Source organism: Triticum aestivum, chromosome 4B, assembly GCF_018294505.1.
Source record: "Triticum aestivum cultivar Chinese Spring chromosome 4B, IWGSC CS RefSeq v2.1, whole genome shotgun sequence".
NCBI lineage: Eukaryota > Viridiplantae > Streptophyta > Magnoliopsida > Poales > Poaceae > Triticum > Triticum aestivum.
Window position 1 is genome coordinate 167126498 of NC_057804.1, and position 72089 is coordinate 167198586.

General features: G+C 47.0%; 1 protein-coding gene across 2 annotated transcripts; it reads left to right on the top strand.

Annotated features, from left to right (window-relative positions):
• The first annotated feature begins 29726 nt into the window (after window positions 1–29726).
• On the top strand, window positions 29727–35392 carry LOC123091606 (ankyrin-1). Of its 2 annotated transcripts, XM_044513171.1 has the most exons (9): window positions 29727–30009; window positions 30114–30293; window positions 30480–30611; window positions 31122–31261; window positions 32725–32814; window positions 32989–33111; window positions 33254–33322; window positions 33851–34000; window positions 35067–35392. In XM_044513171.1, exons 1-9 carry the CDS (start codon window positions 29859–29861, stop codon window positions 35256–35258), a joined length of 1227 nt encoding a protein of 408 aa, XP_044369106.1. In that variant the 5' UTR covers window positions 29727–29858; the 3' UTR covers window positions 35259–35392. The 2 variants fall into 2 exon arrangements, with proteins under 2 accessions (XP_044369106.1, XP_044369107.1); XM_044513172.1 differs by lacking the exon at window positions 33254–33322 and having other exon boundaries at window positions 35067–35329.
• The last annotated feature ends 36697 nt before the right edge of the window (window positions 35393–72089 follow it).

Below are 72089 nucleotides of genomic sequence, written 5' to 3' on the forward strand. Positions count from 1 at the left end.
CAACTAAGGATTGAACTCAAAGATGAAGGGACTCGATTCGATTTGACGAGAAATGCACCGGATCAAAAGAGCTAAGAACCAACGATCGAAAAACCAACTACGTGATCCTAAAGAAAAATTTGAAGGGTAAGAGGAGTAATTCAAAACACCTACGTCAAGATTGCTTACCAGAGCGACGAAGGGGCTGAGGAGTAAAAAGAATTCCTACTCTCGATATAACTAGACTCTGAAAACAGTTTTCTTCTAGACTCAACAACGGCCAAACTACACGATCAATCAAGGGGGCTCCTAGGGTCGGTCGAGGCTCTGATACCAACTTGTCACACCCAATATGCGACCATATCCAAAAGGAACTCGAAGGTCCCACCAAGGATAGACCCGCATATTGAAACTCTGTTGCAAGGTGGATATCATTACATCAACATTACATAATAGATGGGGATACATACAGGAGGCATACAATGCCACACGAATACAACATCACATTACATAAGAGCATCATCCGACTGCGGATGAAACACAAACAGAAACTCAAACGACATCCACCTTGCTAGCCCAGGCTGTCGACCTGGAACCTATCCCTGATCGAAGAAGCAGAAGAAGAACTCAACGCAAGCAAGCATCGCTCTCGCGTCATGATCATCGCATAACCTGTACCTGCAACTGTTGTTGTAGTAATCTGTGAGCCACGAGGACTCAGCAATCCCATTACCATGGGTATCAAGACTAGCAAAGCTTAAAGGGAAAGGAAGGGGTAAAGTGGTGAGGTTGCAGCAGCGACTAAGCATATATGGTGGCTAACATACGCAAATAAGAGCGAGAAGAGAGCAAGCGGAACGGTCGTCAACTAGTAATGATCAAGAAGTGATCCTGAACTCCTACTTACGTCAAACATAACCCAGAAACCGTGCTCACTTCCCGGACTCCGCAGAGAAGAGACCATCATGGCTACACACGCGGTTGATGCATTTTAATTCAGATCTAGTGTCAAGTTATCTACAACCGGACATTAACAAATTCCCATCTGCCTATAACCGCAGGCACGGCTTTCGAAAGATTATACCCTGCAGGGGTGTCCCAACTTAGCCCATGATAAGCTCTCGCGATCAACGAAGGAATAGACCTTCTCCCAGGAAGACCCGATCAGACTCGGAATCCCGGTTTACAAGACATTTCGACAATGGTAAAACAGGACCAGCAAAGCCGCCCGATGCGCCGACAATCCCGATAGGAGCTGCACATATCTCGTTCTCAGGGCAACACCGGATAAGTCAAGCTACGAGTAAAACCAGCCCTCGAGTTGCCCCGAGGTGGCCCCGCAGGCTGCTTAGTTCGGACCAACACTTAGACAAGCACTGGCCTGGGGTGGGCTAAAATAAAGATGACCCTCGGGTTGGCCGACCCAAGGGAAAGGGGTAGGTGGTGGTGAGGCAAATGGTGAAACCAAGGTTGGGCCTTGCTGGAGGAGTTTTATTCAAAGCAAACTGTCAAGGGGGTCCCATAAATCACCCGACCGCGTAAGGAACGCAAAATCCGGGAACATAACACTGGTATGACGGAAACTAGGGCGGCAAGAGTGGAACAAAACACCAGGCATAAGGCCGAGTCTTCCACCCTTTACCAAGTATATAGATGCATTAATAATGTAAGAGATATTGTGATATCCCAACAAAATCCTGTCCACCATGGAGCAATCTTCAACTTCACCTGCAACTAGCAACGCTATAAGAGGGGCTGAGCAAAGCGGTAACATAGCCAAGCAACGGTTTGCATAGGAAAGGTGTCAAAGGTTAGAGGTTCATGGCAATATGGGATGGCTTGATAAACAGGTGATAGGTAGCGCAGCATAGCGATGGAACGAAACAACTAGCATAGCAATGATAGTAGTGAGATCCAGGGTAGCGGTCATCTTGCCTGAAATCCCGCAAGGAAGAAGAACGAGTCCTTGAAGACGACGAACGGATGAAGCCAATCCAATCGTAGCCGAACGAATCCTCACGATCGCAAGGAAACAGGAACTATCGAAAAGAAGCACACAACGTAGTAAACACACCACACATGAACATGACATGGTGCACAACAAGCATGATGCATGACAAAGCTACATGAAGCTACTCATAGCAAGAGATGATGCAAACAAGAGCAACACATCAAGGCAAGTTTAAATGAGGCCGGGAACAACAGATAACAATTCCGGTAAGTCCTCATATGCAAATTTCGAAATTGGTCCAGATCTGAGTAAACCTTATGTTAAAGTTGTTAAACAGCAAGTTAAGATGAACCAACATGATCTACACGAGATTCTAGTCAAGTTACATATAAAGTTCAATTAGTTCGGAGCTACGGCCTAGAAGATATGAGCAAAACAAGTTAAACATGGCATTGATGCAAAATGCATACAAACATCAAGCAAACACCTCAAAACAAGGATGCAACATGATAATATGAAGCTACATGCAATTCTAAGCAAGTTTCATATAGAGCACACTCAAAACGGGGCAACGGTTCAACACACACACATGGAACAAGTTTAAAGGACAAGCTGTCCAAAACAGCAACTAGGCATATTGCAAGCATCAAAACAACATGCTATAGCACCTCAAGATAATAACAAAAGGCATGGGCATGATGTACAGGTAAAGCATTACAAAACATGAACACTGAGCTATCTCCAGAAATCATTATAACATGCTCAAACACACATGGTAAGATTGCAAGTTATAACAATTTCAGACTTTGCAGAAAATAACATCAGCTTGCAATGTTTAGAGCTATCAAACAGCATGTTACAGGAACTTATCATGGCAAACAAAGGCATGGCATGAACCTACTAAATGCATAGATCAAAAGTCCCTTACTGACCATAAGCCAAAAAGGATCAGAAAATATGATGGCACCCACGTAAACATGGCAAGTTATAATACAGATTCAAACATGGCAGAAACAGAATTATGAAGGCATATAGATAAGCTTGTGCAACTCACTACAGAGCATTACATGGCATGACAAGGAACCCAACAGTAAGAATGCATGTTTGTGAAGCTAATCATGGCAATAGCAAGGTCGTAGGGTGCATGGATCAGTAGCAAAACACATGGAAACAACTGAACTTAATGTTAACACGCTGATAGCAATATTATGAAGCAACTTTAGAGCAAGATATGGACAAGCTACAGCAAGCTATAAATGCAACCAGGGGCATGTATGGATAGAGCATGACATGTATATCAAAACATGTTTATAGAACATCTCCAGATTATGCATAGAATGACTAGTAGCAACATGTTTATATAGCATCGCGAAATAACATATTCAGCCTAGCAAAACAGCAACATCATGTACCCTACTTAACAATCTTGAATCACTCACCACAAGTCATTGCATGACAAGATAAGCATAGCATCATCAAGAAGACATGTTTGTGAAACAAACCAAGTCAAAAACAAGTCCATAGCATGCAAGGATCAACTATAGCAAGCTTGGCCAAATTGAATAACACGTAAACAATCTGCCAGGAAACATTTTGAAGCAAAAGTAGAGCACGAAAATGACATGCTAGACTACTTCATAATTACAAACAAGGGCATGAATGGATAGACAATAACCACATGTTCAAAACACCCTTACTGAAGTGTCTCAAGATATGCATGGATCTCTCTGTAGCATCAAGTTTACATGGCATCAAAATAACAGCAGAACAGGGACTAAAACAACAACATCACGATGCCTAGTTTGCATGCTTGTGCTAGTCACCACAGAGATCAGAAAAATACATGGTAAGCACCTATGTAAAGAAGACATGGCATATATCAAAACACATGAAGACATCAACCTCATAGGATGCAGACATCAATCATGGCAAAAATGACAAAAGAGCTCGTTCTGATAACAGACAGCAGATAACATCATGAAGCACTCTTACAACGATGTTTCAGGCATCTAGATGACCTCAAATAATATGATGCAATGGAATGAAATTATGTACTCTTCGAGATGAACCATTTGACATATTACACGCACGAAACGGAGCTAAGGATGCGGAGATACAGCATGACGAACATAGCATGAAAATGACAAAATCTGGGACTTAGTCAATTCGGGGAAGGGGGAAAAGTCAACCTCGGTGGGGACTTCGCCGGAATCTCGCCGGAGCGGAGGGGGATGGCCGGAGACGGGCGGATCCGGGCGGATCCGGGCCGGATCTCGCTGGATCCGGCCGGATCCCGACGAGGGGAGGCGGAGGAGGCGACGGAGCGGCGCGGCCACCGGGCGGTGCGGCCACCGGCGACGGGCGGCTGGACTCGTGCGGGCGGCGGAGCCTGGGCGGGGCGCTCGGGGTCGATGGGGAGGCGGCGGCCGCGGGGAAGGGCGGCGGAGCCCCACGGCAGGAGGCGCTTCGGCGGCGGCCACTCGGGCCTGAGCGGACCCCTGATGGGCCTGGCGTGCCGCGCAGCGACGGAGGAGAGAGAGTGTCAGGACCCCGACTCAATGCCACATCGATCTAGCATGTAACACCTCATATCACTTTGCGGCCTCACGCACGGTATTCCCACGGGTGTCGCCTTACCTTTGCCCGGGACCGTTTGTGCCTTTTGGCACACGTATATGACAGTGTCGCTAGCATCCATATGATAAGGAGCCCGGGCTGACATGGCTAGTCGTAAACCCAAAGTGGCACAGACTTACAGGGACAGGCATCCATGACCCAGCATCGAACGTGTCGGTCATCAGCGAGTGAATCCAGGCTGTAGCACTGGGCTAGCAGGACTCCGGTGAACCGGGCTGTAGCGGGCTGACAGGACTCCGGTATTCATTGCGTGACATTTCCCCGAAGGGACAGACACAGGAACGAAGAAGGACACATGCCGGCCAGCCTAAGTGTTCCGGAGCAGTAGCAAGCTACCAAGGCTCAATGGAAACACTAGGAGACATTTCCCGGTAAGAGAGGCTACTAAAGATAAACAACTAGATGGTCAGATCCCACACATACCAAGCATTTCAATAACATACACACAATATGCTCGATATGTGCAACTACAACATGGCATCACAACATGACTCTACGACTCAAGTAATTTATTCAATAGGCTCCGAGGAGCGAGATATTACAAACATGGGTCTCACGACCCAACAATCAGAGCATACAAATCAAAGCACAAGCGGAAGCTATCATGTCTGGGTACAGACATCTATAACTGAAAAAGGCTGAGAAGCCTGACTATCTACCAAATCCTGCCGAGGCACAAGACCGTAGCTGAGGTAACAAGCTAAACGTCGAAGTCCACGCGGAACTACTAGCGAGACCGAAGTCTCTCTGCAAAAACATAAAAATAGGCAAACGTGAGTACAAATGTACCCAACAAGACTTACATCAGAACTATCTACATATGCATCATTATCAACAAAGGGGTGGTGGGGTTTAACTGCAGCAAGCCAGCTTTGACTCGGTGGCTATCCTAAACTACCACTGCAAGTAACTCTTTTGAGGTGGCGCACACGAGTCCACATATTCACCAACCAATACACCACTATGGAACCGCTCCCGTCTCCCTACGAGAACGCCATCCATAGCACTCACGCTTATCTTGCGTATTTTAGAGTATCCACTTTCACTTGTCTATGAACTGATATAAGCAACCCAGAAGTCCTTTACCGTGGACACGGCTATTCGAATAGATGATGTTAACCCTGCAGGGGTGTACTTCTTCATACATGTTTCCACCACTTAGCGTCTGCACACGACATGTGCTCGGCAGACTTCAAGCGAAAACCGACGTGGGTGTAGACCACGACCTACCTAAACACTCAAGTCTCTAGTCCAGGTTTATCGCCTATTCGGGTTCCATCCATGAGGAGATCCGGCCGGAGTTTCGCTCACAGCCCCAAACGATGTGAACAGGGTTCCCGAGATACCAAATGGGCATCCGGTACACCGTGCCACGTACCTACCGCATCACAGCCCACCCCTACGGTCAGCGCTGTCCACGGCCTCCAGTAAGCTACAAACACCAGAAACTACTTGCAACTCCTGGACAGAGGACAAGGGTGAATAAGAAGTCGAGCGGGGTCATATTTCAGGGCCCAATGTATGGTAGTAACTGAATCATGGATCACAAACACAGAACTCAGTTCCTGAGGACGGCTGCAATGAGACAACCCACCATGTACTCCTACATGGCCTCTCACTGCTACCTTTACCAAATCGTGTTCACACACTTAGCTCACACACAGTAGAACATGTTCACACACCTCTGATTCATCCCCGATGAATCAGACCTGACTCAACTCTAAGCAGTAGCAGGCATGACAAACAAGCAAGAATGAGTAGGCACAACAGGGCTCAAACAACTCCTACTCATGATAGTGGGTTTCATCTATTTACTGTGGCAATGACAGGTCATGCAGAGGATAAAGGGGTTCAACTACCGCAGCATGTAATAGTTGAATCGGTGTTGTCCTAATGCAGTAAAAGAGAGCAGGAGCGAGAGAGTGGGATTGTATCGGAATGAACAAGGGGGTTTTTGCTTGCCTGGCACTTCTGAAGATAACATTGAGTCTTCATCAGTGTCAACGATCACATCATCGGTATCACGTCTATCGAGAGGGGACAAATACCGGCAACACAGAAGGGAACACAATCAATGCAATGCACAATATGATGCATGATCATGACATGGCAAAATGAATGTGTTTTGGCTAATGCAACTAGCAACAGATTAAATGAAGTTGGTTTGAATACAAGATTCAAATTCAAACTCCATATGTGATTAAATAAATGCCCTTTATATGATTTGTGCTAAACAGCAGCTATAAGTTGTTCTAACATGCATGAAAATGGTACAGATGGATTCCTTGAATTTTTCTGATAATTTTTCATATATAATTTATTTAATTTGGAGTTACGGTTAATTTTCTATGATTTATTAAAGTTTATACAATTTTCTGGAATTTTCTGAAATAAAATAAATCCAGAAAACACTTATTGCGTCAGCCTGATGTCATGATGACGTCAGCAGGTCAACGTGGCACAGTCCGGTCAACCCCTGACCGGTGGGTCCCGAGTGTCAGTGTCTAATTAAACTACCTAGCTTAGTTAAACTAACCTAACCTAATTAGCCGGGCGGGGCCCGCAGGTCAGTGAGAGATAGGGCTGTTAGCAGGGTCATTAGCGACTAAGTAAGTGCGCCACGTCGGCGTCACCGGAGACCAGCCGGTGGCGACCACAGGACACGGCGGGGCACGCCGGACTTGCGCTAGAGGCGTCAGCTTGGCGCGCTGAGGGCACCAGGGGATGGCCCTTGCTCTCGCGCATCCAGAGGACCAAGTGGGAGGTCGTGGGGTCGCCGGAACTCATGCCGGCGACGAGCTTTGGCGGCGATGGTGTTCGGTGGTGCTCGGGCGCGTCGCTACGGTGCATCAGTGAGCAAATGGAGAGGCTGGGCAGCACCTGCTAGTCATGGGGAGCGCTAAGAGCAGCTCAGTGAGGCCAGGGGAGCACGGAGGCTATGCGTGCAGCAGCAATGGCGGATGGTGGCTTCGGTGCTCGTGGGGAACGGTGCTACGGCACGGAGGGGAGCATGCTGAGTTAGGGGAGAGGGTCAGTGACTCACGGCGATGACGAGGGGACGCTCGGCGAGGTCGGGAACGGTCCGGAGCCGGCGAATTTGACGAAGATGGCCGGCGGGTCCGAGGTAGAAGACGACGGCGATGGCGGCGATGCAGGGCTTCCAGAGGGCTGTGGATCGGTGGGGAGGAAGAGGGGGTCGAGGCGGAGCTCCTGGGTGCATCGGCGAGGCTAGGGGTGGCCGGTGGCCATGGGTACGGCGACGATGACGGCGAGCTCCGCTCGGTCGCGGGAGGGGAAACAGAGGAGCGAGGGGGAGGGAGGTCCAGAGAGCGAGGGAGAAGTGAGAGGGGGTCGGGAACGTCTCCGTGGCGTCGCGAGGAAGTCGGGGAGGCTGCCACGGCGAAGCAGGAGGTGGCCGGCGTCGGCGCGCGTGTGTCCAGCACGCAGCTGCTTCGGGGCGAGGGGGAGGAAGATGACTGGCAGCTGGGCTGCACAGTAACGGGCCGCGCAGAAGCTGGGCCGGCTACAGGTAAGTGGCCCAGGTACGGGTCTTTCTCTCTGTTTTATTTAATTCTGTTCTGTTTTTCTTTTATTTAATTCTTTTGCCACTGTTTTGAATTAAAAATAATAATTCAAACAATGCCAAAGCTCCTCTGAGTATTTTATATTGCCAGATGGACTCTTCCAAAAGCTTATAAAATATTTCAGGGGTATTTGAATTTATATTCCAATTATATGAATATAATTCAAATTCAAATAGCTAATGAATTAAATCCAAAGTCCCAAAAATAATTCCTTAAAAATGTTCAATATTTTGGTTGGGACCAGAACCCTTACCAAAAATTATCAAACATTTAAGAAGAGCATTTTGGAACAATGAATGAGATTTTAGGGGTTTTGCCCTTCTTTTATTTAAGTTTTTGAGGCTTCCAAAATTCCCTCAGTTCAAATTTTCAGAATTTAAACATGATGCACACATGAAGCTAGCCTAGAGCACTACCAGCAGCTAGGGATGTGACATAGAGAGGAGACGCTGGGTGATGTGGCGGCGGCTGATTCGTCCGGCGCGGTAGCTGGACGTGTCCGGCGGCGGAGTGGACATGTCCGGCGCGCGGAGGTGGAAGAGGCTAGGGTTAGGGTAGGATTTCGTCCGCGAATTTCGGGGGAGAGGCTAGATTTATAGGTAGAGGGAGCTAGGAGAGTCCAAATGAGGAGCGGTTTTCGACCACGCGATCGTGATCGAACGACTGAGAGCATGGAGGGGAGTTAGATGGGTTTTGGGCCACTTTGGAAGGGGTGTTGGGCTGCAAAGAGAAGGAGGCTTTACGATTACCCGGTTAACCGTTGGAGTATCAAACGACCTCCAAATGACACGAAACTTGACAGGCGGTCTACCGGTGGTATACCAAGGTCGCTTGTCAAGACTCGGTCCATTCCGAGAAAGTTTAACACCCACTCACAACGAGAGACGAAAGGGGAACGCCGGAGGACATAGGAGCGCCGGATTGCAAAACGAACAACGGGGAAAAGGCTCGGATGCATGAGACGAACACGTATGCAAAATGAAATGCACATGATGACATTATAAAATGCAACACGCAAGCAAATGACATGGCAACGACGGTGAATAACTGGCAGACACCTGGCGCATCGAATCCGGGGCGTTACAGACGCCAGTTGGTATAGTTTGTCGGGTGGAGCCTATTCGTACCAGGGAATCTGCTTGCTCATTGTCGGCCCATGGCACGTGAAGGAACTCGCACCCCTCGAAATATCCGTTGAGCTGCTGGACGAGGAAACGATAGCTTGCCATGTTTGCGTCCTTGGCATCCCAGTCGCTGGATGATTGCTGGACTACTAAGTCCGAGTCGCCATAACACAGGATCCGGCGGATGCCGAGTTCCTTGGCTAGCCGGAGCCCGTGTATGAGCGCCTCGTACTCGGCCACATTGTTGGAGGTGGCAAAGTGGATTTGCAATGTGTGTCTGAGTTTGTCGCCCTTGGGAGAGGTGAGGACGATGCCGGCTCCCAAGCCGGTGCGCATCTTGGATCCATCAAAATGCATCCGCCAATGAGTGGAGTCGGGGACCGGTGGCAGGTACTGGGTCTCGGCCCAGTCGACGAGGAAGTCGGCCAATGCTTGGGACTTGATGGCGGTGCAGGGCTGATAGTAGATTGTGTAGGGAGCCAGCGCAATGGCCCATTTCGCCACCCGACCGGATGCGTCCCGGCTGCCTATGATCTTGGCAAGCGGGGCAGTGCATACGACTGTGATGGGATGTTCTTGAAAATAGGGCTTGAGTTTCTTGGAGGCGAAGTACACACCATAGCACATTTTCTGATAGTGCGGGTAGTTCTGTTTTGAGGCGGACAATACTTCGCTCAAATAATATACCGGCCTCTGGACTAGCTGAGCTCGGCCTTCTTTTGGACGCTGGACTACGATGACCGTGCTGACCACCCGGCTGGTGGCGGCGATGTAGAGGAGCATGGGCTCCTTCTCAATTGGGGCCGCCAAGACGGGTGGTGTGGACAACATCTTCTTCATCTCGTGGAAAGCTCGGTCCGCCTGGTCATTCCACTCAAAGTGAGTGGACTTCTTCATGAGTCGGTAGAGGGGGAGAGCCTTCTCTCCGAGCCGGCTCATGAAGCGGTTCAAAGACGCCAGGCATCCGGTGAATTTTTGGACGTCTCGCAGCTTGGTAGGGACCTTCATTCTCTCTATGGCCTTGATCTTCACTGGGTTGCATTCGATGCCGCGTTCGGAGACCAGGAAGCCTAGGAGCTGGCCGGCTGGTACCCCAAACACGCACTTCTCCGGGTTGAGCTTGATCTGAAACCGGCGCAAGTTCTCAAAGGTCTCCTTGAGGTCTTCCAGCAGGGTGCCACGCTTCTCCGTCTTCACCACAACATCGTCTACATAGACGTGGGCATTTCTGCCGAGTTGCTTGAGGAGGCATTTCTGCATGCAACGCTGAAAGGTGGCACCGGCATTTCTCAAGCCAAATGTCATGGTCAGGTAACCGAAAGCTCCGAATGGGGTGATGAAGGCGTTCTTCAAGCGATCAGCCGGGTTCAACTTTATCTGGTGGTAGCCTGAATAAGCATCCAAGAAACTCAACAGCTTGCATCTGGCTGTGGAGTCTATCACTTGGTCAATCCTTGGCAGGGCGAACGGATCTTTAGGGCAGGGTTTGTTGAGGCTGGTGTAGTCAATGCACATGCACCACTGCTTGTTCTTCTTCAACACGAGGACCGGGTTGGCAAGCCATTCTGGAAAGAACACTTCCGTAATGAAGCTGGCTGCCAGAAGTCGGGCTATTTCTTCTCCAACTACTCTTCTCTTCTTTTCCGACAGGCGGCGCAAGGGCTGCCTGACCGGCTTTGCGTCAGATCGGACGTGTAGCTTGTGCTCGGCGAAATCCGTCGGGACACCCGGCATGTCTTTGGGAGACCATGCAAAGACATCCCGATTCTCACGGAGGAAATCGACGAGCTCGCCTTCCTATTTGCTGTCAAGGCCTGCGCCTATGACAGCGTGCCTCTCCGGGTGCTCCAGGTCTAGAGGTATCTTCTTTGTCTCCTTGGCCGGCTGGAAAGAACCTTGAGATTCACATTCTTTGGGGTCAGGAGACAAGGCCGGTTGCTTGCCAGCCAAGGTCACAATTCGATCCAGCATCTTCTTCTCTTCGGCGATCACGAGGGACTCGGCCAGCTGACTGCTGGCTGCTGCACACTCAGAAGACTTCTTATAGTCTCTGGCTATGGTGATAATGCCCTTAGAACTCGGCATCTTCATCTTGAGGTAGGCGTAGTAGGGCACAACCATAAACTTGGCCAACGCTGGTCGGCCAACCAATGCGTGGTACGGGCTCTCCAAATCCACTACCTCGAACCATATTGCCTCTCGGTGGAAATGATCCTTGTCCCCAAAGAGGACATCCATCTTGATCTTGCCGATTTGTGAGCAGGACAGGCCGGGTACGATGCCGTGGAACACAGTCCGGCTTGGCATGAGTTGCTTCGGCTTGATGTTGAGCTTCTCCATTGTATCTTGGTACAGTATGTTGATACTGCTCCCGCCGTCTATCAGCACGCGGGAGAATCGGGCGGCACGCCTCTCCGTCGCCAGGGTGGCATCCAAAACCAGGGCATAGGAGCCAGGAGACGGCATCACCTCTGGATGGTCGTCCCAGCTCCAGCTGATGGGCTTCTCTGACCAGTGCATGAACTCAGGGTTACTGGAGGAGACCGCGTTGACTTCTTGCTGCTGTCGGCGCTGGCTGCGTCGATCTTCTGTCTGGCTGGTGAACACGACGTAGGCGGCTTGCTCGTCGGGGAACTCGTCTTGGACAGCTCCGACTACAGGCCGAGTGGCCGGCTGCTGCGGCGCAGGAGGCGGCTGACCTGGAGGCCGAGGCGGCAACAGCCCCTCGCCCTTGGAGATTCGGGTGTTGTATGGTTGGACGGCTTCGCGCCGCTGTGAAACTTGCAAGGGGCGTCGAGGGTTTGCTCGTAGGAGAAATCTTGCTGCCAAGCCGGCCTGCCGCCCTTTTGCTTCTTAGGAGCCGGCCGTCCCTCAGGCTGCTCTTCTTCGATCGTGGCCACCTGCCGGCTAGTGGAAGGTGGCATAGGGGCCTTGCGCTTGTGGTCGTTTTGATACGGGCGCCGGCTTGATTCTCCAGCCGGCGTCTTGGGAGCCGGCGCCAACACTTTTCCGGAGGCGTCTACCCGGAGCTCAATCTTCATTGAGGAGTCGGTCGTGGCATACTTGTCCGCAATGATCAGTAGCTCATCAAGGGTTGTCGGCTCGTCGCAGAGGAGTCGGTGCTTGAGGAGAGTGCCCTCGCGGCACCCGGCGGTGAAGTACTCAATGGCCTGAACCTCGTGCACCCCTTCGCAGGAGTTGCGGATCTCGGCCCAACGCGTGAGGTAGTCATGGGTTGATTCGCTGGGCCCTTGTACGCACAAGGAGAGCTGTCGGGGCTTGGGAGCCCGCTTGTAGGTGCTGGTGAAGTTGCGTATGAAGGCTTCGGTGAAGTCCAGCCAGCTGTTGATGCTGTAAGGCTTGAGGCTGTTGAGCCAGGTGCGCGTCGTGCCTTGGAGCATCAGGGGGACATATTTCACGGCAACGCGTCGGTTGTCGTTCGCTATGCGAACCGCGGTGGAGTAGTCGATCAACCAGTCTTCCGGCTTCACAGAGCCATTGTACTTGGGCGTGTCTCTTGGGAGCGAGAACCCTCTGGGAAAGGGCTCGTCGCGGATGCGGGGGCCGAAACAAGGTGGGCCGACATCATCTTCTTCTTCCAGGGCCAGGGATCACGCAAGGCGGTCGATCTGATGGCGGGCATCATTCTCGCCGACTCCTTCACGGCGACCAAGTCGGCCGCTGAGAGTCGGATGCTCGACAGGCGGCGGGGTCGGATATCTTTCCCCGCGAGGCGGAGGAGGAGGCAGGTCACCTCGTCGTTCCACACCTCGGGGACGGCCTTCTGCGTCGTGCTTGATGGTGATGCGAGTCCGGCTGCGGCTAGCAGCCAGCTCCTTCTCTTGTCTTGTACGGGCGCCACCCGCAGTCGGCATACGCGACGTCGCGCCGTGCTCTCGACGAGGGGGGCTTTCAGCTCGGACGCTGGCTTCATGCCGCGCTGCGGCCGCGTCGATCAGCTGCTGGATGCGTCTGGTCATGTAGGGGAGCTCGTCAGCCCCCAGTCCGTTTAGCTCGTCAACAATCGACTGGGCGGCGCGTAGATTCTCGAGGGGCATGGCGTAGACTGGGCGGTCCGCTCCCAGCATGTTGGCGATGGCCGCGCCGCGTTTCTTGACAACGCCAACTCGGCTCGGCCCTTCTGGAGGCAGCGTGCCAAAGGCGGCGCGGTCGACTTCGCGCTGGTGGGCTTCCGTGAGGCGTCTCATGGTGGCTATCTTCTGGCCCTCAGCAAGGAGGGCAAGGCGGCATGCCTCCAGTGCCTCAGCGTCAGCGTCCGCCGGGATGGGGGCGGACAGATCGTGCAATGCCGCTTGCAGGGCGTCGCGGGCGTTCTTGTTGGAGGCGACACCGTGGCTGATGACCAGCACTTCGGTGACGGTGCTGCCGCCACTGTCAGCTCGAGGGAGAGGGTCGTCGAAGATGATCACGTCGGAGGGGAAGGCATCGAGCGACATCGTGTCAGAGTCAACAAGTATCGAGTCGGTGGAGCTGACCGACTCCAAGTCCATGGTAGGCTCGTCGGAGACATGGAGTTGGTCGAGGAGGCTCACGAGGCGACTCTCGGGGTAGCCTGTGCCGCGTCGGATGCGGGCTCGTCAGAGATGCGGGTCTCGCCAAGAAGATCGGCGAGGCAGCTCGTTGTGCAGGCGTCGTCGATGCTTTGCAGCGCGTCGGGGCAAGCGCCATCGGGCGTGCCGGGCTGGCTACGCTCGCTGGGGAGGAAGAGGGTTCCCGTCCAGAGCAGGTCTCCGGACGACGGTGCACTTGGCCCCATGGTGGGCACCAAATGTCGGGTGGTAGGTGCGACATATGCCAACGGATGGCTTATCATTGTGGGAGCCAGTAAGACATCACCGGTGCGTGGAAACGGGATAAGGCAAAGACATGCACGCCGGCGGATCTTACCCAGGTTGGGGGCTCTCCGTGGAGATAATACCCCTACTCCTGCTTTGCGGGGTCTCCGCATGATCACTAGATCGATAAGAAGCTACAAGAGGCTCCTTGAGCTGTTCGGTGGGAGGAGGAAGAAGGGCAAGGCTAGCTCTTTTCTCTCCCTATGGTAGTGTCTAAAACTCTCTGAGATCAACCCTTTGCATGGGTGTCCCGGGGGGGTTATATAGACCTATCCCCCGGGGGTACAATGGTAATTCGGCTGGGTATGGGTCCAGGCCGTCAGCGCCTATGACCACCAGCCTCTCCACCGGCTCCTGGGGCCCGCCGACTGGTGGGTCCTGCCGGCTGCCGGCCCATTGGTCGACAGGCCGGCCCCACCGCTTGGGGGGTCTTGTCAGGGGCTGGTTACTGTTGTCTCGCCTCTGATGACGAGGGCTTTGTCAAGGTAAGCATGGCTACAGTGCGGCCGCCTTGCGGGCGCTCACTGTAGCCTTACCTCGTCTTGTCTACTTAATGGTGCGCGCGCCCCGAGGAGGGGAGCAAGCCGGCTACAGGAAGCCGGCCTGGCCTTAGGCCGGCTAGGGGAGGCCAGGCCGCCTTTGGATGTCTCTCTGGCCGAAGGGGCCCACCGCCTTTGGGCCGTACCAGCGGCCCGTCGTGGATGGTGTCATGATTCGCATGGCAACAGTGCCTCGCCGGACAGGAGTTGTCCGCCCTGTAGGGCATACTGTAGCCATGCACATTCCGGGATTCGGGGGTGGCAGGGTCCACTGTAGCCACGCCCCGTCTCGACACCGTTATGGGGGGTTGACCTTAGGGGGCGGCCCATGGCCGCCTGCCATGAGCCGGCTTTCTTGGAGCCGGTCCTTCATGGGTCGGCTTTCTTGGAGTCGGTCCTTCATGTCCCGGCTTTCTTGGAGTTGGTCCTTCATGGGCCGGCTTTCTTGGAGTCGGCCTTGTGTTGGCGTCCTGTAAAGATTGTTTATGGCCGGGCTGCCTTCCACTAGTCGGCCTATGTGATAGCCGGCCGGAAGAAGGTGGCCCCGTGTCTTGGGCGCTTCAAGGCTCGGTCGGCCCATTGTTTTTTCTGAGGGCCAAATGGAGCCGGTTAGGCTACCCGTGGTCATTTACTCCGACAACCAGCGTCACTCCTCTCCCATTCTAATCCAACACCAGCGCTGCTCCTCTCCTCTTCCATTCAAAAACCACCGCCGGCGAGCGAAGGTGCTGTGGAGAAGTAGATCAATGGAGGAGTACAACCGATACATGAGGATCATAGACAGCGACCCTGTGAAGCTAGCTAGGATGTTGGAGATACAGTCTTGGTTTGACAACAAGGACCAACTAGCAGCGACGGCGACATCCATGGACAAATATCTGCAACAGAGTGAAAAGGCGGCGATACTCCCGGAGGGAGTCGCACGGGAGTACATAGAGCTGCTCTTCTAGGCCATGGAGCAAACAGATTCACCAAATCCAATCATGAGGGAGCGGTGGTGGGAGTATCAATCCCAGATGGAGCATCCACCAGAGATTGAAGGATCGAGCATCTACAGGGTGCCGTTTGTGAGGGTTTCGTGCCAGAGCGAGCCGGTGGAGTCTTCATCGATCGAACCCAAGTGCAAGAGGAGAAAAGTAGTTGGCCAGACGACGCTTCCCTGCCATCCTCCCCCTCGCCGTTCACATCGTCGCACGGGGCGCTATCTGCCGCCGAGGAATAGGAGTGGACTGCCCCCAGCCCAATAGTCGGGCAGGTTGTGAATTGTTAGGAGGAGCTTAGGGTTGTCAGTATTTGCAGGTTGTGAATTGTGTTTTGTGTTGTGTATTTTGAGAGTACTTTCAGATATGAATGTCTTTTGAATTTCAGATTTGCAGTATTGAGCATATGAAGTATTTTATGAATTCTAGAGATCTTTTTTGAGCACTTAAAAAAAATGTAGTTTCATAGGAGTATAAAAGTGCAGACAATGTGATTCTCAGAGAAGAAACTGCAAGTTTCAGTTTCAGATAAGAAACTACAAGTTCAGTTTCAGATAAGAAACTGCAACTTTCAAAGGAAGAGCATTTATATTAACACGGCCTTTTCAAACAGGGTTAACATCATGTTGGAAGTTTTATTCATGGTCGAAAATGGAACTACCAGCCAGTTAACATCATGCCGATCAACATTCATACATAGCACATCTTCATATGATGCACAGTCAAAAGATATGCTATTTTTAAAATGCCCACACAATGTCGAGTGTGCGAAACAGAGAGAAAATGAGGGACGAAGTTTTGGCAAGTGTTGGACGTGGTGTGCGTACATGACAATGGGGACCCACATGTTAATAAATGTCGGGTAGTGTCACTTGGCCACTAGGCTAGTTCAGTAGTTTCATTAATAATAAGGCTTTGGGCGGCTGGAGCAAGAAGACCAGAGGTTGAAGAAGCACTACAGCCGGACATCGTACGGTCACTAGAGCTAGAATCGTTCATACTGACTAAGATGACAAAGCCCTCCGTCCCTGTCAACTTAATAGGCCCACAAGTCAGCCTCCCACCAAGGAGGGTACCAGCTGGCGGGGGGAGTATTCATTTTTTGTGCGTAATAAGGAGGCACTTCCTTGCGTGCGAAGATAGCTGGTGGGTCTGACCTGTCAGCGGGGGGCATATTTTTTCGCGAAATACAGAGGCCTTCCGGTGGGTCCCAGATGTCAGGTGGAGGAATCATTATTTTGTGCGTAATAAGGAGGCATTTCCTTGTGTGCGGCCATGGACCCAGCTGTCAGCCTCTCCACGCGCAGTCTACTTCCGATGGTGTCGTTCATTGACCACGTTGACCACGCCGTGCCGAGCGCATCCAAGGTGGTGGACGACGGCGAGGCCCTGGACAGCAACGAGCCAGAGATGGGAAGACGCGGGAGTAGAGTCGCAGATGGAGAGGTGTACGAGGGTTAACTGGTTCTGGTGCGGTGTGGTTCGGCAGTCGGTGGAGAAGAACAGGAGGTGTGGAGGGGGGGAGGGATGGCCTGGTCAACGGTGGAGTAGCGCTTCACGGCGAAGCGTGCTAAGCAGAGCTGCTAGTAGTAGGAGGCGAGAGGTGGTCCCCGCGGCGCCGGAGGAAGAAGATGAGAGATTGAAGATGGATGTCGGTCGTTGGATGTAAATCCAACGGCTAACGATGTCAGAATCATTTGTTGACTAAGTTGGCAACGACTTGCGTTGGTTTCGACCTATTGGCCCACAATTTACAGCCAATTTGATCTTTTTTTTGAATTACAGTCCATTAGCTGGGCTGGGTGAACAAATAATGTAGAGTCCATGCGGCCCATTTATTTTTTTTCCTGAAAAATTACAGGCCATTTGCACTTTCTCGAAATACATGATTTTGCTGGGCTGATTCTAATTATAATGTTGGGTTGAGCCAACAATGTTATCAAAAACTAAACAGGGGCTGAGCATTTTGTTATAAATATATTTAAATAATAAGTGATTTATTATTACATTCGTCCTTAAATCTTACCAAGCTTTTGTACACAATCACTAGGATTTTCATGCCAAAACAATCCAGGATTTTATTGTTAAGAAATTATTTTTATAAGTTAATAAGATGTGGGATATTGTTTTCTTACATATGTAAGTATCTGTTAAATATATGATGACAATATAAATAATATATAATAACATATAAAATAATTTAAATACATATGATATAGTTAGAAGGGAAACATAAGTTGGAGCAGGCGTTCCTATTCTTATATAGAAAAATAGAACAGACCTCTGTGTTTTCTTCAAAAAAATATACATAAATTGGGCTACCGATATTTCAGGAAAAATAAAACCTCGGATGGGTGGTCCATAGGTCGGTCGATACATGACGTCCCTCAAGAAAATACAAACAGGCCTATGGACCTCCCATCCGAGGTTGTGGGCTGTGCATGTTAAAAAAGAAAGCCTAGATGGGGCGGCCCAAAAACCAGCTGATACTTGCTGCCCCAGTGATAATAAATGATCCCTGCCAGTCGTGCCGCATGGAGCATGCGGCCCAAACCAGCACCGGTCGTGCCGCATGCTCCTGCCTCCCGTGGCCGGCTGTGCTGCCGTGGAGGCCTCACCGCTCCCTACTATTCCCACCGCTGGCTAGGCCCTACGATGACGGCAGCCTCACACTGCAGTCGAACCACTGAACCCTCGTACTCCTCCCCGCGCGGGCTTCCACTGTCGCGTCTTTCCTGGCTCCGCGTCGTCCCCTTCCTAGGTCTCGCCGTCATCCATTGCCCCGGTGCTCTCCGCGCGGCGTGGTCAACGTGGTCAAGGAACGACTTCCATCAGAAGAGTACTGTACGTGGAGAGGCTGACAGCTGGGTCCACGGCGGCCGCAGGGAAGTGCCTCCTTATTACGCGCAAAATATTATTCCTCCACCTGACAGCGAGGACCCACAGGACGGGCCGCCGTATTTTGCAAAAAAACGTTTCCCCCTAACTGCTGGGACCCACCAGCTACATCTTCACACGCAAGGACATGCGTCCGGGCAAAAAAATGATTCGGCCCCCTAACTGTTGGGACCCACCAGCTACATCTTCGCACACAAGGAAGTGCGCTGACAGTTGGGACCTACCTGGTCGAAGCATACGTAGCGTTGTCATTCTGGTCGCGAACGTGTATGTACATACTGGTCGATGTAGAGGCGCGCACGTATCATGTACACGTACGTACAACGGCCAGTGTGCAAGAAAGAATATACGGCCACGTACGTACATACGGGCGGGGTCTCGAACGCCTACTCGCTCATACATACGGCCAGGGCTTGTGTACATGGCTGTGTTGGAACAGAGAAACTGCGTCGTCATCCTGTTCATGGGGAGGCAACAGAATGAGTCGTGTTCGTCGGGAGGCAACGGAATGCATCGTGTTCATCGGGAGGCAACGGAACGCGTGGGAGCCAACCGGCTTGGATGGAACAGTCGATGGAAACGAGGCCTGGTGTACCGTATAATGGAGGAAACGGCCTTGTCTTCGACCGGCCATGTTCAAAACGGAATCATGTTCATCGAGAGGGGTCTGTCGTACCGCAAAATAGAGGAAACGGACTGTTGTTGGACCTCCTACGGTTGAAATGGGGTCTTGTTGATCGGGAGGGGTGTGGCGTACCACAAAATGGAGGAAACGGACTTGTGTTGGAGTGCTATGGTCAAAACGGGGGTCCTGTTCATCAGGAGGGGTGTGGCGTACCGCAAAACGGGACTCCACGGGATACTGTTCATCTCCACCATCGACCTCCTCCAGCCTCCACAGGCTACTGTTCATCCACCGTCGACCTCCTCCAGCCTCCACCTGTGACTGTTCATCCACGGGCACCTGTTCATCCAGCCTCCACCACGCGCTACTCCACCGGCTACTGTTCAACCAGCCCTCTCCACGGGATCCTGTTCAACCACCCCTCCCCGGGCTACTGTTCATCCACCCATCCACCATCTACTATTCATCCAGCCCTCCACGGGGTCGTCTTGTTCATCCAGCCCTCCAAGGGTCCTGTCCATCCAGCCCCAACTGGCTCGATCGATCGGGGTCCTGTTCATCCAGAGGCAACACCACGGGGTCATGTTCATCCACCCCCACCGATCACTGTTCATCCACCCCCCAGCAACGCTCACTATTCATCTAGAGGCAGTATCGATCGGCTTTAGTTAGCAGCAGTAGCGAAGGAATCGCTCGATCGGGTTCAGTTAACAGCCATCGATCGATCGCTCGGGTTCAGTAACACGTAGCCTGTAGTGCAATTGCTCGGGTTCAGTTAGAGCCCAATGCCTCGCTCGGGTTTAGTTAGAGCCCAACGCATCGCACAAACGCGCGTACGTGTACGAGAGAAACGCGCATCGCTCGGCCCCGACCACCCACCGTAACCGGGAACACCCCGAAATTTTCCTCGCCCTCGCTTCTACCACGGTTTTTCCGTCATGGACGACCCAAATAATGTCATGCAGCTGCGTTTACGGCCCGCCCAGGATGAAAAACCCATTTTCTATCATGATTTTTTGTCATAGAAGTAGGATCCTACCACATCTATGATGATACTGGATTTTGTCACAATTATCGTCATAGAAGTGTCATAAGTATGACAGAAAAAAATCATTCAGCCCAAAATGTCATGGATATGTCTTTTTTTTGTAGTGGATGCCCCGTCCTTCCGAGCGCTGCCACCCACACCGAGAGAGTGGCCACCTAAGCCGAGAGTGTCGCTGCATCCACATTGAGAATGGTCGCTTCCGCCGAGAGGGCATCTGCAGCAGCCGACAGGGCAGTTGCAGCTGCTGCTGTGATGGCGGCTGCAAATGCCAAGAGCGCTCGAGCTGCCGTCCATGCCACCGATGTCGCCCTGGCCCGGGTCGAGGCCATCCATGCCAAGATATTCCAGGCCAGCTCGGAATCCAGCATGCAACCCATGTTCAAAAAGGCGGCTGTGGACATAGAGCACCTGCTTCCTCATGAGGTCACCGGGCGGGAGCTGGAGATGTAGGAGGCGGCGGAGATCGAGGAGCGCCGGGAGGAGGAGTTACGTGTGGCCCAGGTCGAGGTAGAGAAGAGTCTTTCCGTCGAGAAATTGGCGGTGGAGTACCAATGCAAGCTCTGCTGCAGCCACTACTACGAGTACTACAACCTTGAGGGCGGCGTCGAGGATGAGGACGATGACGCGGTCGACTTCAACAGGGGGGACGCGGAGTCCACCAACAGCGACATGTTGCCAGGACAAGTCATCGACATCTCATCTCACACCGGCGATGCATAGGCCGGTGTGGCGGCGGATTTGTTAAAATTATGCATACTTAGGCTTTGTTTTTAATGCTGGTCTTTTGTTAGAGCAATGTTTAGGTCAATTGGCTCTGCTTAGTTACTAAAATTGCTCGATTCAGTAAGTGTGGTATGCATGATGTACGCTCTTTTGTGTGCCCAAATTAGCAAGCGATGTTAAATTATGCAATGACGTACCCGGGGAAATTTCCACCAAAATTTGAATTATCAAACTCATCCCATGCGCGTAAAGCAGAAGAATCATTTGCGATGCACACTATCGTTCAAAGTGAATGGTGTCCAGCAGCACCGCACGCAAAGTTTCCCCTCCACATTTCAAAAAATTTGGCCTACCGCCGAAATATCTACCCCTTCCCACCCCCCTTTCTCCCCGACCACAAGTCACATTTCCCCTGTTTCCCCCTTCCTTCCTTCCTTCCTGCCTGCCTAAGCTATATCCGCTTCCTTGCTTGCTTCCTCGCTCTCGTTGTCTCTCATCCTACCGCCGGGGTCGCCATGGTCTTCTTCAAAGACCTCTCCAGCAGTTCCTCCTCCAACGACGACTCCTTCACCACCCGTGTATGCCTCTCTTCTCTCTCTCTTGGGCTATGACTTGGAATGAAGGATTTTTACCCGGCGGTCGATTTGAGTCATTTCTTCCTCTTGTAGTTCCCTAGGACCATCAGTTGCAACAAATGGAGCGGGGTGGCTGAAGATCTGTCTGCTCGTTGTCACCATCAATCTCCATGCGTGAAGCTAGTTGCGTTTGAATATGTGGACAGTGGGAGGAAGTTTCTGGCATGTGCAGAGAAGGTTAGACCCTCTTTCATTGTTACAAATCATTTGTTAGATATGATTCAGACAATTTCACGGTGCCAACCCATTCATACCACACCTTCAACCAAACACATCCTAAGACAGTGTCATAGTTTGTACCTAGTATCTAAAAATGTTGCCATCTCATCAGCGGTGCCATTAGAAAATTATTTGGCACCGCTTCAGTAGTTTGTGTAGCCAACTTGTCCACACATCCGAGCAACCAAGCAGTAAAATACTAAATCTTTATGGCATGAAGGAACTGTGCATCGGAGCAACTAGGTGCTCCGGAGTTTGGGTCCCTGATTTTTTTCCGCTGCATCGGCTCACCAGTGCAGGGCACCGGAGCAAGATGTAGCAACCGTTCTCTTTACGGTTTTGGCATACATAGTGCACGGCCTTAGTGCTATTAGTTCTATGTTACTAAATTTGTGCATGTACACACCTGTTAGTATCAATTTGCTGGCATCCAAACACTGTCGCTATGCTGTTGCAGTTATATTTACCCTCCTCTTAAAATGTTCAATTTGTTATTTATAGTACATGAGTAAGAACTTGTAGCATTGTTGTAGTTAATTATAGCTTCTGGTGTTTCAGAATTTGGTTTTTGTCCCAGTAGCAATTAATTCATTTGCACATTGATCTTTTTGAGAAGATATGTCATAATTAACCTGTTTCTTCAGATTTCAAAATAAGTATTGGTGATTTACTATGTTGCTATAAACCCATTTTCCCTACATTTTTTACTGATACAGTTTTAAATATTATAGGATGAACGGAAGTGTTCTTACTTACAGTGGGTTGATCAAGAGTGGCCACAGTCTTTGAAGATGTGCCTAGCAAAGCTCTGGAGCGTGTATCAGGAAGAGAACAGAGGTACGCTTAGAGAAAGTGTTGTCAACGCTGAAGAATATTTGAAGATGCGGGATAAAAAGAGGAAGGTGGAGACTGATCAGCTCAGATTTTTTAAATCAGACTTTGCTAAGATGCTGTTGGCGAAGGAGGAGGCACTTTCCCAGTTGGCCAGTGCAAAAAAGGTTCTTACTGAACTAAAAGCAGAGGTGGATAAGACGAGCCTAGATGATCTCGATTAGGAAAATGAATATATTGTTCTATTATTGTTCTTATGAAGTTGAACTAGCTATATGTTGTACTATGCTGTTTTTAGGCAACTACTATATTGTGATGTTAAAATATATCTATGTGCCTGATTGACAAATAGCGGTTCGATATGAAATGTGAATTTGTGTAATACTAGAACTATTAATTGTAAACTAATAAACCTGCTAAATGGGTCATGAAATTTTGCAAACTATTCTAGAAGTAAAAGTGCTTGTCATGGATAGCCCAATGCCAGACAATTTTCTTCATCAAATCGTGTGTGATGTAGTTGATAAAAGCAAACATTTAACCAAGGCAGAGTGTGTGTGATAGTTACGCCTATCACACACGAGCCTATACATAAACCTGTGTGGGATGTACATACAAAAGGAAACGTTTTCCCTGCATTGACTGTGTGGGATGTACATACGAACGGAAACGTTTTCCCTGGATTGACTATGTGGGATCTACATACAAACGGAAACGTTTTCCCTGGATTGACTGTGTAGGATGTACATAAGAACGGAAACATACTCCCTGGATTGACTGTGTGTGACATACATACGAACGGAAATGTTTTTCTGGGATTCACCATGTGGGATGTACATACGAACGGAAATGATTGGGTTTCGATGCCTTTCCCGATCGCATACGAGCTCATTTTGCCCCAGCCTATGTGCCAGGAGGGCCTATCCCCGACGGTTTCTGGGTCGTGTGGGAAGGACCCCCCCTATCACCCACACTCACTTGGCGCCGATTCCAAATGTCGTCGCGGAAAGGGGTTAAAAACCGTTTGTATAGCACTGACGCGTACCAGTGTTATGTTGTTTCTTCGACTATAGCATGTCTAGTGTAATTTATCTTCCGCTGCATACCATGTAAGTTATTTGCTTGCTTGTCTTCGAAGATGAAAGTGCTAGTTATCGACTAGAGGGGGTGAATAGGCGATTTTTATGAAAGTCTTCAAAACATGAGGTCTTTGAAGACAAACTGTTAAAATGAACCTATATGATATGCAGCGAAAGATGAACTACACTAGACAAGCCATAGTCAAGTAAGCAGTATAGTGAAAGTACGAAGACTAAAAGCAACTAGGTAGTATGGATTAGAATGGAAGACAATATGAAGCCAAACAAGTAATAGTCGTCACATAGTGAAGTCAATCATATCAGGCAAGTAAGCAATGACTTCACGAAGATGAACTGAAATGTAAAGGAGGAAGGGGATAGAACCGGTAGCTTAGTGAAGACAAGGATTTGGTAGACCAGTTCTAGTTGTTGTGACAATTGTATGTCTCGTTAGGGAGGCTGAGATTGAACTCAGAAGACCGTGTCTTCACCTTAATCCCCTTGAGCCAAGGACACCCAGTCCTCGCACAATCACTCTGGTAAGTCTTCAAGGTAGACTTCCAAACCTTCACAGACTCCGTTCACCGGCGATCCACAATGACTCTTGGACGCTCAGAACGCGACGCCTAACCGGCTGGAGGATGCACAATCCTCAATTGTAATAAGTCTTCAGGTCACGCGGACAGAAAGACTTCAGTGATGCCTAACACTCTTTTGGCTCTGGGTGTTTTGAGCTTTGTCCTCGCAAGGATCTCTCTCTGAAAGGCTTCGGAGGTGGGTTGCTCTCAGACGACAAAAGGCGTGCACTAACTCTGAGCAGCCACCAAATTATGGTGTAGGGGGTGGGCTATTAATAGCCAGGAGGCAACCTGACCTGATATGTCCGAAATGACCCTGGGTCACTAAGGAACCGACACGTATTTAACGGTCAGATTTCAAACACACGCGACAGCTTGGCTTGGGCTACAAGCAAAGCTGACTCATCCAACTCTGGATAAGATTTGCTCTCATTGTCTTCACTCGAAGACATAGGATTTTGGTTGAGTATCACTTCAGTCATCTGACTTTGTTCACTTGGACCCCACTTAACAGTATGGTGGTTCCTATGACTCAATAAATAAAAGGAAACTACGAAACAACTATGTCTTCGCACTCCATAGTCTTCAAGTGAATGTCTTCACAGGTCATAATCTTCATCGTGAATGTCTTCATGAACCACCATTGTCTTCAATGTCTTCATACATTTTTAGGGGTCATCTATGGTAGGTAAACTGAATCAATGAGGGGACTACTACCTGTGTTATCCTGCAATTCTCACAAACACGTTAGTCCCTCAACCAAGTTTGTCGTCAATACTCCAAAACCAACTAGGGGTGGCACTAGATGCACTTACAGAAGACATTTCATGTCTTGAAGACTTACATAAAAATTGCCTATTCACCCCCTCTAGTCAATAATTAGCACTTTCAGTATTCGATCCCTCAAGGCCCTGGTTTGTAATATGAAGCTTGTATGACTTTTATTTGTGTTTAGAGTTGTGTTGTGATATCTCCCTATGAGTCCCTGATCTTGATCATACACATTTGTGTGTATGATTAGTGTATGATTGAATCGGGGGTGTCACACATACATAAACTTATTATCATGACAAAGGCTATACCATATCACATGCAATCCTGCAAAACCAAGTTAGATGCCATCTAATCAATTTTAGAAAATTTTAATTATGTGGTTGCTAGGTTTTACGGTCAACACTAGCTACCTACGTACACACACAAAAGTGATAATCCTTGTTGCTAGATTAACTTTTGGGGTGTGTGAGGGAAGAGACTTAGTTAAAAATCTCTAGCCCCACACTAAACTTCGTCAATACGTATGACCCCTAGAAGATCAAAAATCTTCATTGCCCTCTTGTGATCATGACGGTTCACTATTCTTGACTATGATGTAGCCCAAATAACTGTTAGCAAATCATCGACAACCAGAGTCGATCGATTATCAAAATTTTATCAAAAGCTACACCATGACGTCAATGAACTAACATGAAGCAACACTCGTGGGAAGCATATCAAGAACATCAACACTCACATCCACATGTGATCTAGATCCCAACGTGCACCTACTCATAAAACCATTCATGATGCCACTATTCCGAAACATAGTAGAAAACAAAAAAATCAGCCTATGAACACCCAGGAACAATATGAAGGTGCATTAAGGGATTGGGTCATGATTGTTACCAACTCCGAGTATGTAGCGGAAGCAAACGAGTCACTGTAGATTGTACTTGGAGTCCCTCGAACCGTTGATGAATGATCCCACGAGCCGCCCTCGAACGATCGCTCGAACCGAACATCGAAAGCACGACCGTTCTATAGTTTGCAAGCGTACAGTCTTCATGATCCGGCAGCGCTTCACTGTCCAAAAGTAATCTCTGCCTGAGAATTAGAGGAGAATATTAGAGACACTCTGGGCTTCTAATTATGAGGATTAGAGGAAATAGAACTAGCTGTAATGATCTAAATTAGAACTAGTAGTATTGGGTTGAGGAGGCACCTAAAACTTGTATGAAGAAAAGGGCAAATACCTCCACTATATATAGGTTAGAGGGGGAAGGAGGGGTAGCCATCGAGGAGGGAAAGACCCTCCTTGGGGTGTCGGACAAGAGGGGTACTCCTCCCCCACTCAAATTCGGCCTCCCCTATCGAAAGGGGGTGCGTCTCCTCCACTTGGGCCTTTGTGGCCTAAGTTGCCTTCCTCCTCTTGGCCTTTTAAGGCCCGTTGATATTTAATTAATTATAAAAGCCTTCTAACAATTATTAGAGCCTTTTATATATAATTTAAGATCACCAAAAACATTCTCCACTTATATATTGGTTATCGGTAACACCCGGTATTGCTCGATAAACTCCGAAACCCTTCCGGTGACTTTGAAACGCCTCCGGTTCCTCTTGGAACTATTCTAAATATTAACGAAACTATTTCACAAATAAATCCTCGATACTATCATCCTACTAACACTCAGCAAGTCGTGATTACCTTAAACTTGTGACCATGTAGGTTCGGTAAACCATAGACATGAAGGAAACCTCATTCGTTCAATGACCGACAACGAAACCGTGGACGTCCATATCGATCCCTATGATTACACGAATGACATTCGAGTGAACCTTTTGGTTATCATGTGATGTTCCCTTCGCTTCGTGATACTCTACAAAACTCGAGGTGAGATATATCGGTATCCTATTGAGTCATACACATGCTCATTGTATAGGTCTCCTTGTTGCCGTTTTGTTCCCCTTTCTCGTTGTCGCGTTTCGGTATCCCCGTGATGAAGTCACCTGTGTCTGGCCAGACGATGATGGATGTCGTCACACCGAGAGGGCCCTAAGAATATCTCTCCATCGTTGGAGGAGCAAATTCCACTTGAGCTATCGTGTCCCTTGTCAAACTTTCCAATGAACCTGTAAGTTATCGTTATGATCATCAAGTTAGTCATGATTTTTGAGCAACCCTAGAGCTGATTGTACGACAAGAAGTGACAACGATACTCTCATGGTCTAAGGAAGTAAAATCACAAGTTAACACTCCATGTTATAACAATTGACTCATGACGATATTATCTCAAAGTATAACAAACAAGTTTGGATCAATTCAGTATGATCGTTCTTCTAACTCATACTCTTAGTGTTGTTTTGAGACTATCGTTACACTTAACGATATCTCACGATCCGGAAAACATAATCACCAACAACACTTGAGCTATTCTTATAGGCGAGATTAGGAATCTTATTTTACCATTTATCATTCTACACGTACATATGATTTTTCCACTAAATCACATATTCCAGGATCATAGCAGTTATATTATAAAATATAAACTCTAAATTATGAACACGGAAATATAATAATACAATATTATTGCTCCAGGGCATACTTCTAACAGAATTCAAGACAATAACTTTCTTGGACCAATTCTAACTTACTGTGCCACCATAAATCATTTAGTTTGAAATCAAAAAATCACTTTGGAGCATAGATGAAGATTTTATCGATGTACTACTTACAACGAGCTTGTTTGGATACAACTCCTTACAACAATCTTTTCATTTTCTCCGAATGCAAGAAACATGTCGTCAATACTTAACGACATTTTCACTATTGTCCTATGATCAACAATTTGACCATTTCGGTAACTTTACTCACAACTTACTTCGAGTATGATCATATCTAGTTATTTACATGCATATCATGAAACTAAAACAAGTGTGATTGAAATCATGTATTTCACTCGTCAGTATTTCAAGATACCGATTGTTGCTAAGAACTTCTTTCATGTGACTTTGACAAGAAACTCTTCCTGACGTTTTCATACTAAACTGCTTTTAATATTTGTCAATACGTATTTTGGTTAATGCCGATTAGACACTACAATCTCCAAGATTATTATGCCTAATACCAATGATTACGTACTTTACTGAAAACTAGTTTTAATAAAGTCTTAATTTGTGTCAAGAAATTAATATAATTTCTAATTAACAATGTGTCAAGTACATGTAGTGTTTAGAAATAGGGCCATTTGCATTTCTGTCCCTAACTCGAATTATCTACTCATATTTGCCCCTAATTTTGAAGCATGCTTAAATTTGCCCCTCTGCCATCAAGTCACCTTATAGAAATACCATTGTGTGTCGTTACCCTCCAATCAAAGGGCTTTGATTGTCTAATGAACAGTAAATTCAAAAAAAATAGCAAAAAAATAAAAAAAAAACTGAAATTTTGTGAGATACTCGAGTGCGCAAGGTGCGTCCAAATTTTTGTGGTGTTTGGACATTCCACGAGCCCGTGAGAAGGGAAAGAATTTAATCTGTATGCCTGTGAACAGTAAATTCAAAAAAATAGCAAAAAGTTAAAAAGATCTGAATTTTGCGAGATCGAAGACGCTCGGGTGTCCAAGGTGCGTGCAATTTTTTGTTGTGTTTGTACATTGCAGGAGCTCATCGAGAAAAGAAATCAAAATTTGGCTCAAAAAATGCACTATTTTTTTTACTAGAGCTCGCATGTCATTTGATCACAAAAATTTGCACTCACCTTGCACACCCGCGCGTCTTCGATCCTGCAAAATTTCAGATTTTTTGTATTTTTTTGCTATTTTTTTGAATTTACTGTTCACGGGCATACATATTAAATTCTTTCCTTTCTCACGGGCTTGTGGAATGTCCAAACAACACGAAAATTTGCACGCACCTTGCGCACTCGAGTATCTTCGATCCCACAAAATTTCAGATTTTTTTAATTTTTGTTGCTAGTTTTTTTCAAATCTACTGTTCACGGAGTTACTGTTCACCAGATGGTCAAAGTCCTTTGACCGGACTGTAACGGCATGGAAGGGCATTTCTATAAGGTGACTTGATGGCGAGAGGCAAATTTAAGCATGCTTCAAAATTAGGAACAAATATGAGTAGTGGGTTTGAGTTAGGGACACAGATGTAAAAGACCCTTAGAAATATTATTATGCTCCACTTGCTTTCTTGTAAATACAAGTATCTTTGCTTTTCTCGATGAGATTAAATTATTTGACCATTTCATTGGAACAAAGATTTTAACTTTAGTATGCTTGTTTCAGTCTATTATAGGATCTCTTGAAGTTTGCTCACTTACTAGCATCCTATCGATCGACAAAATTACCTTGAACCGTATTTTAGTTCTATTTTATATCATGAGAATCATTTTGACATCCATCTATTGTATGTCATTATTAAAATATTTAGTAATTACTTTCTCCGTTCCCAAATATTTGTCTTTCTAAAGATTTAACAAATGACTACATACAGAACAAATTGAGTAAATCTACACTCTAAAATAAGTTAACATACATCTGTATGTTGTGACCATTTGAAATGCCTAGAAACACAAATATTTGGGAACCGAGGGAGTACTAGTTTAACCTGAACTGATTTTAGGTATTGCGGGGATGAGGCAATCTCATTGTAGTTAACTCCCTTAACCAAAGGAGGTCTCTCTCTCGCACGCGTCGTCCTCCCCGGCCTCCACTGCATTCCCTCCCTTCCCGTCTGCTCCTCCCTCCTCCTCGCCCGACCCCGTCTACAACCCCTGGTTAAAACCCTACGTACTGCCAACCCCGTTGCCATGGCACCGCAGCCGCCTCTCTTCCCTCCCGCTGCCTTCGACCGCGGCGGCGGCGGCCTCCCTTCATGGGACCCTAGCCGCACCTCCAACCCTTCCTTCGACCAGGGCTTCCTGAAGGCGGCCTTCGACGGCGAGCTCCACCTCGTCAAGAGTAAGTACTACCTCCCTCTGTCCGCGTCCGCGATTACTTTCTTCATTTTCCGGTTCCCGTCTGTTTCCGTGCTGATTTTGGCGCCGATTCGTTTTGCATTTCAGAGGCGGCGAGGGTGGTGGGAAGGGGGGCGGAAGGCAGTCGCCTCGCTGAGAAGATGGGCGCGGTCAGGGACGGCTACGGCATGGGCTTGTTGCACACCGCGGCCCTAGGCGGGAGCCTGCCCGTGTGCCGCTACCTGGTCGAGGACATCCGGCTGGATGTCGATGACGTAGGCCCGATGGGTGCGTCGCCTTCCTTCAAGCCCTCTCCTTTCCTTTCCGTAATAAGTACAGGAGCTCTCATTCCCGCACTGAATCATCCCAGCTTTCGTTGATTAGAGAGTGGCTCTCGTTCATTCCATCCAGGCAGTTGTTCGTTTGGATGGGCTGAATTTGTGCTAAGCTTCTCTGCTCTGTTGTCCCTGACAGGCGAAACGCCTTTGACTGTTGCGATTGGCTGTCAGAATGTGGATTTGGTGCGCTACTTTCTTGATCAAGGTGCTGCTACAATGAAGCTCAACGACAGTGGGAGTACTCCCCTCCACCTTGCTGCTGCAGCAGGTAGTATCGATCTCTACGCATAAGTATCTATTGCACACACTCATCATTCATAAATTGTTCTTCATCTCCCTGTGTACTACTGTGTGAGGAGCGAGGACCTATATATCCGTGAGACACGGAGTAAAAATTTCTGACCGAATATTCTTTATAGTGGCAAATATCCGAGGAAAGTGAGTATGGTGCTGGCTGTATGCGAAAGTTCTTCCTTCCCCCCCATAGACATCATATCATGGAGAAAATATAACTAGCAGGCCATCTTTTTTTTTCACGACATTGTTAATTTATTTTAGCCAAGTCCAATTTTTTTGAAATGCCCTTTTGTCCACATCATGCATACTCACTCAATCAATTCACAAGACATATTGACTCTGTATTTCAGTATGTCCTCTAATTTAGACTTGTTTCTTATGAAGTTTCTTAGCACATTGTTAGATAGGATGGCGTGAATACAAGGACTTACAACAAAAATCTACAGTTGACTAAAATATATCCTGTATTATTTTTATCCAGGAAGCTGTGAAATAGTTGAGCTCTTACTCTGCAGTGGAGCTTATGTTGATGCACTACATCTTGGTGGGACGGCACTGCATTCTGCTGCCCGTGATGGGCGGGATGATATTGTGAAAGTTTTGCTAGACCACCATGCAGACGTAAGTGTCACTCCCATCTTTTCTTTTTCTGAACCTTCATGCTATTTGGAATGGTAAGATCGACAATATAGTTTTTTTATATACTTATTTCAGTGTTTCCCTATCCATCAACTTTATCCTATTTGAGTTTTTTTCTCATGTGGCTGGCTTTGTCATGTTGCACTTGTTGTTCTTATTCCTTCTAGCTATAAGCTATAATCAGGTGGAGTCTGGCTCTTCACCTGCTCCAGTTTTCAAACCATATTCTCATTCATATATTTTTCTTGCTAATATGAGTAGCATTGTTGATATTTTTTCAAGCCAATTCATTTTCTCTCATCTACTAATCAACCCTTAGTATCCTTTTGAGCGCCGAGCCACCAATTTTCCCTGCTTCACTGCACACATTCCACCAGTGACCAGGTGGAGTGTAGAAGCCTTTTTTTTAGGTTGGTGGATTCTAGAGACTTGGCTGTACAACATGCTTCTTTTTCCTAGCATGTTCTTTTTTTTCGTCCAAAATTCAAAGAATAAAAATCTTGCATGTATATACGCGTGAATCATGTACCCTCAAGTGCTAGTAATTTTGTTCTTGACTTGTACTACCTCTGTACCGAAATATAAGACGTTTTTGTAGGCTAAACTAGCCTAAAAACGTCTTATATTTTGATACGGAGGGAGTAGTTTGCATGAAAACACAGGAATCAGGAGCTAAAAAGGCATTTTTTAGGTGCTTGTTTTTTTTCCACGCCAATAAAAAAACATAAACTTTTTCATAAAACATGAAATTTGAACATGATAAGGAGCCATCTACATGTGAGAATATTTTGAAGAACGAAAAAAATTATTTGAGAAGGCGGCAAATGCTTCCGAGCACCATACGGCATTATCCATGCATAATCTCAGTTTCTACCATCGTTGCATGATACGTCTGACAACTTGAATTCAGCATGCTTACCAATGATTTAACATGGTATCACTCTAGTGTGTTAATCGGTAAGATCTTGCTTTGCAGTGTTCCTATATTTTTATTAGTGCTTGACGTTCAATGCACAATGACTGTTAAGATCTAGCTTTGCCTCTTGTATGTCCACGGATTTACTGTGCTGGAAACTCAGCCGTGCCCTTCTTTTTTCTACTTCTCTTTTGTATGCATTTTTAGGAATGGTCACAGATGTCCCAGAAGGATCACGGATGATGAGGATTCACCAACTTTCATAGATAATATGAGAAGCTAATTCATTTACTTTTGCAATGTTTGTGTATGCTAATTTTGTTATTTCATCTTTTTGACAAAAGTTTTTACTCACAGTAACATGGTTATATCTGCTATTTATTACTCCCTCCGTCCCAAAATAAGTGTCTTGAGCTTAGTACAAATTTGTGCTAGAGCTAGTACAAAGTTGAGACAGTTATTTTGGGACGGAGGGAGTATATGCTAGTTCTAGTTATACGCAATTTCTAATTTCTTAGTCTCTCAACAGCATAAGATAACTTTGGGTGGTACTGGTTATACAGCTCTTGCTATTGCTAGTGTTGTGCACTCACTGAAATGTGTGAAGCTCCTGCTTGAGGTATGTTACTTCGTACATCAACTTACACATTATGTAATAATGAAAAAAGAGGATGCATTCTCAAAAAAAAGAAGAGGATGTTACTCAACTAATTTTTTTATTTTTCTTCAAATGATTGTGACGCAATTTGTATGTGTGTTGTATGAAGCATATAACCCAGATTTTTATTGTTAGGCTGGTGCTGATGTGGATGGTAATTGTAAAGAGACACCATTAATCATTGCTGCCATTAGTGGCTCAACTGAAATCCTGAAGTGCTTAGTTCTGGCTGGTGCGGATGCTAATGTTCCTGACAGTGTAAGCTGTTGTACCTTGTTGTTACATGCATGCTTTTGTGTCTATACCTAATATAAGATATTCTAGTAAAAGTTCATTTTTAGTTTTCCATTTCAAACTGTTAACTTGAGACAAACATCTGGATGAATTTGCTTATTGGCAGGTCTATTTTGTGTGTATTTTGGGTGTCTCGATTTATCCTAATAGGATTAAAATACATGAAACATCAAAGGTACATTTGAAATTCAGTCCCCTGTTCTATTTTATTATTTGGAGAGGCACGTGATGGTTCTAGGCTATCTACTAGATTGGAAGAACATACCTTAGAGTTTCCACTTCGAACAAAATTTTCTACATGGAACTTGCAAAGAACTTCTTTGGGTTGTTGGGATAAAAATATAACAGTTGTTCTTACCATTTTGGAGGAAAAATGAAGCAGAGGTTGCAAATACCAGGAAGAGTTACTACTTCTCTGTTTCATCCTAGAAGTTGTCAGGGTAGTATTAGATCACATATGTTAACAATATAGTTCTTGAGTTGTGGTTGCTGTCCTATCACATGTTTATGTGCTCATTGCTACAATATAAGATACGCTACATGGCTTTTGTAGCACTTAATGTTATGCCGATCTCTAGAATTTATTTTATTTTATAACATGTGTATGTGCCTGATGGTTGCTCATATATCTTGCATACTGCAAGTTTGTCGTTTTCCATTGCCAAATACTGAGTGAAGTTAATCCTGCTTGTTATCATGGCAGTTAGGACGAGCTCCTATTGAAATTGCTGCCCGCTCTGGTAGGCGTGAAGATGTTGAGATTCTATTTCCGGTCACTTCTCGTATTCCAAATGTATGTGACTGGAGTGTAGATGGGATCATTAGGCATGTAAAATCAGTGCGTCCAGCGAAGGTATAATTTGAGTGCCATTATTATATTAATTTAAATGGTTTGTGTGCAACTGTGTATGTTGGCTGTTAGCTTTCAGACAGAGACCTTCCCAGTTTGGGATTTCTGAAATTCATTGCTGTTACTTCAGAAATGAGCTTGAAATTCATTGCCCACTCTTTCTCTGTGAATATTTGAAAATTTAGCTACAATTGGTGGCTAAGAATTGTATTGACCATGCATGTTAAGTGTGCGCCAGTCTTATTGCATGCTTTTCTTAACTATGACCTATGAGCCGGTGAAATGAAAATATTGTGTTGCACACTAATCATTTGGGAGCAATACAGTTTTGTTGAAAGCAGTTTAAATATTTACCTTGATCGGTTCTGTTAAGCTTGTAAACCGTATAGTCTTTCTGACATGACTTTGACGGCACATTGCATGTTAGGTTTGTAATATGCAACGTGCATAGTGATTTACTGGTATCCCTGTGGTTTATGTGTTTGACCTCTTCTGAATCTTGTAAGGACTAACCTAGCCAGGGTTAACACCCCGTGTTGATTTTAAATCAGTTTGGACAGAGATGAGCATTTAACAACTAAGGTAAAATAATGTCTAATAAATTGGCGAAGAAGAAATACTAGTTTTAAGTGATGAAATTATGATCTGTGGGGATTCTGCAGAGGTAGCCTATTCCAACTTGCTTGTGACTGAAGGCTTTGTTGTCCTTGGGGATGTAGAGGATGTAAGATTGGGTCATAAGCAATGCAGATAAGAGAACATTTGAAATGTGTGAATTTGAGATAAGTCAGACTAACTTCTATCAGTAATTTGGGTTGGATCACAGTAGAATCATGTAGAAGTTGAAACAAATCAAACAATTCTTCCAACTGGGGATACTAAGCTTTATTATTATTTTTATGGATAAACCGCGTGACAGGAGGTTTAATATTCATGACCACTTTATACATGGTAGATATTGAGATGAGATATTGCATTGATTCAGGGAGAAAGTAGTTATAACATGAGGGAAGGGACTAGGTGTGGTAATGAATCTTTTTATATCATTTGGTTGCTCTCAATGTTTCAGAAAGCCATGCTTACTAGTGCAAAATCTAAAGCGCATGAGGCGTTCAAGAACGGGAACTATTATCTTGCAGCAAGAATATACAAAGAGGTATATTATTACGAATTTGCTAATTCTCAGTTGCCTGAAATTTTCGTAAATCTGAGCCACCTAAAATTGCTCCTTGGTTGGCCTGAACTGCACCTTTTATACTAGTTCTTGCATGTTTTACGGCATAGTGCAAATTTTGTACAAAGTGTGCAACCTCTGCAAACTAAATTTTCTGGTTTAGTTTTTATCCTGTATATATAATATTCTACTTGTTTTTCTCTATCAGAGTAAAACTTCTCCAGAAATTCTATATATTGTAAATATATTTTTTGTTTTAGTAATTGTTTATTTTTATCTTTTATAAAATATTGATTTTGTTTTTTCTATTCTAGTATTATGGGCTAATACACAAAAGTTGACGTTTTGAAAAATTTCGTTCATCTGATGGATATACAGCCCCATATTATTAATCTTGTTGTATAAGTTTATGGACTTGTTGACTGTTCAAAAAAGTTCAAGATCCTACAAGGCATTTTAGCCTTATTTGTTTGTTTCTTCTTGGAATGGCATGTTGGTATGGGGATTATGCTTTCTGCACATTTGCGGATATGCTAATGTTGCGAAGTTGATAGAGATTGCAGATATGCTAATGTCTCTGACCCGTTCCTATTAGAGCATCTACAGCCAGATTTGGCAAATCCAGCTCCCTGTATGCCCGGGCTCCCTATATGCCCCCGGGCGCATCTGTAGACGGCGCCGAGAGGCCCCTCATTTGGCCTGCCGGACAGCCAGACTCCTCGTATGTGAATCCTTAAATCCATGCAATGCATGCACGTCGATCATAGAGCACAAATTCATCACAATTCAACAATTTACCAAATGCGACAAAGCAAAATAAATCATAGTTCGACAGTTCGGACATGCCAAAGTGTAATTGAAGTCCGAGCGTGAGAGATCGCTCGCTGGCCGGATCACTCGCCGGACAAGCTGGCCGGATCACTCGCCGGACACCATCCATGCTCCTGCTCTGCGGCCAACCTTGCCTCCTCCTTGGCTGCCAACCTTGCTTCCTGCTCCGCAGTCATCCTTGCTTCGTAGTCCCTACGTTTGTTGATCTCCTTCATTCCCACAAGTCACTTCTTTGCATGCTCATCCAAGGTACTTTCGTCCGTCAACATTATCTTGGCATCCTCAGCGTCTCGAGCAAGTTGCAACCTCTTATTCTCAAGCTCAATTTCTCCAAATGTCTGGGCCTTCTCCATCTCCCATTTGATCGCCGCTTCGCTCTTCTCCAACTCGATCTCGACCCTTAATTTGTAGCTTCTTGAACGCCCTCTCCTGGTCCCAATCCATCCTCTCTTTTTGTGCATCCAACATGAGCTTGTACCTCTCCTCTTTCTTGTTCTCCTTTAAGGAAAAATGTCTGTCCAATTGAAGGACATTTTTGTAGCCGCAGCATCACAAGAGGCCCTCGCCTTCTCCTACTTGTTTCCCATCACTTGCCGGTTATCCTTTGGCATGGTGGCTCTTCCATTCTCCCCTACAATTTCTTCCTCTTCGTCGTCTAACCCAGTTGATTGGTCGGAGCTTGAGCCATCATTCTTCCTTTTGCCGGCCTTGAGATCGGCCACAAATTGTGTCCACTTTGGTTTGCATTCAATAGCACTCAACAATGGCTAAAACCGAATATCTTCTTCTTCTGTCTCTTGATACATAGTGGCCGCCATCATAATCTAGCAAACAATGCATGTATAATGATGAGAATGCAACAAAAAATACAAGCAATTCAAATTATGACAAAATGAAGTGATTATGCTTACGTGAGTGGACATACCCATCCCACTTTGAGGGCGGCCAAGCACTTGTGCATAGTAGCCGACGTATTTGTTCACTTCCCCTTAAATTATCCCCGATGGTTGTTGGAGAGATGCCACATTGCGGTTGGTGGCGATAGGATGCGGCTCCACATAATGCTTGTGTTCATGATAGTGCTTGTGGATCTTCTCCCAATACCGATTGCCTTTTTGCTCCGTGCTATGTATGAGGTCCAGTGTTGTGGCCAACCAAGATTTAACCAACAAGATGTCCTCAAAAATTGTGAATGCCAGACTTCTTGCCTTGGGCATCTTTCCCTTCTTTTTCTTGTTTGGATTGGGGTTTGATGTGCCGCCGACTTCAAACATAGGACAAGTTGGATCCCCCAACTCATACTGCATTTGGGTCGGATCATGATTACCATTGATCATGTCGACGTGATCAATTCCTACAATTATCATGATTTCAAATGAATTAAAGGTCTATGCAAAACATTGATCATCACATATGCAAAGTTGATCGAAAGAGGAGCAAAGTAAACATACCGAGTCCTGCTATGTCATTCCATCGAACAGGGCATGGGCAGCCGGTGCGCCGCCGGTGCCCGGGCCTGTACGCGACCGAACGAGCGGCGACGAGTCATAGCCGTCCCCTCGAGGTCCACACCCTCTCCCTGCGACGCGCCTTCCCTCTCCCGCTGCCTCCATCGCCGGTCCCTCTGAGCGACGTTCTCCGGCTTGCGGGACAAAGCCAAGGATGGGAGACCCACGGACGATGCAGACATAGCCTCCATGACAGTGGTGTTGGGAAACGTTGCATGGAAAAACAAAAATTGACGCAATGATCTATCCATGAAGATGCATAGCAACGAGGGGGAGAGTGTGTCTACGTATCCTCGTAGACCGTAAGCGGAAACGTTTGACAACGCGGTTGATGTAGTCGAACTTCTTCTAGCTCCGATCGATCCGTATGTACGGCACCTTCGAGTTCTGCACACGTTCAGCTCGGTGACGTCCCTCGCCTTCTTGATCCAGCAGGGTGTCGAGGTAGTAGATGAGTTTTGTCAGCACAACGGCGTGGTGACGGTGAAGTGATCTATGCAGGGCTTCGCCTAAGCACTATGAAGATATGACCGTGGGAGTAAACGGTGGAGGGGGACGCCGCACACGGCTAGGCAATTGTCTCGGGTGTGCTAGAGGCGCCCCCCCACATATATATAGGTGGGAGGGAGAGGGAGGCAGCCAGGGTGCGCCCCAAGTAGGATCCGAATCCTACTTGGGGTTTCCCCAAGTGGCGCCCCCTGCCTTATTTCACCGGAGAAGAAAGGGATGGGGAAGAGAGAAAGGAAAGGGGGGCCGAACCTCCTTTTTCCTTCTCCCAATTCGGCCTCCTGTCATAGGGGGGCGCGCCACCCCTTGTGGGCTGGTGTGCTCCCCTCTCATGGCCCATATGGCCCATATCTTCCCCCCGGGGAGTTCCGGTAACCCCTCCGGTACTTCGATAAATACCCGATACATTTCCGGTGTTCGAATACAATCGTCCTATATATCAATCTTTACCTCTCGGCCATTTCGAGACTCCTCGTCATGTCCGTGACCTCATCTGGGACTCCGAACAACATTCGGTCACCAAATCACATAACTCATATAATGCGATATCGTCATCGAACGTTAAGCGTGCGGACCCTATGGGTTCGAGAACTATGTAGACATGACCGAGACACCTCTCCGGTCAACAACCAATAACGGGACCTGGATGCTAATATTGGCTCCTACATATTCTACGAAGATCTTTATCGGTCGAACCGTTATGACACATACGTTATTCCCTTTGTCCATCGATATGTTACTTGCCCGAGATTCGATCATTGGTATCTCCATACCTAGTTCAATCTCGTTACCGGCAAGTGTTTACTCATCCCGTAATACATCATCCTGCAACTAACTCATTAGTCACTTTGCTTGCAAGGCTTCTTATGATGTGTATTATCGAGAGGGCCCAGAGATACCTCTTCGACACTCGGAGTGACAAATCCTAATCTTGGTCTATGCCAATTCAACAAACACCTTCGGAGATACCTGTAGAGCATCTTTACAATCACGCAGTTACGTTGTGACATTTGATAGCACATAAGGTATTCCTCCGGTATCCGGGAGTTACATAATCTCACAGCTGAAGGAATATATATTTGACATGAAGAAATCAATAGCAATAAAACTGAACGATCAATATGCTAGGCTAACGGATGGGTCTTGTCCATCACATCATTCTCCTAATGATGTGATCCCGTTATCAAATGACAACTCATGTTCATGGTTAGGAAATCTTAACCATCTTTGATCAACGAGCTAGTCAAGTAGAGGCTCACTAGGGACACGGTGTTTGTTTATGTATTCACACATGTATTAAGGTTTCCGATCAATACAATTCTAGCATGAGTAATAAACCTTTATCATGAATAAAGAAATATAAAATAGTAAACTTTATTATTGCCTCTAGGGCATATTTCCTTCAGCCTCCCACTTGCACTAGAGTCAATAATCTAGTTCACATCGCCATGTGATTAAACACCAATAGTTCACATCGTCATGTGATTAACACCCATAGTTCACATCGTCATGTGACCAACACCCAAAAGGTTTACTAGTCAATAATATAGTTCACATCGCCATGTGATTAACACCAAATAGTACTAAGGTGTGATCATGTTTTGCTTGTGAGAGAGGTTTAGTCAACGGGTCTGCCACATTTAGATCCGTATGTATTTCACAAATTTCTGTCTACAATGCTCTGCATGGTGCTACTCTAGCTAATAGCTCCCACTATCAATATCTATCCAGATTGAGACTCTGAGCCATCCGAATTGGTGTCAAATCTTGCATCGACGTAACCCTTTACGATGAACTCTTTATCACCTCCATAAATTTTGACAGTCCTCTTAGCTAATTAAGGATAAATTTTGACCGCTCTCGAGTGATCTACTCCTGGATCACTATTGTATCCCCTTGCCAAACTCATGGCAAGGTACACAATAGGTGTGGTACACATCATGACATACTTTATAGAACCTATGAGTGAGGCATAGGGAATGACTTACATTCTCTCTCTATCTTCTGCCGTGGACGGGTTTTGAGTCTTTACTCAACTTCATACCATACAATACAGGATAGAACTCCTTTGACTGATCTATTTTGAACTCCTTCAAAATCTTGTCAAGGTATGTACCATTGAAAATCTTATCAAGCGTCTTGATCTATCTCTATAGACCTTGATGCCCAATATGTAAGCATCATCATCAAGGTTTTTCATTGAAAAATTCTTATTCAAGTATTCTTTTATGCTATCAAGAAATTCTATGTCATTTCCAATTAGCAATATGTCATCCACATATAATATTAGAAATGGTACAGAGCTCCCACTCACTTTCTTGTAAATACAGGCTTCACCGTAAGTCTGTATAAAACCATATGCTTTAATCACCTCATCAAAGCGTATATTCCAACTCCGAGATGCTTGCACCAATCCATAGATGGATCGCTGGAGCTTGCACACTTTGTTAGCACCTTTAGGATCGACAAAACCTTCTGGTTGCATCATATACAACTCTTCTTTGAGATATCCATTAAGGAATGCAGTTTTGACATCCATTTGCCAGATTTCATAGTCATAAAATGTGGCAATTGCTAACATGATTCAGACGGACTTAAGCATCACTATAGGTGAGAAAGTCTCATCGTAGTCAACTCTTTAAACTTGTCGAAATCCTTTCGCGACAAGTCGAGCTTTGTAGACAGTAACATTACCATCAACGTCAGTCTTCTTCTTGAAGATTCATTTATTTTCTATGGCTTGCCGATCATCGGGCAAGTTCATCAAAGTCCACACTTTGTTCTCATACATGGATCCTATCTCAGATTTCATGGCCTCAAGCCATTTATTGGAATCTGGGCTCATCATAGCTTCTTCATAGTTCGTAGGTTTGCCTTGGTCTAATAACATGACTTCCAGGATAGGATTACCATACCACTCTAGTGCGGATCGTGCTCTGGTTGACCTACGAGGTTCAGTAGCAACTTCATCTGAAGTTTCATGATCATTATCATTTGCTTCCTCTCTAGTTGGTTAGGCATCATGGGAACGGATTTCACTGATGTGCTACTTTCCAATTCGAGAGAAGGTACGATTACCTCATCAAGTTGTACTTTTCTCCCACTCACTTCTTTCGAGAGAAACTCCTTCTCTACAAAGGTTCCATTCTTGGCAACAAAGATCTTGCCTTCGGATCTGTGGTAGGTGTACGCAATTATTTCCTTAGGGTATCCTATGAAGTCGCACTTCTCCGACTTGGATTCGAGCTTATCAGGCTGAAGCCTTTTGACATAAGTGTCGCAACCCCAAACTTTAAGAAACGACAGTTTAGGTTTCTTGCCAAACCACAGCTCATACGGTGTCGTCTCAACGGATCTAGACGGTGCCCTATTTAACGTGAATGCGTCTGTCTTTAATGCATAACCCCAAAACAATAGTGGTAAATCGGTAAGAGAATCATAGATCGCACCATATCTAATGAAGTACGGTTACGACATTTGGCCACACTATTACGCTGTGGTGTTCCAGGTGGCGTGAGTTGTGAAACAATTCCACATAGTTTTAAATGAAGGCCAAACTCGTAACTCAAATATTCGCCTCCGCGATCAGATCGTAGAAACTTTATTTTCTTGTTACGATGATTTTCAACTTCACTCTGAAATTCTTTGAACTTTTCAAATGTTCCAGACTTATGTTTCATTTGCGGCCTCACGATACCAAAGCTGTCAGGACCCCGACTCAATGCCACATCGATCTAGCATGTAACACCTCATATCACTTTGCGGCCTCACGCACGGTATTCCCACGGGTGTCGCCTTACCTTTGCCCGGGACCGTTTGCGCCTTTTGGCACACGTATATGACAGTGTCGCTAGCATCCATATGATAAGGAGCCCGGGCTGACATGGCTAGTCGTAAACCCAAAGTGGCACTAACTTACAGGGACAGGCATCCATGACCCAGCATCGAACGTGTCGGTCATCAGCGAGTGAATCCAGGCTGTAGCACTGGGCTAGCAGGACTCCGGTGAACCGGGCTGTAGCGGGCTAACAGGACTCCGGTATTCATCGCGTGACATTTCCCCGAAGGGACAGACACAGGAACGAAGAAGGACACATGCCGGCCAGCCTAAGTGTTCCGGAGCAGTAGCAAGCTACCATGGCTCAGTGGAAACACTAGGAGACATTTCCCGGTAAGAGAGGCTACTAAGGATAAACAACTAGATAGTCAGATCCCACACATACCAAGCATTTCAATAACATACACACAATATGCTCGATATGTGCAAATACAACATGGCATCACAACATGACTCTACGACTCAAGTATTTATTCAATAGGCTCCGAGGAGCGAGATATTACAAACATGGGTCTCATGACCCAACATTCAGAGCATACAAGTCAAAGCACATGCGGAAGCTTAACATGTCTGAGTACAGACATCTATAAATGAAAAAGGCTGAGAAGCCTGACTATCTACCAGATCCTGCCGAGGGCACAAGATCGTAGCTGAGGTAACAAGCTAAACGTCGAAGTCCACGCGGAACTACTAGTGAGACTGAAGTCTCTCTGCAAAACATAAAATAGGCAAACGTGAGTACAAATGTACCCAGCAAGACTTACATCAGAACTAACTACATATGCATCATTATCAACAAGGGGATGGTGGGGTTTAACTGCAGCAAGCCAGCTTTGACTCGGTGGCTATCCTGAACTACGACTGCAAGTAACTCTTTTGAGGTGGCGCACACGAGTCCACATATTCACCATATCAATACACCACTATGGATCCGCTCCCGTCTCCCTACGAGAACGCCATCCATAGCACTCACGCTTATCTTGCGTATTTTAGAGTATCCACTTTCACTTGTCTATGAACTATGCAAGGGGTCCAAGTTTCCATATCCGAGGAATCCGGCTATTCGAATAGATAATGATAACCCTGCAGGGGTGTACTTCTTCACACACGCTCTCGCCACTTATCGCCCTGTACACGTCATGTACCTCGGCAACCTTCAAGCGGAAGCCGGGCGAGGGAGTCGGCCACGACCTGACTAACCATACAAGTCTCTCGTCCAGGTTTATCGCCTATTCGGGTTCCATCCGCAAGGAGATCCGGCCGGGGTGTCGCTCACGGCCCCAAACGATGTGAGCAGGGTTCCCAAGCCCACCATCCGGGTGCCACTTGGTACACCGTGCCACTGTGCCTAGTCTGTCCCAAGCCCACCTGTACCGGGTGCCACTTGGTAGACTACTAACACTACCTACAAACACCAGAAACTAGTTGCAACTCCTGGACAGAGATCATGTTGATTAATAAGTCGAGAGGGGTCGAGTTACCGGAACCCAATGTGTGGTAGTAACTGGTCATGGATCACAAACACAGAACTCAGTTCCTGAGGACGGCTGCAATGAGACAACCCACCATGTACTCCTACATGGCCTCTCACCGCTACCTTTACCAAATCGTGTTCACACACTTAGCTCACACACAGTAGGACATGTTCACACACCTCTGATTCATTCCCGATGAATCAGACCTGACTCAACTCTAAGCAGTAGCAGGCATGACAAACAAGCATGAATGAGTAGGCACATCAGGGCTCAAACAACTCCTACTCATGCTAGTGGGTTTCATCTATTTACTGTGGCAATGACAGGTCATGCAAAGGATAAAGGGGTTCAGCTACCGCAGCAAGTAACAAATATGTCGTTGTTGTCCTAATGCAGTAAAAGAGAGCAGGAGCGAGAGAGTGGGATTTTATCGGAATGAACAAGGGGGGTTTGCTTGCCTGGCACTTCTGAAGATAATATAGCTCTTCATCGGTGTCATCGATCACATCGTCGGTATCACGTCTATCGAGAGGGGGCAACACCGGCAACACAGAAGAAACACGATCAATGCAATGCACAATATGATGCATGCTATGACATGGCAATATGAATGTGTTTTGGGCTAATGCACCTAGCTATGATTTAAATGAAGTTGGTTTGAATACATGATTCAAATTCCAGCTCCATATATGATTATTTAGATGCCCTTTATATGATTTGTGCTAAACAGCATTTATAAGTTGTTCTAACATGCATGAAAATAGTACAGATGGATAGATTGGATTTTTCTGATCATTTTCCATATATAAATTATTTCATTTGGAGTTACGGTTGAATTTCTATGAATTTTAGAAGTTTATACAATTTTCTGGAATTTCCTGAATTAAATTAAATCCAGAAAACCTATTACGGCGTCAGCATGACTTCACGGTGACGTCAGCAAGTCAACGGGCGTTGTCCAGGTCAAATCTGACCTGTGGGACCCATATGTCAGTGACACATGAACTAATCCCGGGCAAACCCAGCGCTGACTGGGGTTTGACCAGGCGTGGGGCCCACTGTCAGCGGTTGTAGGGTGTTTAGCTGGCTGGGTTAGCTCCTAATGACGAGGCCACGTCAGCTCCCGCCGGAGTTTCGCCGGCGACGACCTAAACTGCGGCGGCAACTCGCCGGACTTGAGCTGCGGGCGACGGATGGATGCGCGAAGGCCACCAGGGGGTAGCCCGCGCTCGACCGCGTCTAGCTGAGCGATCGGAAGGCCTCGGAGTCGCCGGAGATGACGGCGGCGAGCACAGAAGCGGCGGCCGGAGCTCGGGCGAGCTCAAGGTCGAGGCCACAGCGGCCTTGGTGATGCGGGGTTAACACCTACGGTGTCTACGCGGTGCGGCGAGAACGTTGGACGCATGCCCGGGACCGAATGGTCACCGGAGCGTCATCGTCGGCGAGCTTTGGCGGCGGCGCTTGTCGGTCATCAAGGGAGCGACGGCTACGGCAATCAAACGAAGAGGGGAAGAGGGGGAAACGGTGGCGGAGCTCACAGCGGTGCCGTAGGGATGGTTAGCGGGCTCGGGGACGTCCTGCGTGCGGCGGATCGACGACGATGGTGGCCGGAGCCCGAGGTGGAAGACGACGGCGATGGCGACGTTGCTGGCCTCCCGGGGTCGCGTGCGTCGCGTGTGTAGCTCCACGGGGTCGGGACGGAGCTCAGGGATGCGGAGAGGGAGCGAGGAAGTGGCTGTGGCCGCGGTGGTTGCGAGCGACGTCGGCGGCGGCTCTCGGTGGGGAGAACAGAGGAAGGGGAGAGATCCAGAGAGAGTGAGAGAGCGTCGGGGGGGTTGCGTGGCGTCGCGGGAGGCGACCAGGGCGACGAGGGGGTAGCCAGGCAGGCAGGGAGGAGCTGGCGCGGCTCGCCTGCGCGCCGGGCACGCAGCTGCTTCGGGGCGAGGGGAGGAAGACGACGGAGGGGCTGCAGTGGTGGGCTGGGCCGGCCAGCTGCAGTGCTGGGCCGGTTGGGCTACCAGGTGAGCGCCAGGTAAGATGCTCTGTTTTATATTTCTGTTTTTCTATTTATTTGCTCTGTTTTGACTTAGTTTATAAACCAAATCATTTTAATAAATCCTGAAAATAATTGTGGGCATTAACTGAATTATTACAGAGGCCCTCAACTATTTTCAGAATTGTTGGAGCAATTAAAAATATTAACAGTATTTAAATACCCAATTCAAATACAATATGGTTTATTCAAAAATCCAAAAATGTCTTGGAAAAATATCCATCATCTCTGGATATGGTTTTCACCCTTTTCCATTAATCATGAACATTTTTGCAAACCAATTTGGGTTCTTTGAAAATATTTTGAAGTTGAACCTATTTGCATTGCTTTGGTGCTAGGGCTTGGTCATCCCCATTTCAAATTTCATGAACTTTAAACATGATGCACACATGGAAGCAAGCATAGGTCAGGCCAGAACTAGGGATGTGACAATTCACCCCCACTAAACAAAATCTCGTCCCGAGATTTAAGCGTAGGGTAAGGTGAAGGGGGAACGCAACTAGCACAATCTTCACGATCCAGGTTGCACTTCAAATGAACGTTGATTCAATCACCATCTTTGTCTCGTCGTGATGCTCTGAGAACTCCAGCCAACATGACAATGAGAGGAGAAGGGGACTCTAGAAGGACTGATCTTTTCGAAGATCGAACAACTCAGGATCAGATCATGGAGAGACGTAAGAACAACTCTTGAGTTGAGACACCAAACACACATTAGGAATGATGGTAAAGAAATGGATGACGAAGGTTCAAATTGGTAGGCAACCATCCCACGCTTAAGTAAAATGGTGCATGGTTTCAAAGTAACAAGGAGATGATTGCCATGACTCCATAACGGGACACCTTAGGAAAGGTGACGCAAAGAGCTATTCCCCTAAGTGGCAAAAGAATTACTTTTGATTCAGAGATCATTGAAACTCTTCATACCAGCCTAAGGCAATTCACAGCAATCGATTAGCGGGGGTCGGTAGAATGGCATACTCGGACTTGGATGATGTGGACTACCTTGTTGAAGACAACGTAATGGATGAATTTGCTTACCACCGGAAATGGAAGAGACCCGTGGTAGAATGGCACATTGGGGGTGCAAGCTGGGAACAAAATGCAAATGCTGGGAATGATTCTGGTAACTGGGGAAGAACCCAACAATAGAGAGTGAATTCACTGTTTGAAAAGGTCATAGCATTGCCGAGGAAACTGAGAGCACTATACAGTTAATGCCGACAATCAAACCTAGCACTTGCGCGTGCTCTCAAGAACTTGAGCATTTCCATAATCATCAAGATTTTACCAATATCCGTGTCAAGGATCCTGGCAACACAACTTGCTACCATGATGAATGATGATGGATGATGCAGATGCAAAGGAAGATAACACTTCCTCAGATTTCACCCTTGGCGGGGCCAAGGAAATAAAATCTGGATGATCGACCGAGAGACATTTAGCACTCCGCTTCTAATGTTCTCCTTGATGTGCTATCGTAATCCATAGATAATTATGGTTTGATATCTAGAACATCAAGTAAAAGGTCGGACTTCGGGAGCACAAGAATCCATAAGGAATAACTACGGAGGTAAATCCTGCGAAATCCTTATGGGGAGGTGGCCAACTCCTTCAAACAAGATACTACAATTATAGGTCTTCCGGCTGGATGTGTTGGCCACGACATCCACTTTACTGGTTATCGAGGGACCAATATTATAGTTCTTGGGAAATGTTCCAACCATCATATCTGCCTGAGATTCAGAACTGGTTGGTGTCAGAATATTCCAGACTCATCGAGTCTAGGAAGAAAAATGAAAGTTTGCAACACAAATCGACGAGATGACGTTGCGAGATTCTCGGGAAATGAACTACGATAGCAAGCTCCAAAACATGAGCTGGTTCTGCTGCAAACATGTGAACACGTTGTCCCAGACAAGCATGCCCACATGGTAGTCTTACAATAAAACACTACCGAGTTTTGGTTGGGAACCATCATTGAGGATATAGGAATCTTGTGCATGAACTAGTATTGCACAGCAACTCCTTTTCCTTGAACAAATCAATCAGTGGCTTGGTGTGCTAGGGATACATATGGAATGAAGATGATCAGTCTATCAGACCATAGAATACTTCGCACATGCATGACTGACTTGGGATGATTCCAGAGGAGCAAAAACAAACTTTCTCAAATTCACGACGGCAACTTACATCAAATGCACGTGAATTAGAGAAAGTCACTTCTTACATCCGACATATGCTTCATGAGCTAGCATGAAGAAATGCTTTCAAAATTTTCCAACACTAGCTTAATGTTCAACAAAATCATGGAGGAGACAAGGATGTTGTCGATGGGCTCAACAACAATTCATCCAGGTTTCCATATAAAAGGAATTCCATAGTTAAGTGAACACGGTGATAGCATTGGTCAGACCAAAGAATATAATGGTGTATGCTCGAGGAAAAACCACGAGTAAGACAACATTACGAATATCGTTGGTTCTGATTTGATTTGACGATCGCCCATACTCAATCAAAGGTTTGGGTAAGATAATAGATCCAACAATTGATCACAAGGACCAATTGATGAAGATATCATCTTTCTTCAACACACACACACACAAAAAAAGATATCCCTTAACATGAACTAAGTCGGACAAGCTTTTATCTTCCAACTCTCCAAGTTGTTGTTCAGCTTAGCCAACTAGCTCAGGGGTACCCCACACAGATTCTTGGAGAAAGGGTGGTTTACAGGATAAACCAACTTGATCACGAGCTCAACATAACAGTCAGGTGACAACCTGGTGATACTTTCGAGAAGATATTCGAAAAATCACGAACCACCAATATGTTAGTAAGCTCGAGAACAATCTTGCTTTTGAGGGCAAGACGATATGATCAAATGAGTGAGGACTTGACAAAATCCTAACTCACCAATCGAAATGTGCACCAGGAAGATGGACAAGGTAGCACGATCAATCTTAGAATGATGATTCAAGAACCAACACGTTAAGAATGAGGTTATTGTCCATTTAACTACCAAGCAACTAGTTGCTAGGGGTACTGATTTCACACATCACAGTTCACCTGTCAGCATTCCGGTTGCAGCAACACGGAAACCGAGAAATGAAAATGATGGCGAGAAGTATCACTATATCAAGAGTTCATAAGAGGGTGTGCAATTCTCACGATACTCTTGCTATGAAAGAGGGTGATACTCCAAGGTAGAACAGAGCAAAAGCTGGATTGGCATTTTGATCTGCGGAGTACAATTGTTTTGACCCAATCCTAGATATGGAAGAGGTACTGGAGTTTGTTTCTCCTAGTCATTCCGCGATAGAATGGCTTGACGGACCACAAGAGTAATAGGCATCGATAAACGAACGCACGCATACTCTTGACTATCAATTGATAGACGAAGGTCAGTAGACAACTAAAGAGGGACAACTCAAAGGAAATATAACTTTTTGAGTTGTGGATGCGTAGATTAGTATGTCGAACCAGGTTCAACATAATTCTTCTGGATAACCCATGCAGAAAGATTGAGCTGGCAGAGTCACAATATAACATGGAGAACTCATCAAGAGCACTCTGGTTGTGATCGTTCAGTTCAACGAGGAACTTCTGCCATAAGTAGTTCATGGTATTTGGAAGAAGAAGATACCACGGATTTCAAGGACTATCGCAAAGGTTACTAATAACCTAAGGGAGCTAGCAATTACTATCAACATGAAGTAAGTAGGGTGAATCTCGGGTTCAAAACCCAAGGAGTAGAATACCTACTACTAAGTGGCATCACGGGATGCTTTCGAGAATAAAAGCTAGAATCATCACACTGGGACACAAAACATGGCTAGACTACTAGATGATCCCCTGAGACACCTAGGGTCATAATAATAACTCCAACATAAAGGTCGAGGCAGTAGAGTACCTCAACTCAACAATTTGTGTGATTAACCTGGCCTAAAAGACATTGAAACCAGAGGAAAAGGATTTTGCAAATGCATCAGACTCTTTGGAAACCTGGGATGACTCGGACAGCATAACGGCTGTAAATGCTCAGAAAAGATTTGAGACATTCACAAAAATGGTGGCATAACCACTCAGAAGCACAATATCAAGGTCTCGAGATCAATAATTAACATACAGAGGTAGAAACTGAACTGAGGCTTAATCCAACAATCTTATAAGTCTACGGATTAGTAACACGTGATCCTGATAGAAAGAAGAGATAGCCTAGTTCTTAATCCCTGTAGAAGAGAAGATGATGACTCAGATCAGAAGACCATGAGGTATAAGGAGTAAAAAGAGCCTTACGTTCCAACCCACAATCAATTCCCTTACATAACTAAAGAATTTCTAGACTCAACTTCGACCAGTTTGGCTTGGTAATCCTACAGGCAGTCAAGCTCTGATACCAAAGCTGTCAGGACCCCGACTCAATGCCACATCGATCTAGCATGTAACACCTCATATCACTTTGCGGCCTCACGCACGGTATTCCCACGGGTGTCGCCTTACTTTTGCCCGGGACCGTTTGCGCCTTTTGGCACACGTATATGACAGTGTCGCTAGCATCCATATGATAAGGAGCTCGGGCTGACATGGCTAGTCGTAAACCCAAAGTGGCACTAACTTACAGGGACAGGCATCCATGACCCAGCATCGAACGTGTCGGTCATCAGCGAGTGAATCCAGGCTGTAGCACTGGGCTAGCAGGACTCCGGTGAACCGGGCTGTAGCGGGCTAACAGGACTCCGGTATTCATCGCGTGACATTTCCCCGAAGGGACAGACACAGGAACGAAGAAGGACACATGCCGGCCAGCCTAAGTGTTCCGGAGCAGTAGATAGCCAGATCCCACACATACCAAGCATTTCAATAACATACACACAATATGCTCGATATGTGCAAATACAACATGGCATCACAACATGACTCTACGACTCAAGTATTTATTCAATAGGCTCCGAGGAGCGAGATATTACAAACAGGGGTCTCATGACCCAACGTTCAGAGCATACAAGTCAAAGCACATGCGGAAGCTTAAAATGTCTGAGTACAGACATTTATAAATGAAAAAGGCTGAGAAGCCTGACTATCTACCAGATCCTGCCGAGGGCACAAGATCGTAGCTGAGGTAACAAGCTAAACGTCGAAGTCCACGCGGAATTACTAGTGAGACGGAAGTCTCTCTGCAAAACATAAAATAGGCAAACGTGAGTACAAATGTACCCAGCAAGACTTACATCAGATCTAACTACATATGCATCATTATCAACAAGGGGATGGTGGGGTTTAACTGCAGCAAGCCAGCTTTGACTCGGTGGCTATCCTGAACTACGACTGCAAGTAACTCTTTTGAGGTGGCGCACACGAGTCCACATATTCACCATATCAATACACCACTATGGATCCGCTCCCGTCTCCCTACGAGAACGCCATCCATAGCACTCACGCTTATCTTGCGTATTTTAGAGTATCCACTTTCACTTGTCTATGAACTATGCAAGGGGTCCAAGTTTCCATATCCGAGGAATCCGGCTATTCGAATAGATAATGATAACCCTGCAGGGGTGTACTTCTTCACACACGCTTTCGCCACTTATCGCCCTGTACACGTCATGTACCTCGGCAACCTTCAAGCGGAAGCCGGGCGAGGGAGTCGGCCACGACCTGACTAACCATACAAGTCTCTCGTCCAGGTTTATCGCCTATTCGGGTTCCATCCGCAAGGAGATCCGGCCGGGGTGTCGCTCACGTCCCTAAACGATGTGAGCAGGGTTCCCAAGCCCACCATCCGGGTGCCACTTGGTACACCGTGCCACTGTGCCTAGTCTGTCCCAAGCCCACCTGTACCGGGTGCCACTTGGTAGACTACTAACACTACCTACAAACACCAGAAACTAGTTGCAACTCCTGGACAGAGATCATGTTGATTAATAAGTCGAGAGGGGTCGAGTTACCGGAACCCAATGTGTGGTAGTAACTGGTCATGGATCACAAACACAGAACTCAGTTCCTGAGGACGGCTTCAATGAGACAACCCACCATGTACTCCTACATGGCCTCTCACCGATACCTTTTACCAAATCGTGTTCACACACTTAGCTCACACACTGTAGGACATGTTCACACACCTCTGATTCATTCCCGATGAATCAGACCTGACTCAACTCTAAGCAATAGCAGGCATGACAAACAAGCATGAATGAGTAGGCACATCAGGGCTCAAACAACTCCTACTCATGCTAGTGGGTTTCATCTATTTACTGTGGCAATGACAGGTCATGCAAAGGATAAAGGGGTTCAGCTACCGCAACAAGTAGCAAATATGTCGTTGTTGTCCTAATGCAGTAAAAGAGAGCAGGAGCGGAAGAGTGGGATTTTATCGGAATGAACAAGGGGGGTTTGCTTGCCTGGCAGTTCTGAAGATAATATAGCTCTTCATCGGTGTCATCGATCACATCGTCGGTATCACGTCTATCGAGAGGGGGCAACACCGGCAACACAGAAGAAACACGATCAATGCAATGCACAATATGATGCATGTTATGACATGGCAATATGAATGTGTTTTGGGCTAATGCACCTAGCTATGATTTAAATGAAGTTGGTTTGAATACATGATTCAAATTCCAGCACCATATATGATTATTTAGATGCCCTTTATATGATTTGTGCTAAACAGCAGTTATAAGTTGTTCTAACATGCATGAAAATAGTACAGATGGATAGATTGGATTTTTCTGATCATTTTCCATATATAAATTATTTCATTTGGAGTTACGGTTGAATTTCTATGAATTTTAGAAGTTTATACAATTTTCTGGAATTTCCTGAATTAAATTAAATCCAGAAAACCTATTACGGCGTCAGCATGACTTCACGGTGACGTCAGCAAGTCAACGGGCGTTGTCCAGGTCAAATCTGACCTGTGGGACCCATATGTCAGTGACACATGAACTAATTGTTGGAAATATGCCCTAGAGGCAATAATAAAAGCATTATTATTATATTTCCTTGTTCATGATAATTGTCTTTATTCATGCTATAATTGTGTTATCCGGAAATCGTAATACATGTGTGAATAACAGACACCAACCTGTCCCTAGTGAGCCTCTAGTTGACTAGCTTGTTGATCAACAGATAGTCATGGTTTCCTGACTATGGACACTGGATGTCATTGATAACGAGATCACATCATTGGGAGAATGATGTGATGGACGAGACCCAATCCTAAACATAGCACAAGATCGTATAGTTCGTTTGCTAGAGTTTTTGAATGTCAAAGTATCTTTTCCTTAGACCATGAGATCGTGTAACTCCCGGATACCGTAGGAGTGCTTTGGGTATGCCAAACGTCACAACGTAACTGGGTGACTATAAAGGTAGACTATGGGTATCTCCGAAAGTGTCTGTTGGGTGACATGGATCAAGACTGGGATTTGTCACTCCGTATGACGGAGAGGTATCACTGGGCCCACTCGGTAATGCATCATCATAATGAGCTCAGAGTGACCAAGTGTCTGGTCACGGGATCATGCATTACGGTACGAGTAAAGTGACTTGCCGGTAACGAGATTGAACGAGGTATTGGGATACCGACGATCGAATCTCGGGCAAGTAACATATCGATAGACAAAGGGAATAGCGTACGGGGTTGATTGAATCCTCGACATTGTGGTTCATCCGATGAGATCATCGTGGAGCATGTGGGAGCCAACATGGGTATCCAGACCCCGCTGTTGGTTATTGACCGGAGAGTCGTCTCGGTCATGTCTGCTTGTCTCCCGAACCCGTAGGGTCTACACACTTAAGGTTCGGTTACGCTAGGGTTATGAAGATATGTATATGCAGAAACCCGAATGTTGTTTGGAGTCCCGGATGAGATCCCGGACGTCACGAGGAGTTCCGGAATGGCCCGGAGGTAAAGAATTATATATAGGAAGTGCTATTTTGGGCATCGGGACAAGTTTCGGGGTTATCGGTATTGTACCGGGACCACCGGAAGGGTCCCGGGGGTCCACCGAGTGGGGCCACCTGTCCCGGGGGGCCACATGGGCTGTAAGGGGGTGCGCCTTGGCCTAATGGGCCAAGGGCACCAGCCCCTATAGGCCCATGCGCCTAGGGTTCCCACCAAGGAGGAGTCCTAGTGGTGGAAGGCACCCCTAGGTGCCTTGGGGGGGAGGGAAACCTCCCCTTGGCCGCCACCCCCCTAGTAGATCTCATCTACTAGGGCCGGCGCCCCCCCTTGGCACCCCTATATATAGTGGGGGGGGAGAGGAGGGATTTCACACCAGCCCCTGGCGCCTCCACCTTTCCCCGTCACGTCTCTCCCTCGTAGTCTCGGCGAAGCCCTGCTGCAGTGACGCCCTGCATCCACCACCACGCCGTCGTGCTGCTGGATCTTCATCAACCTCTCCTCCCCCCTTGCTGGATCAAGAAGGAGGAGACGTCTCCCGTCCCGTACTTGTGTTGAACGCGGAGGTGCCGTCCGTTCGGCGCTGGTCATCGGTGATTTGGATCACGTCGAGTACGACTACATCATCACCGTTCTTTTGAACGCTTCCGCGCGCGATCTACAAAGGTATGTAGATGCATCTAATCACTCGTTGCTAGATGAACTCCTAGATGATCTTGGTGAAACGAGTAGGAAATTTTTTGTTTTCTGCAACGTTCCCCAACAGTGGCATCATGAGCTAGGTCTATGCGTAGTTCTTCTTGCGCGAGTAGAACACAATTAGTTGTGGGCGTAGATTTGTCAACTTTCTTGCCGTTACTAGTCCTTTCTTGCTTCAGTGGTATTGTGGGATGAAGCGGCCCGGACCAACCTTACACGTACGCTTACGTGAGACCGGTTCCACCGACTAACATGCACTAGTTGCATAAGGTGGCTGGCGGGTGTCTGTCTCTCCCACTTTAGTTGGAGCGGAATCGATGAACGGGGTCCTTATGAAGGGTAAATAGAAGTTGACAAATCACGTTGTGGCTTTAACGTAGGTAAGAAGACGTTCTTGCTAGAACCCTAATTCAGCCACGTAAAACTTGCAACAACAATTAGAGGACGTCTAACTTGTTTTTGCAGCAAGTGGTTTGTGATATGATATGGCCAAAGTTGTGATGAATGATGAATGATCTATATGTGATGTATGAGATGTTCATGCTATTGTAATAGGATTCACGACTTGCATGTCGATGAGTATGACAACCGGCAGGAGCCATAGGAGTTGTCCTTATTCTTTTAATGACCTGCGTGTCATCGAGAAACGCCATGTAAATCACTTTACTTTATTGCTAAACGCGTTAGCCATAGTAGTAGAAGTAATAGTTGGCGAGCAACTTCACGGAGACACGATGATGGAGATCATGGTGTCAAGCCGGTGACAAGATGATCATGGAGCCCCAAGATGGAGATCAAAGGAGCTGTGTGATATTGGCCATATCATGTCACGTTTATTATTTGATTGCATGTGATGTTTATCATGTTTTGCATCTTGTTTACTTAGAACGACGGTAGTAAATAAGATGATCCCTCATACTAATTTCAAGAAGTGTTCCCCCTAACTGTGCACCGTTGCGACAGTTCGCTGTTTCAAAACACCACGTGATGATCGGGTGTTTTATTCAGACGTTCACATACAACGGGTGTAAGACAGATTTACACATGCAAACACTTAGGTTGACTTGACGAGCCTAGCATGTACAGACATGGCCTCGGAACACAGAAGACCGAAAGGTCGAGCATGAGTCGTATAGTAGATACGATCAACATGAAGATGTTCACCGATGTTGACTAGTCCGTCTCACGTGATGATCGGACACGGTCTAGTTAACTCGGATCATGTAATACTTAGATGACTGGAGGGATGTCTAATCTAAGTGGGAGTTCACTAATAGTTTGATTAGTTGAACTTAATTATCATGAACTTAGTCTAAAAACTTTACAATATGTCTTGTAGATCAAATGGCCAACGTAGTCCTCAACTTCAACGCGTTCCTAGAGAAAACCAAGCTGAAAGACGATGGCAGCAACTATACGGACTGGGTCCGGAACCTGAGGATCATCCTCATAGCTGCCAAGAAAGATTATGTCCTACAAGCACCGCTTGGTGACGCACCCGTTCTCCCTGCAGAACAAGATGTTATGAACGCTTGGCAGGCACGTTTTGATGACTACTCCCTCGTTCAGTGCGGCATGCTTTACAGCCTAGAGCCGGGGCTCCAAAAGCGTTTTGAGAGACATGGAGCATATGAGATGTTCGAAGAGCTGAAAATGGTTTTCCAAGCTCATGCCCGGGTCGAGAGATATGAAGTCTCCGACAAATTCTTCAGCTGTAAGATGGAGGAAAACAGTTCTGTCAGTGAGCACATACTCACTATGTCTGGGTTGCATAACCGCTTGACTCAGCTGGGAGTTAATCTCCCGGATGATGCGGTCATTGACAGAATCCTCCAGTCGCTTCCACCAAGCTACAAGAGCTTTGTGATGAACTTCAATATGCAGGGGATGGAAAAGACCATTCCTGAAGTATTTGCTATGCTGAAATCAGCAGAGGTAGAAGTCAGGAAGGAACATCAAGTGTTGATGGTCAATAAAACCACTAAGTTCAAGAAAGGCAAGGGTAAAAGGAACTTCAAGAAGGACGGCAAGGAGGTTGCCGCGCCCGGCAAGCAAGCTGCCGGGAAGAAGCCAAAGAATGGACCCAAGCCCGAGACTGAGTGCTTTTATTGCAAGGGAAGCGGTCACTGGAAGCGGAACTGCCCTAAGTACTTAGCGGATAAGAAGGCCGGCAAAACAAAAGGTATATGTGATATACATGTAATTGATGTGTACCTTACTAGTGCCCGTAGTAGCTCCTGGGTATTTGATACCGGTGCAGTTGCTCACATTTGTAACTCAAAGCAGGGGCTGCGGAATAAACGGAAACTGGCAAAGGACGAGGTGATGATGCGCGTCGGGAATGGTTCCAAGGTCAATGTGATCGCTGTCGGCACGCTACCTCTGCATCTCCCTTCGGGATTAGTTTTAAACCTTAATAATTGTTATTTAGTGCCAGCTTTGAGCATGAACATTGTATCAGGATCTCGTTTAATTCGAGATGGCTACTCTTTTAAATCTGAGAATAATGGTTGTTCCATTTTTATGAGAGATATGTTTTATGGTCATGCTCCTATGGTGAATGGTTTATTCTTTATGAATCTCAAACGTGATGCTACACATGTTCACAATGTGAGTACCAAAAGAAGTAAGGTTGATAATGATAGTCCCACATACCTGTGGCACTGCCGCCTTGGTCACATAGGTGTCAAACGCATGAAGAAGCTCCATGTTGATGGACTTTTAGAGTCTCTTGATTATGAATCATTTGACACATGCGAACCATGCCTTATGGGTAAAATGACCGAGACTCCGTTCTCAGGAACAATGGAGCGAGCAACTGACTTATTGGAAATCATACATACTGACGTGTGCGGTCCAATGAGTGTTGAGGCTCGCGGTGGCTATCGTTATGTTCTCACCCTCACTGATGATTTAAGTAGGTATGGGTATATCTACTTAATGAAACACAAGTCTGAAACCTTTGAAAAGTTCAAGGAATTTCAGAGTGAGGTTGAAAATCAACGTGACAGGAAAATCAAGTTTCTACGATCAGATCGTGGAGGAGAATACTTGAGTCACGAGTTTGGCACACACTTAAGAAAATGTGGAATAGTTTCACAACTCACGCCGCCTGGAACACCTCAGCGTAATGGTGTGTCCGAACGTCGTAATCGCACTCTGTTAGATATGGTGCGATCTATGATGTCTCTTACCGATTTACCGCTTTCCTTTTGGGGCTATGCTTTAGAGACTGCCGCATTCACTTTAAATAGGGCTCCGTCGAAATCCGTTGAGACGACACCGTATGAATTATGGTTTGGGAAGAAACCTAAGCTGTCGTTTCTAAAAGTTTGGGGATGCGATGCTTATGTCAAGAAACTTCAACCTGAAAAGCTCGAACCCAAGTCGGAAAAATGCGTCTTCATAGGATACCCAAAAGAAACTATTGGGTACACCTTCTACCTCAGATCCGAAGGCAAGATCTTTGTTGCCAAGAATGGGTCCTTTCTGGAGAAAGAGTTTCTCTTGAAACAAGTAAGTGGGAGGAAAGTAGAGCTTGATGAAGTATTACCTCTTGAACTAGAAAATGGCGCAACTCAAGAAAATGTTCCTGAGGTGCCAGCACCGACTAGAGAGGGAGTTAATGATAATGATCAAGATACTTCTGATCAAGCCCCTACTGAAATTCGAAGGTCCACAAGGACACGTTCCGCACCAGAGTGGTACGGCAACCCTGTCTTGGAAATCATGTTGTTAGACAACGGTGAACCTTCGAACTATGAAGAAGCGATGGCGGGCCCGGATTCCGACAAATGGCTAGAAGCCATGAAATCCGAGATAGGATCCATGTATGAAAACAAAGTATGGACTTTGACTGACTTGCCCGTTGAGCGGCGAGCCATAGAAAATAAATGGATCTTTAAGAAGAAGACAGACGCGGATGGTAATGTGACCATCTATAAAGCCCGGCTTGTCGCTAAGGGTTATCGACAAGTTCAAGGGGTTGACTACAATGAGACTTTCTCACCGGTAGCGAAGCTGAAGTCCGTCCGAATCATGTTAGCAATTGCCGCATTCTATGATTACGAAATATGGCAAATGGACGTCAAAACGGCATTCCTTAATGGTTTCCTTAAGGAAGAATTGTATATGATGCAGCCGGAAGGTTTTGTCGATCCTGAGAATGCTGACAAAGTGTGCAAGCTCCAACGCTCGATTTATGGGCTGGTGCAAGCATCTCGGAGTTGGAACATTCGCTTTGATGAGATGATCAAAGCGTTTGGGTTTACACAGACTTATGGAGAAGCCTGCGTTTACAGGAAAGTGAGTGGGAGCTCTGTAGCATTTCTCATATTATATGTAGATGACATACTTCTGATGGGAAATGATATAGAACTCTTGGACAGCATCAAGGCCTACTTGAATAAAAGTTTTTCAATGAAGGACCTTGGAGAAGCTGCTTATATATTAGGCATCAAAATCTATAGAGATAGATCGAGACGCCTCATAGGTCTTTCACAAAGCACATACCTTGATAAGATATTGAAGAAGTTCAATATGGATCAATCCAAGAAGGGGTTCTTGCCTGTGTTACAAGGTATGAAATTGAGCTCAGCTCAATGTCCGACCACGGCAGAAGATATAGAAGAGATGAGCGTCATCCCCTATGCCTCAGCCATAGGTTCTATTATGTATGCCATGCTGTGTACCAGACCTGATGTTAACCTTGCCGTCAGTTTGGTAGGAAGGTACCAAAGTAATCCCGGCAAGGAACACTGGACAGCGGTCAAGAATATCCTGAAGTACCTGAAAAGGACTAAGGAAATGTTTCTCGTTTATGGAGGTGACGAAGAGCTCGTCGTAAAGGGTTACGTCGACGCTAGCTTCGACACAGATCTGGATGACTCTAAGTCACAAACCGGATACGTGTATATTTTGAATGGTGGGGCAGTAAGCTGGTGCAGTTGCAAGCAAAGCGTCGTGGCGGGATCTACATGTGAAGCGGAGTACATGGCAGCCTCGGAGGCAGCACATGAAGCAATATGGGTGAAGGAGTTCATCACCGACCTAGGAGTCATACCCAATGCGTCGGGGCCAATCAAGCTCTTCTGTGACAACACTGGAGCTATTGCACTTGCCAAGGAGCCCAGGTTTCACAAGAAGACAAGGCACATCAAGCGTCGCTTCAACTCCATTCGTGAAAATGTTCAAGATGGAGACATAGAGATTTGTAAAGTACATACGGACCTGAATATAGCAGATCCATTGACTAAACCTCTCCCTAGAGCAAAACATGATCAACACCAGAATTCCATGGGTGTTCGATTCATCACAATGTAACTAGATTATTGACTCTAGTGCAAGTGGGAGACTGTTGGAAATATGCCCTAGAGGCAATAATAAAAGCATTATTATTATATTTCCTTGTTCATGATAATTGTCTTTATTCATGCTATAATTGTGTTATCCGGAAATCGTAATACATGTGTGAATAACAGACACCAACCTGTCCCTAGTGAGCCTCTAGTTGACTAGCTCGTTGATCAACAGATAGTCATGGTTTCCTGACTATGGACACTGGATGTCATTGATAACGAGATCACATCATCGGGAGAATGATGTGATGGACGAGACCCAATCCTAAACATAGCACAAGATCGTATAGTTCGTTTGCTAGAGTTTTTGAATGTCAAAGTATCTTTTCCTTAGACCATGAGATCGTGTAACTCCCGGATACCGTAGGAGTGCTTTGGGTATGCCAAACGACACAACGTAACTGGGTGACTATAAAGGTAGACTACGGGTATCTCCGAAAGTGTCTGTTGGGTGACATGGATCAAGACTGGGATTTGTCACTCCATATGACGGAGAGGTATCACTGGGCCCACTCGGTAATGCATCATCATAATGAGCTCAGAGTGACCAAGTGTCTGGTCACGGGATCATGCATTACGGTACGAGTAAAGTGACTTGCCGGTAACGAGATTGAACGAGGTATTGGGATACCGACGATCGAATCTCGGGCAAGTAACATATCGATAGACAAAGGGAATAGCGTACGGGGTTGTTTGAATCCTCGACATTGTGGTTCATCCGATGAGATCATCGTGGAGCATGTGGGAGCCAACATGGGTATCCAGATCCCGCTGTTGGTTATTGACCGGAGAGTCGTCTCGGTCATGTCTGGTTGTCTCCCGAAGCCGTAGGGTCTACACACTTAAGGTTCGGTTACGCTAGGGTTATGAAGATATGTATATGCAGAAACCCGAATGTTGTTCGGAGTCCCGGATGAGATCCCGAACGTCACGAGGAGTTCCGGAATGGTCCGGAGGTAAAGAATTATATATAGGAAGTGCTATTTCGGGCATCGGGACAAGTTTCGGGGTTATCGGTATTGTACCGGGACCACCGGAAGGGTCCCGGGGGTCCACCGGGTGGGGCCACGTGTCCCGGGGGGCCACATGGGCTGTAAGGGGGTGCGCCTTGGCCTAATGGGCCAAGGGCACCAGCCCCTATAGGCCCATGCGCCTAGGGTTCCCACCAAGGAGGAGTCCTAGTGGTGGAAGGCACCCCTAGGTGCCTTGGGGGGGAGGGAAACCTCCCCTTGGCCGCCACCCCCCTAGTAGATCTCATCTACTAGGGCCGGCGCCCCCCCTTGGCACCCCTATATATAGTGGGGGGGAGAGGAGGGATTTCACACCAGCCCCTGGCGCCTCCACCTTTCCCCGTTACGTCTCTTCCTCGTAGTCTCGGCGAAGCCCTGCTGCAGTGACGCCCTGCATCCATCACCACGCCGTCGTGCTGCTGGATCTTCATCAACCTCTCCTCCCCCCTTGCTGGATCAAGAAGGAGGAGACGTCTCCCGTCCCGTACATGTGTTGAACGCGGAGGTGCCGTCCGTTCGGCGCTGGTCATCGGTGATTTGGATCACGTCGAGTACGACTACATCATCACTGTTCTTTTGAATGCTTCCGTGCGCGATCTACAAAGGTATGTAGATGCATCTAATCACTCGTTGCTAGATGAACTCCTAGATGATCTTGGTGAAACGAGTAGGAAAATTTTTGTTTTCTGCAACGTTCCCCAACACTAATCCCGGTCAAACCCACCGCTGACTGGGGTTTGACCAGGCGTGGGGCCCACTGTCAGCGGTTGTAGGGTGTTTAGCTGGCTGGGTTAGCTCCTAATGACGAGGCCACGTCAGCTCCCGCCGGAGTTTCACCGGCGACGACCTAAACTGCGGCGGCAACTCGCCGGACTTGAGCTGCGGGCGACGGATGGATGCGCGAAGGCCATTAGGGGGTAGCCTGCGCTCGACCGCGTCTAGCTGAGCGATCGGAAGGCCTCGGAGTCGCCGGAGATGACGGCGGCGAGCACAGAAGCGGCGGCCGGAGCTCGGGCGAGCTCAAGGTCGAGGCCACAGCGGCCTTGGTGATGCGGGGTTAACACCTACGGTGTCTACGCGGTGCGGCGAGAACGTTGGACGCATGCCCGGGACCGAATGGTCACCGGAGCGTCATCGCCGGTGAGCTTTGGCGGCGGCGCTTGTCGGTCATCAAGGGAGCGACGGCTACGGCAATCAAACGAAGAGGGGAAGAGGGGGAAACGGTGGCGGAGCTCACAGCGGTGCCGTAGGGATGGTTAGCGGGCTCGGGGACGTCCTGCGTGCGGCGGATCGACGACGATGGTGGCCGGAGCCCGAGGTGGAAGACGACGGCGATGGCGACGTTGCTGGCCTCCCGGCGTCGCGTGTGTAGCTCCACGGGGTCGGGACGGAGCTCAGGGATGCGGAGAGGGAGCGAGGAAGTGGCTGTGGCCGCGGTGGTTGCGAGCGACGTCGGCGGCGGCTCTCGGTGGGGAGAACAGAGGAAGGGGAGAGATCCAGAGAGAGTGAGAGAGCGTCGGGGGGGTTGCGTGGCGTCGCGGGAGGCGACCAGGGCGACAAGGGGGTAGCCAGGCAGGCAGGGAGGAGCTGGCGCGGCTCGCCTGCGCGCCGGGCACGCAGCTGCTTCGGGGCGAGGGGAGGAAGACGACGGAGGGGCTGCAGTGGTGGGCTGGGCCGGCCAGCTGCAGTGCTGGGCCGGTTGGCTACCAGGTGAGCGCCAGGTAAGATGCTCTGTTTTATATTTCTGTTTTTCTATTTATTTGCTCTGTTTTGACTTAGTTTATAAACCAAATCATTTTAATAAATCCTGAAAATAATTGTGGGCATTAACTGAATTATTACAGAGGCCCTCAACTATTTTCAGAATTGTTGGAGCAATTAAATATATTAACAGTATTTAAATGCCCCAATTCAAATACAATATGGTTTATTCAAAAATCCAAAAATTTCTTGGAAAAATATCCATCATCTCTGGATATGGTTTTCACCCTTTTCCATTAATCATGAACATTTTTGCAAACCAATTTGGGTTCTTTGAAAATATTTTGAAGTTGAACCTATTTGCATTGCTTTGGTGCTAGGGCTTGGTCATCCCCATTTCAAATTTCATGAACTTTAAACATGATGCACACATGGAAGCAAGCATAGGTCAGGCCAGAACTAGGGATGTGACAACTCACCCCCACTAAACAAAATCTCGTCCCGAGATTTAAGCGTAGGGTAAGGTGAAGGGGGAACGCAACTAGCACAATCTTCACGATCCAGGTTGCACTTCAAATGAACGTTGATTCAATCACCATCTTTGTCTCATCGTGATGCTCTGAGAACTCCAGCCAACATGACAATGAGAGGAGAAGGGGACTCTAGAAGGACTGATCTTTTCGAAGATCGAACAACTCAGGATCAGATCATGGAGAGACGTAAGAACAACTCTTGAGTTGAGACACCAAACACACATTAGGAATGATGGTAAAGAAATGGATGACGAAGGTTCAAATTGGTAGGCAACCATCCCACGCTTAAGTAAAATGGTGCATGGTTTCAAAGTAACAAGGAGATGATTGCCATGACTCCATAACGGGACACCTTAGGAAAGGTGACGCAAAGAGCTATTCCCCTAAGTGGCAAAAGAATTACTTTTGATTCAGAGATCATTGAAACTCTTCATACCAGCCTAAGGCAATTCACAGCAATCAATTGGCGGGGGTCGGTAGAATGGCATACTCGGACTTGGATGATGTGGACTACCTTGTTGAAGACAACGTAATGGATGAATTTGCTTACCACCGGAAATGGAAGAGACCCGTGGTAGAATGGCACATTGGGGGTGCAAGCTGGGAACAAAATGCAAATGCTGGGAATGATTCTGGTAACTGGGGAAGAACCCAACAATAGAGAGTGAATTCACTGTTTGAAAAGGTCATAGCATTGCCGAGGAAACTGAGAGCACTATACAGTTAATGCCGACGATCAAACCTAGCACTTGCGCGTGCTCTCAAGAACTTGAGCATTTCCATAATCATCAAGATTTTACCAATATCCGTGTCAAGGATCCTGGCAACACAACTTGCTACCATGATGAATGATGATGGATGATGCAGATGCAAAGGAAGATAACACTTCCTCAGATTTCACCCTTGGCGGGGCCAAGGAAATAAAATCTGGATGGTCGACCGAGAGACATTTAGCACTCCGCTTCTAATGTTCTCCTTGATGTGCTAGCGTAATCCATAGATAATTATGGTTTGATATCTAGAACATCAAGTAAAAGGTCGGACTTCGGGAGCACAAGAATCCATAAGGAATAACTACGGAGGTAAATCCTGCGAAATCCTTATGGGGAGGTGGCCAACTCCTTCAAACAAGATACTACAATTATAGGTCTTCCGGCTGGATGTGTTGGCCACGACATCCACTTTACTGGTTATCGAGGGACCAATATTATAGTTCTTGGGAAATGTTCCAACCATCATATCTGCCTGAGATTCAGAACTAGTTGGTGTCAGAATATTCCAGACTCATCGAGTCTAGGAAGAAAAATGAAAGTTTGCAACACAAATCGACGAGATGACGTTGCGAGATTCTCGGGAAATGAACTACGATAGCAAGCTCCAAAACATGAGCTGGTTCTGCTGCAAACATGTGAACACGTTGTCCCAGACAAGCATGCCCACATGGTAGTCTTACAATAAAACACTACCGAGTTCTGGTTGGGAACCATCATTGAGGATATAGGAATCTTGTGCATGAACTAGTATTTGCACAGCAACTCCTTTTCCTTGAACAAATCAATCAGTGGCTTGGTGTGCTAGGGATACATATGGAATGAAGATGATCAGTCTATCAGACCATAGAATACTTCGCACATGCATGACTGACTTGGGATGATTCCAGAGGAGCAAAAACAAACTTTCTCAAATTCACGACGGCAACTTACATCAAATGCACGTGAATTAGAGAAAGTCACTTCTTACATCCGACATATGCTTCATGAGCTAGCATGAAGAAATGCTTTCAAAATTTTCCAACACTAGCTTAATGTTCAACAAAATCATGGAGGAGACAAGGATGTTGTCGATGGGCTCAACAACAATTCATCCAGGTTTACATATAAAAGGAATTCCATAGTTAAGTGAACACGGTGATAGCATTGGTCAGACCAAAGAATATAATGGTGTATGCTCGAGGAAAAACCACGAGTAAGACAACATTACGAATATCGTTGGTTCTGATTTGATTTGACGATCGCCCATACTCAATCAAAGGTTTGGGTAAGATAATAGATCCAACAATTGATCACAAGGACCAATTGATGAAGATATCATCTTTCTTCAACACACACACACACAAAAAAAGATATCCCTTAACATGAACTAAGTCGGACAAGCTTTTATCTTCCAACTCTCCAAGTTGTTGTTCAGCTTAGCCAACTAGCTCAGGGGTACCCCACACAGATTCTTGGAGAAAGGGTGGTTTACAGGATAAACCAACTTGATCACGAGCTCAACATAACAGTCAGGTGACAGCCTGGTGATACTTTCGAGAAGATATTCGAAAAATCACGAACCACCAATATGTTAGTAAGCTCGAGAACAATCTTGCTTTTGAGGGCAAGACGATATGATCAAATGAGTGAGGACTTGACAAAATCCTAACTCACCAATCGAAATGTGCACCAGGAAGATGGACAAGGTAGCACGATCAAGGCATTTTCGGTAAATGAAAGCAAAGCGAAGCTTTACGACCAAGGAGAGATAAGCATATTTTATGAATGATAGAAGGAGTGCTCCCCGAGCACAGGCTCGTTTGGAAGGATAGAGCGCCGCAAGACAAGATGGCATATTGAAGGGAAGGCTATGAAAAGAATTCTGGTCTCTCGAACGCCTGGCATACTAATACGAGCCGCATACTTGAATACTAGTGACATATTGGAGGAAAGGAGATTATTGGAATACTAGAGGGAGTTACGCCCATAAGAACTGCTGGCTGTAAACGCGACTTGCTCTGCTCTTAGAATGATGATTCAAGAACCAACACGTTAAGAATGAGGTTATTGTCCATTTAACTACCAAGCAACTAGTTGCTAGGGGTACTGATTTCACACATCACAATTCACCTGTCAGCATTCCGGTTGCAGCAACACGGAAACCGAGAAATGAAAATGATGGCGAGAAGTATCACTATATCAAGAGTTCATAAGAGGGTGTGCAATTCTCACGATACTCTTGCTATGAAAGAGGGTGATACTCCAAGGTAGAACAGAGCAAAAGCTGGATTGGCATTTTGATCTGCGGAGTACAATTGTTTTGACCTAATCCTAGATATGGAAGAGGTACTGGAGTTTGTTTCCCCTAGTCATTCCGCGATAGAATGGCTTGACGGACCACAAGAGTAATAGGCATCGATAAACGAACGCACGCATACTCTTGACTCTCAATTGATAGACGAAGGTCAGTAGACAACTAAAGAGGGACAACTCAAAGGAAATATAACTTTTTGAGTTGTGGATGCGTAGATTAGTATGTCGAACCAGGTTCAACATAATTCTTCTGGATAACCCATGCAGAAAGATTGAGCTGGCAGAGTCACAATATAGCATGGAGAACTCATCAAGAACACTCTGGTTGTGATCGTTCAGTTCAACGAGGAACTTTTGCCATAAGTAGTTCATGGTATTTGGAAGAAGAAGATACCACGGACTTCAAGGACTATCGCAAAGGTTACTAATAACCTAAGGGAGCTAGCAATTACTATCAACATGAAGTAAGTAGGGTGAATCTCGGGTTCAAAACCCAAGGAGTAGAATACCTACTACTAAGTGGCATCACGGGATGCTTTCGAGAATAAAAGCCAGAATCATCACACTGGGACACAAAACATGGCTAGACTACTAGATGATCCCCTGAGACACCTAGGGTCATAATAATAACTCCAACATAAAGGTCGAGGCAGTAGAGTACCTCAACTCAACAATTTGTGTGATTAACCTGGCCTAAAAGACATTGAAACCAGAGGAAAAGGATTTTGCAAATGCATCAGACTCTTTGGAAACCTGGGATGACTCGGACAGCATAACGGCTGTAAATGCTCAGAAAAGATTTGAGACATTCACAAAAATGGTGGCATAACCACTCAGAAGCACAATATCAAGGTCTCGAGATCAATAATTAACATATAGAGGTAGAAACTGAACTGAGGCTTAATCCAACAATCTTATAAGTCTACGGATTAGTAACACGTGATCCTGATAGAAAGAAGAGATAGCCTAGTTCTTAATCCCTGTAGAAGAGAAGATGATGACTCAGATCAGAAGACCATGAGGTATAAGGAGTAAAAAGAGCCTTACGTTCCAACCCACAATCAATTCCCTTACATAACTAAAGAATTTCTAGACTCAACTTCGACCAGTTTGGCTTGGTAATCCTACAGGCAGTCAAGCTCTGATACCAAAGCTGTCAGGACCCCGACTCAATGCCACATCGATCTAGCATGTAACACCTCATATCACTTTGCGGCCTCACGCACGGTATTCCCACGGGTGTCGCCTTACTTTTGCCCGGGACCGTTTGCGCCTTTTGGCACACGTATATGACAGTGTCGCTAGCATCCATATGATAAGGAGCCCGGGCTGACATGGCTAGTCATAAACCCAAAGTGGCACTAACTTACAGGGACAGGCATCCATGACCCAGCATCGAACGTGTCGGTCATCAGCGAGTGAATCCAGGCTGTAGCACTGGGCTAGCAGGACTCCGGTGAACCGGGCTGTAGCGGGCTAACAGGACTCCGGTATTCATCGCGTGACATTTCCCCGAAGGGACAGACACAGGAACGAAGAAGGACACATGCCGGCCAGCCTAAGTGTTCCGGAGCAGTAGCAAGCTACCATGGCTCAGTGGAAACACTAGGAGACATTTCCCGGTAAGAGAGGCTACTAAGGATAAACAACTAGATAGCCAGATCCCACACATACCAAGCATTTCAATAACATACACACAATATGCTCGATATGTGCAAATACAACATGGCATCACAACATGACTCTACGACTCAAGTATTTATTCAATAGGTTCCGAGGAGCGAGATATTACAAACAGGGGTCTCATGACCCAACGTTCAGAACATACAAGTCAAAGCACATGCGGAAGCTTAACATGTCTGAGTACAGACATCTATAAATGAAAAAGGCTGAGAAGCCTGACTATCTACCAGATCCTGCCGAGGGCACAAGATCGTAGCTGAGGTAACAAGCTAAACGTCGAAGTCCACGCGGAATTACTAGTGAGACTGAAGTCTCTCTGCAAAACATAAAATAGGCAAACGTGAGTACAAATGTACCCAGCAAGACTTACATCAGATCTAACTACATATGCATCATTATCAACAAGGGGATGGTGGGGTTTAACTGCAGCAAGCCAGCTTTGACTCGGTGGCTATCCTGAACTACGACTGCAAGTAACTCTTTTGAGGTGGCGCACACGAGTCCACATATTCACCATATCAATACACCACTATGGATCCGCTCCCGTCTCCCTACGAGAACGCCATCCATAGCACTCACGCTTATCTTGCGTATTTTAGAGTATCCACTTTCACTTGTCTATGAACTATGCAAGGGGTCCAAGTTTCCATATCCGAGGAATCCGGCTATTCGAATAGATAATGATAACCCTCCAGGGGTGTACTTCTTCACACACGCTTTCGCCACTTATCGCCCTGTACACGTCATGTACCTCGGCAACCTTCAAGCGGAAGCCGGGCGAGGGAGTCGGCCACGACCTGACTAACCATACAAGTCTCTCGTCCAGGTTTATCGCCTATTCGGGTTCCATCCGCAAGGAGATCCGGCCGGGGTGTCGCTCACGGCCCCAAACGATGTGAGCAGGGTTCCCAAGCCCACCATCCGGGTGCCACTTGGTACACCGTGCCACTGTGCCTAGTCTGTCCCAAGCCCACCTGTACCGGGTGCCACTTGGTAGACTACTAACACTACCTACAAACACCAGAAACTAGTTGCAACTCCTGGACAGAGATCATGTTGATTAATAAGTCGAGAGGGGTCGAGTTACCGGAACCCAATGTGTGGTAGTAACTGGTCATGGATCACAAACACAGAACTCAGTTCCTGAGGACGGCTTCAATGAGACAACCCACCATGTACTCTTACATGGCCTCTCACCGATACCTTTTACCAAATCGTGTTCACACACTTAGCTCACACACTGTAGGACATGTTCACACACCTCTGATTCATTCCCGATGAATCAGACCTGACTCAACTCTAAGCAGTAGCAGGCATGACAAACAAGCATGAATGAGTAGGCACATCAGGGCTCAAACAACTCCTACTCATGCTAGTGGGTTTCATCTATTTACTGTGGCAATGACAGGTCATGCAAAGGATAAAGGGGTTCAGCTACCGCAGCAAGTAACAAATATGTCGTTGTTGTCCTAATGCAATAAAAGAGAGCAGGAGCGGAAGAGTGGGATTTTATCGGAATGAACAAGGGGGGTTTGCTTGCCTGGCACTTCTGAAGATAATATAGCTCTTCATCGGTGTCATCGATCACATCGTCGGTATCATGTCTATCGAGAGGGGGCAACACCGGCAACACAGAAGAAACACGATCAATGCAATGCACAATATGATGCATGCTATGACATGGCAATATGAATGTGTTTTGGGCTAATGCACCTAGCTATGATTTAAATGAAGTTGGTTTGAATACATGATTCAAATTCCAGCTCCATATATGATTATTTAGATGCCCTTTATATGATTTGTGCTAAACAGCAGTTATAAGTTGTTCTAACATGCATGAAAATAGTACAGATGGATAGATTGGATTTTTCTGATCATTTTCCATATATAAATTATTTCATTTGGAGTTACGGTTGAATTTCTATGAATTTTAGAAGTTTATACAATTTTCTGGAATTTCCTGAATTAAATTAAATCCAGAAAACCTATTACGGCGTCAGCATGACTTCACGGTGACGTCAGCAAGTCAACGGGCGTTGTCCAGGTCAAATCTGACCTGTGGGACCCATATGTCAGTGACACATGAACTAATCCCGGTCAAACCCAGCGCTGACTGGGGTTTGACCAGGCGTGGGGCCCACTGTCAGCGGTTGTAGGGTGTTTAGCTGGCTGGGTTAGCTCCTAATGACGAGGCCACGTTAGCTCCCGCCGGAGTTTCGCCGGCGACGACCTAAACTGCGGCGGCAACTCGCCGGACTTGAGCTGCGGGCGACGGATGGATGCGTGAAGGCCACCAGGGGGTAGCCCGCGCTCGACCGCGTCTAGCTGAGCGATCGGAAGGCCTCGGAGTCGCCGGAGATGACGGCGGCGAGCACAGAAGCGGCGGCCGGAGCTCGGGCGAGCTCAAGGTCGAGGCCACATCGGCCTTGGTGATGCGGGGTTAACACCTACGGTGTCTACGCGGTGCGGCGAGAACGTTGGATGCATGCCCGGGACCGAATGGTCACTGGAGCGTCATCGCCGGCGAGCTTTGGCGGCGGCGCTTGTCGGTCATCAAGGGAGCGACGGCTACGGCAATCAAACAAAGAGGGGAAGAGGGGGAAACGGTGGCGGAGCTCACAGCGGTGCCGTAGGGATGGTTAGCGGGCTCGGGGACGTCCTGCGTGCGGCGGATCAACGACGATTGTGGCCGGAGCCCGAGGTGGAAGACGACGGCGATGGCGACGTTGCTGGCCTCCCGGGGTCGCGTGCGTCGCGTGTGTAGCTCCACGGGGTCGGGACGGAGCTCAGGGATGCGGAGAGGGAGCGAGGAAGTGGCTGTGGCCGCGGTGGTTGCGAGCGACGTCGGCGGCGGCTCTCGGTGGGGAGAACAGAGGAAGGGGAGAGATCCAGAGAGAGTGAGAGAGCGTCGGGGGGGTTGTGTGGCGTCGCGGGAGGCGACCAGGGCGACGAGGGGGTAGCCAGGCAGGCAGGGAGGAGCTGGCGCGGCTCGCCTGCGCGCCGGGCACGTAGCTGCTTCGGGGCGAGGGGAGGAAGACGACGGAGGGGCTGCAGTGGTGGGCTGGGCCGGCCAGCTGCAGTGCTGGGCCGGTTGGCTACCAGGTGAGCGCCAGGTAAGATGCTCTGTTTTATATTTCTGTTTTTCTATTTATTTGCTCTGTTTTGACTTAGTTTATAAACCAAATCATTTTAATAAATCCTGAAAATAATTGTGGGCATTAACTGAATTATTACAGAGGCCCTCAACTATTTTCAGAATTGTTGGAGCAATTAAAAATATTAACAATATTTAAATGCCCCAATTCAAATACAATATGGTTTATTCAAAAATCCAAAAATGTCTTGGAAAAATATCCATCATCTCTGGATATGGTTTTCACCCTTTTCCATTAATCATGAACATTTTTGCAAACCAATTTGGGTTCTTTGAAAATATTTTGAAGTTGAACCTATTTGCATTGCTTTGGTGCTAGGGCTTGGTCATCCCCATTTCAAATTTCATGAACTTTAAACATGATGCACACATGGAAGCAAGCATAGGTCAGGCCAGAACTAGGGATGTGACACCACAACTCTGTGTTCTACTCATGCATATCATCTACACATAGACCTGGCTCATGATGCCACTGTTGGGAAACGTTGCATTGAAAAACAAAAAATTTCTACGCACACGCAATGATCTATCCATGGAGATGCATAGCAACGAGGGGGAGAGTGTGTCTACGTATCCTCGTAGACCGTAAGCGGAAACGTTTGACAACGCGGTTGATGTAGTCGAACTTCTTCTAGCTCCGACCGATCCGTACGTACGACACCTTCGAGTTCTGCACACGTTCAGCTCGGTGACGTCCCTCGCCTTCTTGATCCAGCAGGGTGTCGAGGTAGTAGATGAGTTTCGTCAGCACAATGGCGTGGTGACGGTGAAGTGATCTACGCAGGGCTTCGCCTAAGCACTATGAAGATATGACCGTGGGAGTAAACGGTGGAGGGGGACGCCGCACACGGCTAGGCAATTGTCTCGGGTGTGCTAGGGGCGCCCCCCCACATATATATAGGTGGGAGGGAGAGGGAGGCAGCCAGGGTGCGCCCCAAGTAGGATCCGAATCCTACTTGGGGTTTCCCCAAGTGGCGCCCCCTGCCTTATTTCACCGGAGAAGAAAGGGAAGGGGGAAGAGAGAAAGGAAAGGGGGGTCGAACCCCCTTTTTCCTTCTCCCAATTCGGCCTCCTGCCATAGGGGGGCGCGCCACCCCTTGTGGGCTGGTGTGCTCCCCTCTCATGGCCCATATGGCCCATATCTTCCCCCCGGGGAGTTCTGGTAACCCCTCCGGTACTTCGATAAATACCCGATACATTTCCGGTGTCCGAATACAATCGTCCTATATATCAATCTTTACCTCTCGGCCATTTCGAGACTCCTCGTCATGTCCGTGACCTCATCTGGGACTCCGAACAACATTCGGTCACCAAATCACATAACTCATATAATGCGATATCGTCATCGAACGTTAAGCGTGTGGACCCTATGGGTTCGAGAACTATGTAGACATGACCGAGACACCTCTCCGGTCAATAACCAATAACGGAAGCTGGATGCTAATATTGGCTCCTACATATTCTACGAAGATCTTTATCAGTCGAACCGTTATGACACATACGTTATTCCCTTTGTCCATCGGTATGTTACTTGCCCGAGATTCGATCGTCGGTGTCTCCATACCTAGTTCAATCTCGTTACCGGCAAGTGTTTACTC

Excerpts from the sequence above, each read along its gene's own strand:
- LOC123091606 (XM_044513171.1), top strand. The coding sequence starts at position 29,859 with ATGGCACCGCAGCCGCCTCTCTTCCCTCCCGCTGCCTTCGACCGCGGC. Across the intron at positions 30,010-30,113 it reads CGAGCTCCACCTCGTCAAGA|AGGCGGCGAGGGTGGTGGGA; the intron begins GTAAGTACTACC and ends TTTGCATTTCAG. Across the intron at positions 32,815-32,988 it reads GTGTGAAGCTCCTGCTTGAG|GCTGGTGCTGATGTGGATGG; the intron begins GTATGTTACTTC and ends TTTTATTGTTAG.